At 34.4% G+C, this 71,330-nt stretch overlaps 8 protein-coding genes, 1 non-coding gene and 1 pseudogene across 11 annotated transcripts; 4 read left to right on the top strand and 6 right to left on the bottom strand.

Moving 5' to 3' along the window:
* LOC144564195 (uncharacterized) overlaps positions 1-1,388 on the bottom strand; it is a 4,847-nt pseudogene extending 3,459 nt beyond the window's left edge.
* Positions 1,389-3,022: 1,634 nt separating this feature from the next.
* Positions 3,023-7,545, bottom strand: LOC144550602 (uncharacterized). Its single transcript, XM_078298605.1, has 9 exons — positions 7,430-7,545; positions 5,926-6,049; positions 5,222-5,302; positions 5,013-5,101; positions 4,835-4,909; positions 4,518-4,579; positions 4,118-4,177; positions 3,612-3,851; positions 3,023-3,363 (listed from the first exon to the last, which is right to left on the bottom strand). Exons 2-9 carry the CDS (start codon positions 6,046-6,048, stop codon positions 3,275-3,277), a joined length of 819 nt encoding a protein of 272 aa, XP_078154731.1. The 5' UTR covers position 6,049; positions 7,430-7,545; the 3' UTR covers positions 3,023-3,274.
* Positions 7,546-11,608: 4,063 nt separating this feature from the next.
* On the top strand, positions 11,609-15,392 carry COG0212 (NagB/RpiA/CoA transferase-like superfamily protein). 2 transcript variants are annotated; one of them, XM_078298562.1, is made up of 6 exons: positions 11,609-12,105; positions 12,513-12,603; positions 13,069-13,295; positions 13,845-13,920; positions 14,693-14,818; positions 15,072-15,392. In XM_078298562.1, exons 1-6 carry the CDS (start codon positions 11,716-11,718, stop codon positions 15,221-15,223), a joined length of 1,062 nt encoding a protein of 353 aa, XP_078154688.1. In that variant the 5' UTR covers positions 11,609-11,715; the 3' UTR covers positions 15,224-15,392. The 2 variants fall into 2 exon arrangements, with proteins under 2 accessions (XP_078154688.1, XP_078154672.1); XM_078298546.1 differs by lacking the exon at positions 15,072-15,392 and having other exon boundaries at positions 14,693-15,051.
* On the top strand, positions 12,150-12,223 carry TRNAT-AGU (transfer RNA threonine (anticodon AGU)). The gene has a single exon. It is a non-coding gene; the product is annotated as a tRNA-Thr (tRNA).
* Positions 15,393-27,366: 11,974 nt separating the features above from the next.
* LOC144550591 (uncharacterized) lies at positions 27,367-29,451 on the bottom strand. The gene is made up of 2 exons (XM_078298596.1): positions 29,021-29,451; positions 27,367-28,266 (listed from the first exon to the last, which is right to left on the bottom strand). The coding sequence occupies exons 1-2, from the start codon at positions 29,421-29,423 to the stop codon at positions 27,542-27,544; spliced, it is 1,128 nt and encodes a 375-aa protein (XP_078154722.1). The 5' UTR covers positions 29,424-29,451; the 3' UTR covers positions 27,367-27,541.
* A 6,449-nt stretch (positions 29,452-35,900) lies between these two features.
* Positions 35,901-36,686, bottom strand: LOC144564186 (uncharacterized). Its single transcript, XM_078313735.1, has one exon. The coding sequence runs from the start codon at positions 36,684-36,686 to the stop codon at positions 35,901-35,903; it is 786 nt and encodes a 261-aa protein (XP_078169861.1).
* Positions 36,687-52,689: 16,003 nt separating this feature from the next.
* On the bottom strand, positions 52,690-56,066 carry LOC144550002 (Ssu72-like family protein). The gene is made up of 4 exons (XM_078298516.1): positions 55,774-56,066; positions 54,202-54,347; positions 53,836-53,954; positions 52,690-52,840 (listed from the first exon to the last, which is right to left on the bottom strand). The coding sequence occupies exons 1-4, from the start codon at positions 56,031-56,033 to the stop codon at positions 52,739-52,741; spliced, it is 627 nt and encodes a 208-aa protein (XP_078154642.1). The 5' UTR covers positions 56,034-56,066; the 3' UTR covers positions 52,690-52,738.
* Positions 56,067-56,920: 854 nt separating this feature from the next.
* LOC144549828 (Protein kinase superfamily protein) lies at positions 56,921-59,231 on the top strand. 2 transcript variants are annotated; one of them, XR_013509998.1, is made up of 4 exons: positions 56,927-57,428; positions 57,916-58,246; positions 58,648-59,059; positions 59,135-59,231. XR_013509998.1 is itself a non-coding variant. In XM_078298479.1 (3 exons), exons 1-3 carry the CDS (start codon positions 57,002-57,004, stop codon positions 59,000-59,002), a joined length of 1,113 nt encoding a protein of 370 aa, XP_078154605.1. In that variant the 5' UTR covers positions 56,921-57,001; the 3' UTR covers positions 59,003-59,231. The 2 variants fall into 2 exon arrangements, 1 of the variants encoding a protein (XP_078154605.1); XM_078298479.1 differs by having other exon boundaries at positions 56,921-57,428; positions 58,648-59,231.
* Positions 59,232-60,160: 929 nt separating this feature from the next.
* LOC144564762 (uncharacterized) lies at positions 60,161-61,683 on the top strand. Its single transcript, XM_078314367.1, has one exon. The coding sequence runs from the start codon at positions 60,251-60,253 to the stop codon at positions 61,484-61,486; it is 1,236 nt and encodes a 411-aa protein (XP_078170493.1). The 5' UTR covers positions 60,161-60,250; the 3' UTR covers positions 61,487-61,683.
* Positions 61,684-65,029: 3,346 nt separating this feature from the next.
* LOC144564169 (uncharacterized) lies at positions 65,030-66,224 on the bottom strand. Its single transcript, XM_078313712.1, has 2 exons — positions 65,493-66,224; positions 65,030-65,395 (listed from the first exon to the last, which is right to left on the bottom strand). The coding sequence occupies exons 1-2, from the start codon at positions 66,222-66,224 to the stop codon at positions 65,300-65,302; spliced, it is 828 nt and encodes a 275-aa protein (XP_078169838.1). The 3' UTR covers positions 65,030-65,299.
* Positions 66,225-71,330: the final 5,106 nt, after the last annotated feature.

Raw genomic sequence — 71,330 nt, 5'->3', positions numbered from 1 at the left:
AAAAATACCCTGAGTGCGGACGCACTCAATTCAGTGCGGGTCGGTCACCCGCACTCAGCACTTGGAACATATTTTCAGCAGTTGAAAATACACAGAAATATACACGAGTGCGGACGCACTCATTTTCAGTGCGGGTCGATCACCCGCACTCAATACTTGGCAGAATTTTCGGCAGCTTGAAAACACAGAAAAGAATACTCCAGTGCGGACGCACTCAGTACTTAGTCAAATTTTCATGAAAACGGCACTGAACAAGGGAAATGTCTGAGCGTAATGCGGACACACTCAATTTCAGTGCGGGTCGGTCACCCGCACTCAGTACTTAGACGGATTTTGGAAAGAAATTCAATCAACACAGAAGAATACTCCAGTGCGGACGCACTCAAATCCAGTGCGGACGCACTCAGTAGTTAGTCCCATTATGGAAAATTCAGTCAATACAGAATTTCTCAGTGCGGACGCACTGAGAAGAAATTCAGAAAACAACTCAAGGAAAACAGAATCCAGTGCGGGTCAGTCACCCGCACTCACCACCAGTGAGGACGCACTGGACCTATAAAGGTTCAGAACTTCGAAATTCCGACGCGGTTTCGATTCTTACTTAATTTACTCATTTAGAGGAACCTTAATTAAGGTTTAAATGTGTATTTTATTAGCACAATTTTCGACTCTTGCTTTTAAGATATTCAGAATTTAATTGTTAAAGTTTCGTAACGTAACATTAATCAAACTACATTCATCATAAATAATTTGATTGGCTTGGGTATTTCTTGCAGCACATATATTCTTCAAAGCAAGGTTAAGTGTGTGAATAACACAAGGGGTCCAAAAGATGGTTGGAAAGAGGGATTCAATTATCATCCCCGCTGCCTTGCAAACCGGGGCATTATCTGTGACTACTTGTACCACCTTTGGAGGTCCAACCTCTTCAATCACCTCTTTCATCATGTTGGAAATGAAATTTTTATCTTTTACCTCACCTTGGCAATTAATAGCCTTCAAGAAAATCGGCGCACTATCGGTTATTGTTATGAAGTTTATTAAAGGCCTTTTTTGTACATCAGTCCATCCGTCGGTTACAATAGATATGCTTTTTTGTGCCCAATTGTCCTTGATTGGCTCGAGTAAACGGTCAAGGTGAATCCTCTCTCTATCTAGGAGGGTAGTTCTAAGCTCGTTGTAAGTGAGAGGCTTAAATCCTTTGATCCCACTATTTGACAATTTTACATAAGAGTTGATGAAGTGGGGATTTCTCGCTAAATTAAAAGAGGGACATGCCGTGTAAAAAAACCTAGCAATCTCCTCCTTAATTTCATTTCGAGTAGCACATCATATGACTTCTCGATAGCTGTTGGCATCCTTTGCCTCTTTCCTTCTCTCACTCCCATGGAAACCGAGGTATTGGGACTTGTTTGATGGCTACTTGCACTTGGTAGTGGGACTTGTTTAGGTAACTTCGCATTTACCCTCAACTCTGCTTGTTCTTGTAATTTTTTTAGCCTACCAACCTCCTCCTTTGTCACCTTTTCACATGCTCTAATACCATGCTCAACACTCGAGAATATGACCCATTAAACGATCCCTTGCAAAACTTGCAGATGAAAGGTTTATTACCTCCAGGAGCAGCTCTGACTTCTCTTTCGTCACCACATATTCCCACAATGGTGCGGAATCATTTCACGAGCTTGAGGCCGTACTGCCCATGCTATTCTGGATTGAAGCCGAAGTAGACTGCATGATGTTACCTATTTAATAAATAGAAATCAATTAGAAAATGCAACAATGCAAGCTTCACCTAAGAAACTGATTTCACCTATTCACTATAAGAAACTGATGTTACCTATTCACTGTAAGAAATTGATTTTAGAACAAAAATGCAAGCTTCACTTAATTTTGTGATTAAATAACTTCCAAAATCAAAGAAACTGATATAGCTTCCAAAATTTGTAATTAACTCTAAACCACCGTGCACATTTCTCACCATATAGCTTCCAAAATCAAACTCAATTACTCAACTATTACAGCTTGGAACATCTGGAAAACAGAAATGGAATAATTTTTAGAAATCAGAGGATCAGACTTGCTAAAATCGGACAGTGGCAATAAAATCAGAAAAATCGAACAGTGTTGTATGCCAAATCGACAATTGATGTAATTTTAATGCATCTGACAACAACCGGTATTCAAAATCAGAAAAATTGATCAATTCGGTGGTTAAACAACTTACCTGGCAGTAGAGAGGAGAGAGATGGCCGGAGATAGAGAGGAGGCGGAGAGAGAGGAGACGGAGAGGAGACAGTGCTGTTGGCGGCGGAGAGAGGATTAGACTAGAGGTGCTACTTTTACCCGATTACCCGAATCCGATCTGGAACCGAACCGGATCCGACCCAGAACTGACCCGGATCCGATTAATTTGGATAGGGTGTGATTTAAAAAATATAACCGGTTAAATTATTGGTACAATTACAAAATTAATAATTTAATATTCGACCCAGATCCGAACCGGAACCGATACTGTAATGGGTAGGATATGAGTATCATTTAATTATCCAACCCATAACCGAACCCGACCCGATACCCGTATAAATACCCGATAAAATATATATTAAGAACTCTGCATCAAGTTTTTGTGTTTGATAATATATTTCATGATTCTTTCCCTGATGTCGATGACCTGTCCCTGTTTCGCATCATAACATTGGCCGCTACCAGTGTCAGTGTCATGAGGAGGTAGATGATGAAGAAAGTGATGAAGATGCCTTTTTTATTGAAGGTGACATTCCACCTAGTCGACGAACACAACCACGTTGATCTCAGCATTTTCCAATCTTCAAGCAGGGTGGAAAACATTCATTACACACGTAACCCCATGCCATGACATGTCCGAACACAACGTTGATCCTATCCCTTGCAAATTAGGTATTGACTCAAAAAGGACCACTACAAAGGCTGATCCACAAAGTATACCAAACAAGATGTTAGACGTTGCAATTGGAACCAGCAGATATCATGAACAGAAGAATTTTCTACTCAAAACTACTACACACTAACCATTCAAAACTGCTTAATAATGCTAGATTGTAACAGTAAAATTGGTAAAGCTAGACCCTAGCTACAAAACCACATGTCAAGAGGCTCACCGGCAACAGCATGTCAATTAATTCAAAATTACATTTCAACATTCAGATCGCACACTGCAAGCACATTACAAGCAAAGCATGTATTTCATAACAACTTCAGAGAACACAAGTAAAGCACCATCTTTTACTGGATTTCAGTTTTCAGCTTCAAAACCACCACGGCCAAGACCAGGACCACGGCCACGGCCACGCCCACGTCCCATCCCCCTTCCCCTGCCACGACCTACAAAAATAATGGCAATAAATGTGGCATATTAAAAAATTGATGTGTTCAGGCTGTATTAGCTTCCATGCTAAATTTGGACTCCTTACACCTAATCAAATCCACACAAAAAAAAAGAAAAGAAAAGCAAGCAACCCTAATATCCATATACCATTCAGTATTAAACCTGTTAATGTATACTGAATGATATGTGAAACTTCAATAAAGGACGATAAATTAACATTGAAAAATTATAGTGGAATTCTTACCACGGCCCTGAGGTGGCTGAGGGGGCACATCGAGTTCGCCATCATCATATGCACCATGTTCATTCACCATATCTGTGGCACCATAATTGTCATTGTAATAACCACCCCTACCACCTCTGTAGGACCCACGACCACCTCTTCCCCGGCCTCTTCCTCTGCGACCATATCCATAACCACCTCCACCACGGTTGCCTCCCCATCCTCCTTCCCCACCATCATAGCCCATTCCATTGCTCATTCCTATTTTAAAGATTTATTAGAAAACTACTTCCTGTGTTTGCTGATAATTTTTTTTGGAGTAAAGAAGACTAGAATGTGGTACTACTAATATAATCACAATATTGTTCATATGTTATTGGCAAACGGCAACACTGAAGAATATGGTTAAATGTTGCATGCGATGGAACTTATGTGTAAGCATAATTCAGAATCTATTGTACCAAATATGTAAATTAAAAAAAGAGAGAAATGCATAATTTAAGGGAAATTGAAAAGAAAGGAAGCACCTCGACTCCTACCCCTTCCACCACCACGGCGCCCCCTTCCCCTACCAGCTGCCACAGCATCTAAACATTATACAAAAAGCACTGAAGTTAGCAGGGTCAGCAGCACAAATTCTTTCTATGGGGGTCATTCTACAAGTATCCATATTAAATATCATAATTTCATTATTATGATAAGAATGGGGTCAATAGTGAGAAAATTTTAATAGCTTGTGGGTTAGTTAATTTTGTATACATCTACCAAATTGTCTAAACAAAATAAAGAAAAGAATTAATAATTTATGCATTTTGGAAAAATTATGGGCGGTCAGTTCCCATTCTGTTCAATTCTATCCATCAGGCATCTTAGGCTGTGAAAGGATTTCTTTTTTCTTTGGCAGAGGGGGAACATAATAGTAGTTACCTTCTTCATTATCAAAGTCTGCAAGTGGCTTAACCTGATCAGCTGGCAATGGTAGCTGGTACCTACATAAAATGAGGTGCCACCAGAAAATTAAACAACACACGAAAACTGTCTATTTCATTACAGAAAGTTCTACTCTTGCACAATATAATGAGAGAGAAAACACAAATTGTTTTGGTTTATTGCTTACTTTTGTTAATCCAAATGGTTAACTCGTGCTGGTTAGTGATAACGGCAAATTGAGATATTAGTTCATTATCAACATGCCTAGCATAACAGTACAATTTGGTGAAGTATTATTTGATCTCATTACTTACCCTGGAGCAGAATTATCAAGCTCCTTCTTTGACAAAGTTATCGTTATCATTGACACATGTCGGGTTGTCTCCAAACTGTCATTAAACAGAATAGAAGCTAGCATTAGCCTATATAAAGAAAGGTACAAATACATGCAGAAAATCCACAGAAAGTTAATAGATTTGCAATCATTCTTACGGGAGAAGCCCTTCTTCCAGTGGCTCCCATACATCAGTAATATCAATCGACTCAGTGGTTGTAATCTGATGCAGACCCACAATCCTTCTCTGAAAAGTGTTTATTATTTGACAGATTTAGCATAGTGATCAGATAATTATACTACAAGCAAAGGTAATGTGCTCAATCAAGAACAGAAAAAGAAGTAAATAAACAAAGATATATTGTACCTTGATCAATTCTACTATCATTACAGTCTTATTTATTGCTCTTCCCATAGCTTTAATAACAATCTCGTTGGCATCTTTCTCCTAAATTAGCAGCAAAGAATTCAGAAAATCAAGTATACAATTTTTTTAAACAATGATACATAATACAGTACAGTACATTAATAATGAGAAATCTGTGGTGCCGATGGAAGGATTTCATCTAAATAGACTGTAATAAATATAATTTTTTAATTGTAACCATCAGTAATTTCTAGAAATGCGCAAAGAACCTCACCATAAACTACACTGACATATACATCTGTCATTAACAACATAAAGAAACAGGTTCACCTAGTGAGCATGTTTAAATTACAACACGCTAAGAAAGTCACGACAGTAACAGTAAAACCACAAGATACATACAAACCCACTGAGGAACATGTTTTATTAGAGAAAAAAAGACCATCACAATAGAAACTGCAGCTTTCAAAATAAATTTTAACCAAAATCAAGATGATAAATACTGGTAATAGCACAGGATGCTCTGGAATAACTTTATTGCATCATCAAATCATTTTCTGACCATAAGTTCCAGTCCGCACTGGTCAAGGAAAAACAGGGCTGGTACATAAACCACTCAAATCTTGTTATATGATACTTGGAACATAGAAAAATAACAGGAGTCATAATAAAATAAAGAGGAAAGAGAAAACAGAGAGCCGGACCTGAAGCAAGGTCAAGGCATAGCTGATATAGTTCCTCATCCTTCCAAGTGCTGTTATTCTAATTTCATTTTCACTGATAGGTGTGTCCTCTCGCGGTTTTTCCACCCTCTGGTACCGGTCCATTCTAAACCATGCAATAAAGAAGGTTACAGGTAAAGAGAAATCCTGCTTCACTAAATTGCATTATATTATATTATATTTAAAAATAAATGTAGGTTCACAAGGAGTAATTCACACAAATAAATAAAAAAAAAAATCCCAGAACATGAAGGTACATAGTGGATTTTGGATGCTAAATTATTAATTTCTACAGATAATAAATTCAAAAGACCAGTCACAAGAAAAGACAAGATATAAAATGCACAGCTAATCAAATACTACCACACCAGCAACGATAACAATGCGACAAATAGACTCAGCTTTCATTTATAAGGGGGCACAAAAGTAAGAAAAACATCAACAAGAATTCAATGAAAGACTTCAGATTCATGTCAACAGACTTCCAAATGTTGCATATAATTCTTGGTTATTTAAGTTTGATGCACTATTTATGATATGCTTGGACTTCACACCAAATGGACTAATTAAAAATATCACATTGCATCCTAATACACAAAAAAATAGAAGGTCAGTAAGAAATAATTGTTCATGTCACTTGATTGTTCAGTCTCTAAGGAAAAAGTACAGCAAAATAGGCAACTATTTAATTCAGGTATTCATCAAATAGTCAAAAAGAAACTTTAGTCCAACCTCGAGTACCAAGAAGGAATAAGACCAAAACACAAGAATGATGACTTAAACAGTAAATCTAATACCAAATCCTAACTATCTCTAACAAACCCCCAAATATGAAAGAATCAGGTTAAACTATCTTAGAACCTGCTTCTGTCAAAAATAAAATTTCAATTAAAAACTTTACATTCATTCTTTGTTTAGCTGAAAGCAAAATTTCCTCTAATATAGACAAAAAGTCTTATCTGAAGTACCAAATTACCTTTTAGAAACCACAAAAGTTCAATAATTAGATAAAATCTAAAAGAATTACATGTACAAACAACCCATAAATTAATCAAAAATTGATAGTTCTGTCAAACAGAAAAAAAAAAAAAATACATAATACATATTTATGGGGGTAAGCACTGGGAATAAGAGGTTGAGGTCAGCTTTGAGTTTTAAGCCTTTTAATTCGTATTTAGTATTTGCTAACGAGATAGGGAACATAAAGACTTTGATATTGAACTCATTTCAGACTAGAATCAAAGTCGGATCTCAGAAACCTATCTCGTACATCCGTTAGATAAGGGACTGAACTCGAAACCTTGCACCTATTACATTTAAAAACAACAATTTATACCAGAAATTGAGTCGACTATAATAACCTTCAATGCCCATGCAAGACAACATATAAAAAAACTACTCCTCATCAACCCCTTAAATAGAGCAATTAAGACCAGATATCACGGCAAATCTGCATGCGAGGTGAACTAGGGTTATGATTTAGTACCTTATTTCCTTCCCTCTCTCTTAATTGCTTGGATTGAGCGAAAAAAGGAAGAGGTTTTCTCGCGGGTTTTGCTCGGTTTCGCCTGATAGAGAAGGGTTTTTCCGTGGACCGCACCTCTCTATTTTTAAGACGTTTTCCCGATAGGGTTACCCCTATTCATTCCTCCCTACACGTTGATCACAGTCGTACGTATAGAACCAAACCTCATAGTGTGTTAATTTAATATCGACGCTTAATTAGTGCACTCAAAAACCATGGGCACTTATTATTCTTAGGAAGGATAATTTGAAGGATGAGGTGTAGTGTGCACAGCACAAGGATCATTGACGTCACGGACACGGGGTAACATTTATCTGTCAGTGGGTCCAATTTAAATTTTATGGTAAACTACTGCGGTGTAGCCAGATGTCCAATTTATGCTAAACCGGGTAGTCCCGGGAGTGCGTATCCTCTGAGATATCTCAACTTTTGCGTGACCGATGTGTCCGGTGCCTATTCGGGGGTGATGTAGGGGTCAGTATTATGTGTGCTTTGAGATTCGTGTAGAACGTATTTAAACAGTTGGGATTTTCCATAAAGTCACGCAAAGTTTGAGATATCTCAGAGGATACGAATTCAAGCGGGAGAACGGGAGAACGAGCGAGCGAATGGGGAGTTGACACGTCGGATTAGATTGGTTGGAATGGTACAAGTGCGCAAGTACCGGCCACACAGAAACTTTGCAGCTCGCAATTTCGCGAGCATCGTGTCCTGATGCGATTGCGGAATTCGAAATTTATGTACAGATCTGACCGAACCTATCTTATTGGAAGATTTCACTGATAACGAGATGGCTTTTCTTATTGGAGTACAGGAACGAGATCACTTTTTGGGCCGTTATAGCTGAGCTTGGTACCGTTTTTATTACACCACCGCGCGAAATTCCGAGCCCTTCAAAATTACAACAAGGGATGGATTGATTAAGAGCAAGGATTTCGGCCCTCACTTCATAATTTTTAATCGGAATTGAATTACGAATTTTTTTTTTTAAATTTTATGGAAGAGGATAATATAATATCTTATCCATATTCGATTTGTATTTAAAACTTTAAATATAGATAATCGATATTTGAATTTTTGATTTTACGTTTCAATTATTCAAATAGTAGATATATACCATGTAATTTAATATATATTATGAACTTAGTATTTTTTTAATAATATTTTTACATTCTTTTAATAAATATCTGATCTAATCCGTATCTATATCCGTTTAATATACAATTTGTATCTAAAAAATTAAAAATAATATGAATATAGTTTTTTACCCCTATCCCTTCTGTATCCGCTCTGTCTAGAATATATAGACGGTTAATTTTTGTATAAGCTATCGTAATCTAAATTATAAATGCATTGTTTATCAAACAGATATAATCTTTTTTTTAATATGCAGTCTGATTAAATATTAGGAAAAATGTATTAATAAAATTTATAATTCAACACGATTGTCTTTTGAGTTTTGACATATTGCTAAGGTTTTTTGGCAAACTACATCCCAACCGATCAAGTCAGATGTGGAACCAAGAGCGACCAACATGTGTCTCTTCCTAATCTATTTTTTAAAATGTCTTTTTATTATATTTCAAACTAATGTAAAATTTTGTTCCGTTCTGAAATTTTGTGCTATTCTACCTCACACATTATAGTTCTGCTCCGACCAAGCAAACGTCTAACGGTGGGGAAAATTGATTTTTTTTTTTTAACTAAATTGGTTGTTTAATAAATGAGCACAATATGATTTATGTAAATATGAACGTATTATTTTAGTGAATTTAATACAAAGAAATATTTGCTGAGTTTCCTTATTTAAATTTTACATCAGCTAATAAATGTAATTAAATGCAAAAGACTTAATTGGCACTGATCGATAAAGAGAAGTAATTTTGTCAAGATCAGATTGTTGGACTATATAATTATTAACTATAGACTATACATATAGTAAGTGTTTAAATTCAATCATGCCTCAGCACATTCCCAACAATCTCAAAAGTTCAAAACAACATCAATAATTATATAGGAATCTATAGATGCTATCTGTTACTGATTCGATCGAATTATTCGAAAGAATTTGTTGAACTACGTACTCAGAACGTAATATAAAATGATTAAAAAAAAAAAAAAAAACAATTCGTGGACTTGCATGCATTTGTGGTAAATGGTTAATCATTTCGGCCTTTTGTTTTTCATAATTTGCTACCTTGCATAATTTTATATAATGTAAATAAATTGTGTATTAATTCTGAATTAATTAGTTATTTGTTGAGCGATTTAAAATTTTCTGAAATAAAATGACCTTACACGATGCCGTTTCTATTAAATATAGAAACATAATTCATACAATAATATAGTCAAAATCCTCATATACCCAGTCCCAAAAAACCTCCCCCTAAAGGCCTGTTCGGAAATTACTGTTCATATGAGAAAAAAAAAAATTTCACTTATATTGAATTTTTTTTTCCCACTTGAATAGTAAAAATCAGTTCAAAAATTTTGCATTCTGATTCCTATATGCACACCAAACATGCCCTAAGCCTTTACCATAAAAACAATACAAATTTTCCATATTTTACAAGAGAAGATAAACTCAACTCAAATGATAAAGTTCGTAATAACTCAATAATCTGAGTACAAAATAACTTTGACTCTTATATAGTTAGTTATATTCCTTCCTCTAAAAGTTATCTAACAACTATTACAACTCTTAACTAGTTTGACAAATACCAAAATACACTTAATAACCTCATAAAGACTCTACTAGAAACCCACAAATAAACATAATTCAAACACACTTTTGACCCTATTAAAAACAAACTAAGAACTCCCACCTAACTAATTAATAAAAAGCTGACTCAAAACAGATCAATTCTCTTGACAGGCCTGTTTGACCATGATATATTCTGAATATGGACAAATATATTACATAAAAGTTGTAGAGCTTCTTGTCAGCATTTTATACAAAATTTTGGATCACCTTAATCGGAGTTTGTATAATAATTTATTGCCAAAATACTAAAGCGTGTCAAACTGTCGAGAAAACGGTCCAAAGAGCATGATCCATTAATTGTTGACCTATTTTGGATTCATATTAACTTGAGCCATAGTAATATAGACTTGAAAGTCTTAATCATCTTCTAAATAAAGTATTTAACTTGATGACATGATACATGTTACTGACGTGGTTTGATAGATGATCTGAGCAGTGTCATAACCTTTTCTAACTGTTTGTGCTAATTTGTCATGCTCTTCTCTCCCTAAGCTTAGCTAAGCCACAGAGTCATGCATAGCCCCATGAGTCCACCTGTGACCTGTCTAAAAAGAAAAGAATGATAAAATTGGAGGCACCTATGTTTGTAACTTTCTTTGCTAGCCCTGAATTGAAAATTACTCTATATTTCTTTCAAGTCATATTCTCCAACAAACAACATAAATCAGAGCCTTTTTCGATTTAAGTGAAATATAAATGTGCAAGGATATATATATATATATATATATCTCTCAACAATACATCATTCTCAATAGCTGACTACCGTTTCTTGAAACATAACAAATTTACATTTTTACAGACTCAGCTTCTTTTGTAAGTTTCTAACCGATTCATATAATTGAGAGGTCCTATTAGTGCATTATATAGTCCAAAATAATTGGGCATTTTGAAAAATAATAATGATGTAGTTTTTCTCGGTAATTCGATCTAAATAGTTTTCAAATAACGAGTAGAACTAGGTTATTTTTAAGTTCACCGAGTTTGTTGAGAGTTTAATTTCAAAATTTATCAGACTAATTTATAAAACGCGAATTCAAACCGTTCAAACTAATATACTTGATAAATAATGTGTTTACATATCGAATTTATAATTTTTAAATAAATTAGAATAAATAAGTACAGTAAGAAAATAATAAAAAATGAACTTATTAAAAACTAATATTTTTTTATTGCTTTACTTTATATTAAATTAAATAAAAAAAAATTATAATTTTGACATTTAAATATATCAGTCGTGCATAAATAAATTTTAAGACTTTGAATTTATTGTTTAAAACTATTTCGATATATTTTAAAGTTAACATCAAATAACTTGATTAGCTTAACACCTATTTATTTCTACTCTCAAATGACTATCCATTGCTGAATCGATTTAAGGGAAGACTGAAGTCTGAAGATCAAGAGCGGTGTTTGGGCTCAGCTATTGAGGATTGGCGAGGGAAGGCTGGTTTTCGCGTAAAATTTGGTCCTCCCCTGCATCAGCATGTTTCCCTGTTCCAACCTCCTCCGCACTCTCTCTCCTCACTCTCCCCTCTTTCCCCTCCCAATTCACACCGCTTCCCCTCTCCCTCCCCGCCTTACTTCTGTGCGTCCCCTTCACTGTTCCGACCAGAACCGAAACCCAAATAAAGAATTCGACCCGGTACAGTTCGAGTCCCAGCGGCTCCGCCTCGACGAGAAGGCGCGCAATACAATGGCAGCGGAGGCAGCAGTTGTGGGGACAAGTACAAGTAGTGGAGGAGAGCAGCAGTGGAAGTGGAGGATAAGGAAGAGAGTGTGGGACATGATGGAGGCAGAGGGAATTGCTCGTAACCCCCGACCTGTGCACCACCGTATCCCCAACTTCGAAGGAGCTGTCTCTGCTGCTGATGCGGTATGATTTTGCTCTATAACTGGATACAACTTCGGGGCATGTGAGCTTTCGTAGCTCAGTTGGTTAGAGCACCCGTTTAGTAAGCGGGAGGTCTTGAGTTCGACTCTCAACGAAAGCAACTGATCTTTTTCTTTTCTTACCTCTAAGAAATCAAAAGAAAGATAAAACTTTATCTTTTTATTTTCTTACCTCTAAGAAATCAAAAGAAAGATAAAACTTTATCTTTTTCTTTTCTTACCTCAAGAAATCAAAAGAAAGATAAAACTTCCGGCAACAGAATAATTAACGCTATAAAATTCCTTTCACGTGTATCATAAATATTTCTTCATTTATTGTAAGCTCTCCAGTAGTTTTCAGTTGTGATCACTGACCATTGCTCATATGGATACATTCTTCTTTTTCTACAGTTAGGAAAACTGGAGGTGTTTGAGAAGGCAAAATGTGTGAAAGTTAATCCAGATTCACCTCAGAAGCAAGTTCGATTTTTAACACTAACTGGTTGGTTACTCCTTTTTTTATTTTTTATTTTAACACAGACAATAAATTGCCTCGAAGAAAATAACAGCAAACTAGTGGCTAAACATAGTGATTGGAGTTGAGATGCTATTTCATTTTGCTTGGTGGTATAAAGTACAAACTAGGTCACACATGTGAATTTGATTTTTACAATAGAACTATACAAGTCATGTCCAACACCCGTGCTTTCCGCCTACAGTACCTGTCCAACAGGACCTCAGAATTCCTTCAAATCTTCTTAATGACTGAATTAGGCTAAACATAACCGCACACCGCACCACTGCACTGCTTAGCTTAAAGCTGAGGTATGGGACTGTGCTGGACCTTCATATTTAAGATTACCATTCTTCTGCATCCATGTTTCAAATTGTATATTCATGATTTTATCAAACAAAGTGGACCTTTAACTTTTTTTATGGTAAACTAATTCCTCTTTCTTGCTTTTAGGTGGAAAGATGCTGTTAACTCCACAACCACGACTGAGAACTGGGTTCTTTTCTGTTTTGGTACCTCACTTATTACCAGCTGGATCAGTTCTCGAGGCATGCACTTCAGTTGGTGAAGCCAAATATGGAAAACCTTTTGATTTGGATGATAAAATAATAGTGGATCTACTTGTTATCGGGTCAGTGGCTGTTGACCCAAATACTGGCGCCCGTCTAGGGAAGGGTGAGGTATTGTCTGGATAGATTATTACAGTTGGCATGTGTATCGTGAACGAATTGGGATCAGCTGAAATTTCAGCTCCGATTTCAGGTTCCTGAAATACCTCCTCTCTGCCTGTCTCTCCTCTCTCCTCTTTCTCTCTCTTCAAACTTTGAAGAGAGAGGAGGTATTTCGGGAACCTGAAATCGGAGCTGGGATTTCAGCAGATTTGGACTCATCGTGAACTGGTGATCCCAAACTTTTAGATCAAGCCCTCACTCAATTACCCTCAGTATTGCAAATTTGACCTCTTTGTCAAATATTACTCAATGGCACATATTTAAATACCTAATATTCTCTATTTGGCAATTATACTTTGAAAATAAATTGTAAGAAAGAAAAATCAGATAAATGGTTAAACCATCAACGCTACCATGCCAGATAACATCAGATCTCCCTGGTATAACACCAAAAGAACAACGGAAGGACGATATAGATTGTATAAGGATTGACAATATTCCGTATTTTTCCATGCTTTTCTGCTATAAAATGGTTGATTGACCTAGAGTTCTTCTTAGGGTTTTGCTGAGCTAGAGTATGGAATGTTGCGCTATATGGGTGCTATCAGTGATTCTACCATGGTGGTGACAACTGGTAATTTTCCTCCTTGAGTTCTAACCATCATCTAATCCTGGTTTTATTTTATTTATTTTATTTTTATTTTTATTTTTAAGTTAGTGGTTTTACATGCCTACTAATGATTTTATTAATAAAAAACGTATTTACAACGAGTCAAATTAACCTCATTTCTAGATCTACTCATTTCTTCTCATAGATTCATCTAAACTACTCTAATATTCTATATCTACTTATCTACCCTCTTAATCACCATATTACCTTAATCCCATCTCTCTCCACGACCGGATCCCCTTTTGTCCTACAGCCGCTGCGCTCCGACAATTGGATGTGCTCACCGCCGCGCTCCAATCAAGATGTGGGTAGAGACTCTACTCTTTGAGCTCCGACGATACCGCACTCTCGGCTCCGGTCGGCTCCACTCTTTCCTCTCTCCCTCAATCCTTGAAAGATATTTGCCATGAAGAAATCCAATCTGATCAGAAGAAAAATCAATCACAATTCCAAATTGATTTTCTTGGGACAAACTGACCTGGCCTTGACTCAATACCAGATTGAGACCAAATATGAACGATCCTCCATGATGGAGATGAGAAACTGATCTTGATCTGCCAATACTGCAACCCGATATGAAATAACCCCGCTGTTTGTCTTCTTCAAAAGACTAAAATCCTAAATTGCTATTTACCTGAAGGGTCGGGGAATGATTGACTATTTATTCCTTAATAAATAATCTTATAGGCACTTTTATACTAGCTTCTTTTTAATATTTAATTTTCTCATTTTTTAGTGCATGACATACAATTGGTGGATGATATTCCTGTCGAGAAGTTGCTAGTTCATGATGTACCAGTTGATATAGTTTGCACTCCTACCCAAGTAATTTTTACAAATACTGCTATACCCAAACCACAAGGTTGGTCAAGTTTTCTTCTACTACTAAGAATTCATCAAAATGCTTTTGATTTTCTTTACTGCCCAAACTACTTTCAGATTTATATTATTGATGGTCTGTTTACTTGTTTTGTTTCCTTGTCTTTTTTTTTTTTTTTTTTTAATGTAAAGACATCTGACCAGGTATTAACTGGCCATCTATAGAAATGTATGGGCATTAACTGGTCACTATATAATATAAAATACATAATTTGGTTGTGATGATTTGGATGCAGGGATATATTGGGAAAAACTTTCTCCTGAAAAACTGGGGCAAATTCGAATCCTAAGAGAATTGAAGAGACGAATAGAGAAAGAAACCAGCACAAAACTTCCTTGTGGGCCCTCTGAGAAACTTCCTCCTACTGCCAAAAGGGGAAGACGATAGTTCCTTGTAAGATCTAAGAGCTGTGTTGATTTTTTTTTTTTTTTTTGTAATGTTGACAAGGTACCTATGAGATTGGAGAAATGGACCATTTGTGTGAATCTACATCTCAGTTATTCAACTTGCTGAGAAGATATAGAAGAACATGTTTTAGTTTTTCAATTTAACCCAATTGTCTTAGTTTCAAATTTAAGTCAATTATTCTGGAGGGGATGTGTCCAATCCATACTCCTTATTTTGTTCAGACGATCTAATTATTTTTCTGGCAGTTGCATTTGTGTGTAATGGATTACGTAGAAAGGCCGGTCGTTTTTAGGCCCAGCCCAAAACAAGAATTTTTATTCCCTCTTAACTTGTGAAAGCCTCAGTGCGACTGTGCGAGTGTGGCGCTAAATTATATTAGGAGAGATTAAATTTAGTAATCTGAATTGTTTATCTACTGACTACTATAATATTACCGTTCAATACTGCAATGTATGAAATTTTGGGATAAATCTCCACTCAAATCACCATCAGCTAGGGGTGCAAAGGGATCGGATATTGTCTGTATCCGTATTCAAAAATTAGATGCCGATATACGATATCTAAATATCCGTGCTTAATTTTTTTTAAGTATCTTAATAGTACATAAATATTATATAAATATTATGTATTTTTTTATAATTTCTAACAATACTTATATATATATTTTTAATAAATAATAGTATTAAAAAACAGATATCCGATCCGTATCCATTTGCGAAAAATTAATACGGCTATGGTTTTACCACTATCCGATCCAATCCGTTTGCACCCCTACCATCAGCATTCCCCACCTCAAGTTATTTTCCATAGCAGTGAATAGTTAATGTGGACAATAAGTGTTAGTTCTCTCTGTCCGTAAAAATTCAGAGAAAAAGAGCTTGCAAATGTTTATTTAATTGTGTTCGTAATACTTCCATGAGTCTTACAAAAAAAAAAAAATGCATTAAGTTTGATAGTATATTAATAGTATACGAACCTTTCATTATGAATATCAAACTTATCTATTTCTAGAAAAAAGTTATCTATCCACGTAATTGCATCAATGGTTGATCATTTTATTTTATTTTTATTTTATACTGTTGAAGTGTTGGGGTATAGATTAGATGATACGGAATCCAATCCGAATTCGATGCTTTATGTCGGAACATTGTCTGGTTTGGTTCCTAGTAAAAAGTTTTATGTATCCTGCAGTTAGTAGAGTTCTGTTATTTAATTATTTTTATTAATATATTAACAAGTTTGCAATGCAAAGTTATTAGAGAAACATTCTGTCGGCAGTCGGCACCATATATAATACCATATTGCGACGGAGTTAGCCTTTTACAGTTTTACCCCGCCCCCGCGGTGCCATAAGACTAAGAGCCAAGAGGAATATTTACAGCTGGAATTCAATTAAACAGGTATGAACGAAACCCAAAGCCGCAATTTTATCTAAAAGGGAAGTCAAGTAGGTCCAAAGCCCATACTTCTATTTGGGGAAAAGGTTTTGCTTTTCACTCAAAAAGTAAAAACAAACTTGACAGTTTCCGGTATTTGTTTTTCAAAACGCATATAATTCAGGAAGAATCTTGCCTTTTAGCCGTTCTCTCAAATGATATCAAATTTTCAATGCATGAACGGTATCTGTTTATATTCATAGTAATAAGATTTCTTAAATCATTTTGTGAGAAAATAATTTGTCAATTAATTATTATATCGTTATTCTTCTTCTTCTTTTTTTTTTTTTTTTGAGAATTTTCCAATTATTACTGATTTGTTGAATTATACTTACAATATACTATTTATTCAGTACTATTAATAAAATTGAGTAGAACTAGGTGTTCTTAAGTTCACCAATCCATTTGGTGAATTCAACTCTAAAACCTATCTCCATTCTATTATTATGCACGTTGGGTGTCCGATCCGCCAACGGCTACGATTGAGAGATGAAACTTCGGATTTGATCTCAGCTCTCCAATTACATAATTTGTCTTCTTTTGATTAAATGCATCTTTTTTATGTATAGAAGTCTAAATTTAGTTAAAAACATACCAACCACATGTGCTGCCACACGATACGTTACAATTTAAAATGAATAAATTCTGAAATATAGCTATATATTTATTTGTTTCCTTATTCTTTATTTCCATATTTTTTTCCTCTTCAATTGAGAAGACTCCACCTTCCATTTTCTTATTTATTGTTTCCTTACTTCTTCGTTTCTATACGAATCACAATGAAATTTTTTTTTTTTTTAATTTCCTTATTTTTCTTTTTTTGTTTCTATACATATTAGTGTGGGCAATTTAGAATATATTTCCAATATATAATATATCAATGTGTGTGTGTGTATTCTAAATTTGAAACAAAGAAGAATATAAATTGGAACATGTGTGTGAATATATATTTTTCTTATAATATGTGTGTGTGTGTGTATCCTATACATACAAACGATAACACTTTTTATTTATGTTTTTTGATATCATATTATATGTTGATATTGAATTGTTGTATGATATTTGATATTATATTCGAATCAAGCTATTATTTGATATCATATTATATGTTGATATTTGATATTAGATTCGAATCGAGCTATTATTTGATATCATTGGTACTTAAAAATAAAGAATAATCACATCATCAAATTGTTATCAGAGATCACGATTCAAGTTAATTAAAAATATATAATCATATAAATTTTCTATTAACATGTGTTTTAATTTTTAGATAATTATTATTTTCATTGATATATTTGTTTCTTATAATATGTCGCCGTTGCAACGCACGGGTATGATACTAGTCTAATTGGTTATAAATGATGAATCCGAACCATTAAAACTCATATACCTTACAAGTGATGCGTCTACATACGAAAATTTTAAATTTTGGATTTTTTTTTAATAGAGTCAAAGTGAAAAAAAATTCAAAAAAATAAATGCATTACAATTAACTAGTATAGTGCCCGTGCGTTGCAACAGAGACATATTATAATATTTAATAGAATATGAAGAGACTTTTTATTTGACATGCATTCACACAAAATAAAAAAAATTAAATGAAAATAAAAGACAAATTGAAAATAACAAAAATTCAAATAATAAATAACAATAAAATAAACAACAACAAATGAAAAAAAAGATCAAATATAACATGATTTTTTTTTAAATATCATTGTGATTTAATATCTAATTTTCTCCACAAGCGAGATAGGTCATTAAATGATTTAGAGGAGATGATATGTGAAGAAACAAATTTAAAAAATATATAATTAAATGATTCAAATAAGAATTTTCTCTACATATATATTCTTCATGAAAATTATTTTAACAATATAAATTTCTCTACATATCATTTCTGTACACGAAAGTTCTAGATATTATTTATTTTCTCTTCAGATCAGAAAGAACTATTGTTTTTGTCAACACAAGATCTGATATTTATCTATTCACAGAAATACAATAGCCCTAAACAAAATACAGAAAAATATGATTGTTTTCATTTTCATTGTCAAAACTATAGAGGAAGAGGAGAAATGAAGGAATCAAATCCTCTGCCCACCGGTGGGCAGAATTTTCCTGCCATATATGAAAACTAACCAATCCCGGTCTGCCACGTTTTGGACCTCTCAATGATAGTTTTCACAATAATTAATTACTTGGTATGTCATTAATATTTCTAACTATAGAAAAATTGACTCACGTGGTCAACAAAAATAAAAAACATAAAAATCGAGTTTTTCTTTATGAAATCTCCATTCTTATATTATGATACCACAAGTAAAATAAATTTATAACAAATTACCATAAGATATTTTTTTTATGAAAAAAAAGTAATTTATATAGAAGAGATGCTTGTGCAATTTGAGTTATAAATTTTCAAATATAAATGAAAAAGAAAACTTTGACCATTTTATAGCACAAAAATTTTGGGAGAATTTTGAATTTTAAAAATTATTATTAAATAATATAAGAAAATTGATTGAGTACGTCAGATTTTTAAAGGTCTAGAAGGCTCTGAGTTAGTGATTTGAATTAAAACTTTGAAGCTGAATTAGTGGTTCCGACTTAAACTTTGAACCCAAATTACTAACTCAATTTCAAAATAAATCCGAGTTACCCACTCAGTGCCTGTTATGCCATAAAAAAATTAATGTACGAAATCTATATTCTTATATTATTTAATAATAATTTCTAAAAATAAAAAATTCTCTATAATGTTATGACATTTTGTAGCAAAATTCACTTTTTGTTTATTTTGAATTTTTTTTAACACAAATTGTACATTAAGTTTGTTATATTGAAACTCTCCTCTGTATAACTTCACATAAAGAATACCTTGTGATATTCTTATTATTAATTTTTTTTATTCATTATAATTATTATTCTCTAGATAAATTGTGGTATTAATAATTATTTCATAAAAGACATTGGATTGTATTTTGAAATATTTGTTTATTATGTGAGTTAATTTTTCGGCATTTAAAAAACTTTCTATATAAATTAGTCTACACATATTAATGACAATTGATTATTGTAAAAACAAGGAAATGAAATGTGGCATACGCAGATTAATTAGTTTTTATAAATGGCAGGGAAATGAAATGGAGGAAATGGAGAAACAAGGAAATAATTTAATTGGAAAAATAAGGAAACGAATTGCTAAGAATTTATTCAATTTTAATGTGATAAACCATGTAGTAGTCTGTGTGTCGAGCATGTTTTTAACTAAATTTAAACTTCTACACATAAAATAGATGTATAGAATCAAAAGAAGACAGATTATGTGATTGGAGGGTTGATATTTAATTTGAAAATTTATCTTTCAATCTCAGCCGTTGGAGGATCAGGACAACTACGTGCATAATATAAGAATGGAGATTTATAAACCTTCTAATTTTGATCGATTGACTAAATTAATTCGAAGTTTAAAAGTTTCGCATGTAGATGCATCACTCGTAAGGTAGATTGGGTTTCAACGGTTCATATTTGTTGTTTGAAGCTAATTCAATAAGTTTTAGAGTTGAGTTCACAACGGAATTTGATGAACTTAAGAACATCCTAGTTTTACTCAATAAAATTTATGGTTTATTTATTTATTTCAAAGAAATATTAATATTGTGACATTATTTACATTACAAAATAACGGACCATTTGTGAAATATACTTGTATTATATTCAAATTGTGAATTTTAGACTTGCAAAACTCTTTTTCAAAACACAAATTTATCATTGAACGTATGTCACCAATGATTTAAGGTTGAAAGCAAATGCGGATCTAGAATTTCAGTTAAAGGTAGGCACAAGATACTGACAAAGATACAAATTCCGTCTATAATATTAAAAGTTGCAACAAATAAAATTTTTTATATGTAAAATGAATAAATAAATATAGTAATACCTAATTAGTCAAGTCGATGACGGTAAATCAAGTCTGCCACTACAGGTCTTTATATTTTGAAATTTTTACATAATTATTTCATTATGAAAATCATTAAACGCGCAAATCTTTCTCAATAAAAGTAACAAAATAATCATTCAACTATTGACTCCCATGCTATTTCTTAATTTGTTTTCACCAAATTATCGAAAATACCTTTTTAATACTAGCAGTAGCCACCGACAATACAAAGAAGGAAAATAGTCGCGGAAATCGGAGAAAGAAAAGAGTCGATGTCAGAAAAGGAAAACGAGAAGAGTTAGGATAGAGGGCCAGTTTGGGTGAAATGAGAGAAGGCAACACAAATTGACTTTTTTTTCTATTTGGCGATGCAAGTTAATTTTTTTCTTCCTAGCAAATTAGAGCAGAATAGCGGACCTCTTTTACGAATCAGTGATTATTTTGAACGGAGTAGTGGACCGAACTATGATTTTTTTTTCTTTCCACAAATTAGTTTGAACTAACTTGTTTTATTACAATTTTCTTTTACTGAACCGTAAATTAAATTCAGAGATAAATCTTGTTCTCGTTCAAAAATAAAGACAATTATAAAATATCACTTCACCTAGAGAAACTTCAAAATCCCGCCGATAATTGAAAGTGACTCACAAATCCAGAATGTAACCGCATACGCTGTTTGTTTATACGGTTTACTGTCTGAACATATTATATGCGGTGCATGGTATGCGTGTCTGTATATATGGTATGCCATTTTATAACAAAATTTTAATAATTAGCACATTTAACTTATTTTAAAATATAAATGATAATATGTTCATGGCTTCATGCATATTAAATATGGATGTATGCTAGTGTGTGCTCATACAAAATCTCCAATATGTCACTTTTAACCTCGAGCTCGACCCCTATAATATGGATATGTATCCACTGCTTTTCTAGCAAGAAAATAACTTCATGCTCTTCTTTTCTGTCTATCTCTCTTCAAAAAAGAGGAGAGAGAGAAAGAGAATTATGTGGGAGAGAGAGAGGAGGAGAGAGATAGAGAGAATAGCAGAGAAAGAGGAGGAATTTGAAGAACACCGAATCCCGTTCTTTATAGTATTCTTTGTGTTGTTAGTTTTTTTTTCTGGTGAAATTTAATATTGTACGTCCATTGATAATTAAAGTTTGAATTTGTCAATGTTTGGTTGCCGCTATTTTTCCACTTAGAAATGGGACAAATAGGTTATCTTCTAGATTTTCCACTTAGAAATAAGACAAATAAGTTATCTTCTAGGTTTTCCAAAATAAATAATTCATGAAAGATGGATCTCTCCTTTTTTTTTTCCCCCGACATTCATCGAATGCGCCTCATTTCTTTTTCACCAAACTAGACGACTCTTGCAAATTATTCCCTTTTGTTTTTTGAGGGGGCCATGGACCCATGATACATGCATGAATTCTTGCATTATATATTCTTGGAAATAAATGAATTGTCCTTGAGCAATTAGCATATATTATTAATTTCCACATACAAAATAATAATGTCATCAACATTATTATTTCATAAATTCATAACAAAATATTTATATTTATATATTTTTTTTTATATATTTGAGCTTGTTTGCAAAAAAATGAAAAATAAAAATTCAAATACTAACGGCAATTTTATTTGAGCTTGTTTGCAAAAAAATGAAAAAAAAAATTCAAATACTAACGGCAATTTTTGTGAGTATAAAAGCAAAGAGTAAAATGTTGACCCACTGTCCCATTGTGACCAATATGAACAACACGTGGCAACGCGTCGATGTGTCCCACTGGCAATGACGGCACTAACTCCAAACTTATCATGTCTTATCTACTGGTTGCATGCCACGTGTTACCTTCAATTCTTTATTATTTTAAGAGAGAAATGAATCACGTTTTTCTTAAATGGAAAGAATAAGAAACACAACTTCTTCGAGGTCCCCGCTACCTAACCAGGTACCTCCCATCTGATCTCCTATCTTGCCATAATGCCATGTGTCCAATAAAAGTTGATGAAAGAGCATTATAATTTCTAAATAAGCACCTTAATTTGTATTATTATATTTAGGACTGTCGGTTAATTAATAAGATTCGCGCCAAATTCTTGTATAAATTAATTAAATGTCAGTTCATTAAAATTTAATGAGATACATATATAAGCAAATTCGTATTCAATACAAATTGAAAACTTGGATGAAAATGGATGAATTCGACCTGTACTTGTATTTTGTTACAAGGAAGTCCACGAAAAATCACCTCATTCTTACAAGTGCAAGTGCAACTGCAACGAACGTATGTAATGACGAGATCGAGCTGATGAAATTACAGGTAAATTATCAATTATATATGCATATGCCAGATCGAGATACAAATTTGTAATTGAAATACTAGTAGAAGAAACAATGTACGACCCAACAACTAGCTAGGAATAGGATGGCACATGCAAATTTCCTTCCTTCCATTAATCATTAATGTAATGAAGATTTTAGTACAGGCATCAGGCATGCACACAACAAATTTAATAATACAAGGATCGATGTACATGTAAAACTTGATTTTCTGGCTTTCAAAGCTCTCCATTGGTCCATTTCAAAAAGGATACGAATACGAGTTCCCAAAAAAACAGGGTATCACGATGCTTTGACTTTCTTTTAAATTACAAATTCAAAGAGAAGTCATGCGTAAACACTCATCTATACATTTGATATAAGAATACCTTATTATAGAGTAAAGCTAGCGTGTGACATGCTCACCAAGAAAGTTTGGTGAGCATAACTCCAAAAGTATATCGGATCGACGTAAAATGTCAAATCCAAACCGTTGAAATCCATGTACTTCATGAGTGATGCATATATATGCAAAATTTTGAAAGTTTCGAGTTTATTTGCTACACGGTCAAGTGGTCAAAGAAATGAACATTTTATTATAAGTTATTTTATATATTCAATTTTTATTATTTCTTTGACCACTTGACCGTGTAGCAAATAAACTCGAAACTTTCAAAATTTTGCATGTATATGCATCACTCATGAAGTACATGAATTTCAACGGTTTGGATTCGTCATTTGACGTCGATCCGATATACTTTTGGAGTTATGCTCACCAAACTTTCTTGGTGAGCATGTCACACCCTAGCTTTACTCCCTTATTATATATAAGGTCAACGGAATTAATGTTGACACACAAAATACCCCAAATTTTTATTTTTACCATCTTAAAAAAAAAATCAATAAAATTATTTTTTTCTAAAATTTATGATTTTTATATAGTATGCTGTTTCAAACTGCGGATCAATTTTGAATGTACTAGAAATTGCGGACATGGTAAAATCAAATTTTCAGAAGAAAAAAAATGGTTATTTGATTTTTTTTTTAATGGTTATTTGATTTCATACATCTACAAGTAGTGACAAGAACAAATGAATATGGAGTGTGGTATGTGCATTATAGAGGGGGGAGGGGGCAGCGGAGGCTGGCTGTAGGGTTGGGAGTAGGGCTGTAAATGAGTCGAGTTTGAACGAGTTATCCCCAACTCGAATTCAGCTCATTTAATAAACGAGCGAGTCAACTCGAGTTGAGATGGTAATAACGAGATGTAGAGCAAACTCAAGTTGACTCGCAACTCGTTTATAACTCGTTTAACTAGTCAAGTTCTTAGGTATTGTTATACACTAATATGTGTTTATCTATACACAAACGATTGAAATAACCTAGTAATAGTTTATCTAAATACAAACAATCTAACACAGAGATAATAGGTCAACTCAAAGCAAACAACAACTTAGAATCCAACAATTTTTCATACAACTTAGTACATAAATTGAGTTATAAATGAGTGAGTTATGTAACTCGAGTTACAAATGAGCGAGTTGGGCTCAGCTTAAACTCAGCTCATTTATTAAATGAGTCAGCCAACTCAAATTGAAATTGACTCGAGTTGTAAATGAGCGAGTTAAAGCGAGCCATTAACGAGCGAGTTCGAGTAATTTTGTACAGCCCTAGTTGGGAGAACCCAGCAAAAAAAATTCGCTCTTTTTTTCCACACTCCCGAAGAAGAGCCGGCCGCCGTTGGTTATTTGAGCTGTTTGGATGTACTGAGAATAGCGAGAATAGCGCTGTTCTGCTATTCCTACAAAAAGTCGGAATATCAATTGGTGCTCTCTCAAATATTCAATCCCTCCATCACTATTCTAAATGTTCAATCCAAACAACATTTTCGCTATTCCAAATAGCACCACATCAACACTATTCTCACACTCTTTTAAAAATCACTATTCTCAAATAGTAGCTATTCTAACTATTTTAGAATGCATCTAAACATACCCTTGATTTTTTTAGATGGTAATAAAATGTTTTGGCACAAAAAACTGTACGTGCCACTGTGTTTTAGTCTTCTGCCATTAAATTAATCCCAATAATCGTATACAAGTAATGGACGTACGTATACCTAAGTTGCCAGTAACATACGTATTTACACACCTTTGTTTTGCTTTACGACCATTTCTCACCGAGTAACAAAAGATCAAACAATGTAGTTTAATTAATTTAGAATGTTCATGGCTGATATTCCGCTGTTGCCTTCGGTTTCTCATAATTTCACCTCATTAATTCTAAAAAACTAACTTGCAATGACAACTAAAATTGTCGATTTAATTAGATGTTTTTTTTTAGAAAATTAAATATTCATTTTTTCGTAAATAAGATTCTTGGTGAACTTTAGTTTGAACGGATTCAGAATTTTCATCATGAGGCAAAAGAATAGCAAATTGGGTATAAACAATTAATCAAGTTCAAATTTATTAGTTATTTGAATACTAGATAAAAACACAATACTCTCACTTATAATTTGCAATGTTATGCTCTAATTTTTAATTTTAATTATCAATCAAAATTTTTAAAAAAATATTATGAAGAGGTAAATAGAATCCGGAGATGGAAAGAAGAGGAAGGATCGAGAGAACAAAATTGATCCACATATATAAATCACCATAAAAATTTCAAAGAATTGATCATAAGGGACAGTTGTTACTTGTTACTCCCAAAATCCCAATGCATATCGTGTTGACTGATCATTATAATTTAATAAAATATATATTATCTATCGTCATCCTGATGAGGCATAATTGGGCACCTGAAATTTAAAAATGTTACAACTTCGGTTTTGAGACATGTGATGAGTCATTTTCCAAGGTATTTGAATTTATTTTATTTCAGAATACCCGAATCAATACGGGAGGATTTTGAATTAAATATGGACTTATAACGGGAGGAGTTTGTCTAGTTTAAAGGTCAACTAAAAAAAATTAAACATTTATTTTCTTAAATTTTTATTGTTGAATATCTTTTTTTTTAACGAAGCTTAAAATTAAAGTTTATCTAATTTACCGAACGAGTTTCGGAAATTAGTTAGAAAAAATTCGAATCAGTAAGGCGGAACAAAATTTTTAAAATTGATGGGCTAAAATGTATAATGCATAAGGTGTACTTGCTGACATTTGAGTTCAAATATGCGCTCTTATTAAGTGAAATTCTAGACACTAGATTACAAAGTGTATTTAATATTTTATGATAGAATTGAATCACATAAATACTTAAAAAAAATCAATTAAATTATAAGATAACTAAACATCTCTGGTCAATAGATCCGCACGTGCGCATTGGGGATAAGTATGAAAAACGTTCAGATTTTGAGAAGAATTGATCGCAGGCCGATATGATAGCAGAGCAATTTCATTGTTGAAATTTAAAAAAAAAAAAAAAAAAAACAAAAGCGACAAACCAAATTTGGATTAGAAGAACAATAAGATGACATCAAAATATATATAGCAGAGAAACTACTAATTAATAAATTATATCGTCATCCCATCGTCATGATTAGCGTGGTCTTAATGTGTCTTTTGATATCATGCTAAAATTTATAAAGAAAAATAAAAATACTTTATTATTAATTTGGGTGATGTTTGATTGTAAAGCAAGTGGTGGATTAAATCTTCTACTCTATTTTCAAAGAGTTAAATGAAGATTAAATTTAAAAGAATAAAAATGAAGTAAAATTGGAATTAATCCGAAATAAGTCATTTCACATTTGAGTCCCACAATTAATGTAACATTACATTACAATTTTCTTTCTCTTAAGTCAACCAATTATTTTTATATATATTAATTAATTCGAAATAAACAATTTAATCCAGAGTAACTTCACAACCAAACACGAACACCTTAAAACCTATATAACAACATCATAACAGAATAAAAATGTAATTATTTTTAATAGAAAAATCTAATAAAAAATAAATTATAGATCATTTTAATCTAAACTAATTAAAAAGACCTAATACAAATACATTTCTTAACATGATACACACGGACGATGGCGTGATAACATACAGCAGCTAAATTATGTTTGCATATTATAAAAACTTAATTAGGTGACGAAACACCCATGAAAAATTGAATTGTTTTCTAGAGATGTTGTATTCGTCTTTGATTCGTCAAGCGCGTTAGGTGACCATGTCTATAAGCTAAATTTTTGGATAATGATTAATTCAAACAGATGTTTCGAAATACGTCTCTTTGACTTTGAGCACACGTACCTTAACCTAAATCATTCTGAACAGATCTTAAAATTGTTACAACTTAGAAGAAAGAGGAGTGATAAAATTGTCTCCATAATTTACAAATACGTACAATCATAATTCTACAAATGAAATCGTGCTTCACACACGTTTGCACATTACAGACGGGGTCAACTACTTTATTGAAACAAATGACAAAGCCAACCTATAATGAAAATATACAATCAAGTGTAAAAAATGAAGAATTTTATTGCAAAAAACATTTTACAAATCTCTATCAAATATCCGAATAATCATAAGTATAATTAAAAAATAAGGCAAAATAAACAATGAATAAATTATCGGGAACTTGGCGGCTCTGGCGGTGGTGGAAACCATTCGGGGTCCGGCCAATCGAACTCCGTAAAGTAGTCGGAACTACTTGCTGCAATTCCACTTGCACTTGCACTTGCACTTGCACTTGCACTTGTGCTGTCACTTCCGGCATATTCATATCCGAAGTTATGGACTTGCTCTGCTGCTCCTCTGTTTACATCAGTGCCATACATCAGATGCGGCGCAGATACAGAGCTTGAAGGTCTATGCGCAGTCAAAACCTGTTCCAGCAACGGTGTCGGATTAGAGGTCTGATAGGGGTACCTCATAGCATCTCTTGAAGCATCCAGAAGTGACGGTGGAGTTACCATAGCAGACGGCGTAACCTGAGCCTGCTCCTGTACCTGTACCTGTACCTGTACCTGTGCCTGGGAAGGATTCAGGGTTGCATGCTCGGGAAAGTTTAGCTTGGCACGGTTGCCACGGAAGCGTAGAGCTGCCTCATCATAAGCCCGTGCAGCTTCCTCGGCCGTGTTAAAGGTGCCGAGCCAGACACGGGCCGCCTTAATTGGGTCCCGTATTTCAGCAGCCCATTTGCCCCAGGGCCGCTGTCTGACACCTCGGTACCGCTTCTTTTGGGGTTGCGAAGAGGGAGAAGGGGAGGGTGAAGCTTCCTCTGTTTTTGTTGTTCCTGCAGAGGTGGAGGTTGATGCTGACATGGCTTGGAGTTGAGGGCTTTGAATTGTACCTGTTATGAAAATGAGAACTGGAATTAGTTTTTAAATAGAAATGCTCTGTTTCTGTGTTAAACAGGAAAAATATGGAAAAGCAGAGTATATTCCAGTTTTGTAAATTAAACAATAAATGATGTCAGAATTCTTTCTCTTCGGTAGTCAAATAGAAATAGAAATACAACTCGACTAATATATATAATCCTTTTTAGAAATTAGATCTTATATATATAAGAGAACTCGTGACAGTTCCTTGACCATCAATAACTTTAGATCGGCACGCTGCACGCATAACCATTGATGAGCTGTGTTGAGATGTGGAAAGTCGTGTTCGGCTTCCTACCAAAGTATCAGTCAATCGATACTCAAATAAATTAAATATCTCGGTTAGGCCGTGATTATAAAGCTTAAACTTTTATCTAAAAATTTAAATAGGTAACCCAATTAAGTAATTGAGATCAACGTGTCAAACTCTAGCACGACACAGCAAGACACGTAAAAAAATAATTCTTTTAATATCTCTCAGGATGACGTCTTCTAGAAACAAAAAGAAGTCTTTACCCGTCTCCGTACCGACTTCTTGTTGTTACTTGTTTATTCTCGTACCGACATAAAAGAAATGAAAATGACGGTTCTACCCTCTTCCGTACCTATCCTTTTTCTTCTTTTTTTTCCCTCTCTGAAATCTCGTAAACCAAAAATCCAAAAAAGAAAAAGAAAAGAAAAATGAAGAAAAACATGAAAGAAAAGAGACTGGCAATGGACGCTTACCGTCTGGGACGAATGAAGTTGAGGTCTCTCCCGCTTGCCTGGACCCGGTCCCCCATTGGTGCGCCTGCGCGAACCCTCTATAGTACCTCAGCACCTCCTCTGTTACCACTGCCTCATTCTCACGCTCCCTCTTGATCGGCAATTGTGATGTCCCTGCTGCAGGAGCTGACGTCACATCCAATGGCAGGGTCCCCTCGCCAGCAACCACTCTGGTGAGAGCCGAGACCATGACGGACATCTCTCTGGCCTGACCGTAATCTGTCATCATCAGAGATACTGTCTGCAGCTGCGCTCTTCTCTGTTGTTCTTCTTCCTCCTCTGTCTGACGTCGTTGAGGATCTGTTTCATTGGTGTTCTTGAACACATGAGTGTCACGGGAGTGCGCCACGTTGATGTAGCACATGTAGAAGCTCTAGCACCGCTCAAGGCCGAGGTGAGGTGAATGGAGAGAAGAGATAAACAAATTAAGATGCTTTAATTTTCTTTTCAAACTTTGCTTAATATATATATAAGGTCTAAAGCCTCTCCAAGTTTTGAATCTTTTGATCTGATGATATCCTTGCTATATTTATAGGCAATAACGAGAACGAGAGAGGTGCTTAAAAGGAACAGTGCGCTATATATACACACTCAAGTTTGGAAGTTTATACTAGAGGCGGCTAGGCGAAGCCTCAAAAGGAACAGTCATGCATTGCGCTATATTATATACACACACTCAAGTGTGGAACCAAATCTGCTGCGATTCCAATTTCAACCCTTCATTTATTATATTGTACGAATCTTAAAAAGAGAGAGTTTTGTACACGGATCTCAAAATATAATAATAGTTGAGATTAGAATCGCAGGACCAGGATCGCAGCAGATTTATTTCCCAAGTTTATACTAGCTAGAGGCGGTTAGGCCAAGCCTGACCGTTGTTTCCGCTATTTATTCAATTATTTTCTAGTTGCATGTATATTACATAATCAGAAATTTAAATGTTTTAAATCATAAAAGTAGTTTCAACTTAAATAAATACTTTATTTTATATATTTATTGATTGAAATAAAAGAATAAAATCATAAATCTTTGAGATAAATTATATAAAACGGTATTCTATAAAAATATTTAGTTAATAAAGAAATCAAATAAATAATTTACACAATAAACGTGTATTAATTTATTTCTAAATTAATTAGTTGATATTAAATAACTAAAATTTATATTTATGTATATGTTTTATTGTTCGATTAATATATATCAAATAAATATTAAAAGAAACATATCTTAGTAAAAAAAATTATGTAAATTATGGGAGAGATTTTTCTTGCAGTTTATATATAATTGTAACAAAAAGAAATACTATCTCTATTACTTTTTTGTATGATGGTCAAACTTGAGGTGCGATTAACATCATTTATATAATTTTTCACATCATATGATCAATAGAACACAGGCAATGTATATAAATTTTGTATTAAATCTAACAATTAAATTATGTATATTTTAATATTGAAAGAAATACATTCAATATTGAACTAACGAGCATAATGAAAAAAAAAAAAACATTTCAAACTGATATGGACAGAGAAAGTTGTACATTAAAATATAGAAATAATAATTTATTATAATAAATTTTTAAGTAAATATTAAAAATCAAACAAGTAACTATTTAATATCTAAAAAAATATTCGATCTCTGATTGCATTTTGAATCTGCAACCACCATAATACTTTAAATATTATATTAATTCAAGGATTAATGTGTAGAAGTATATGCACTTCTAGTTATCGTCAATACAATTATACAAAAGTACATAATTCATAATACGAAGTTCATGATCCGAAAGTAGCACTAACTAGAAAATAGCACTATTCTTTTGACCTATTTGATATTTGAATGGAATAAGAATAACACTAACTCATTATTCTTTGTTTGTCTTATATGAATTAGTTTTTTTTTTTTTGAGTAAAGGTTGAAGGTCAAGCCATCAAACTATTTAATACCCTTGTTATTATATCAAAGGATTTCCCCATCCGGATTTCGAACCCATGACCTCTCATATAGAGACAATGTGCATTTGCTACTAGATCAAAAGCTAGTTCTCTATATATACGTTTGGATCGAGCAAGAATTAGTGTAAGAATAGCAATTTTTGGGTTAGTAGTTGAGAATAGTGCTAATCCGAATGGTTTAAGAATAGCACTAACTTTGAACTATTCGAGTTAGTAAAAATGCTGTTTGGATTGTATGTTTGGAATAGCGATGGAGAGAATAAATAAAATAGTGATTAATCTAATATAATATTTAAACTGATATTATATTACATTTAATATCTAAACTAATATTTTATTTCATTTAATATTTAGACTAATATTATATTATATTTAAACTAATATTTTTTAATACTAATCGAATATTTTATTTAATACTAATCTATTTAAATATTATATTATATTTATTTATTACTAATTTAATATTTTATTTAATACTAATCTAATATTTGAACTAATATTATATTACATTTATCATTTAAATTAATATTATATTATATTTAATGTAATATTTTATTTAATAATAAACTAAAATTTAAAGTAATATTATGTTACATTTAATATTTAAATTAATATTATATTAAATTAAAATTTAAAGTAATATGATGTTTTATATTAATATTTAAAGTAATATTATATTTTATATTTTATTTAATACTAATCTAATATATAAAGTAATATTATATTACATTTAATATTTAAACTAATATTATATTATATTTTATAATATTTTATTTAATAATAATCTAATCTTATCAGATATTATATTTATATAATACTAATATAATATTTAAACTAATATTATATTACATTAAAGGAAAAATTGTGAAAATGCCACTCCAAAACCTTCAAAATGTCAAAATGCCATTCCAAAGTTCAAAATTGTAAAAATGCCACTCCAAACTTCATTAATTTGTAATTTTGCCACTCCAAATAATTAATGACTAAAATGCCCAAATCATTTTGGTGCTTATTTGGAATTTAGGGAGGTTCACTTTGAGATTCGTGCCAAATTAAAACGGACGACTCAGAGCTCATTTGATGCGGTCAGGTATTACACTGGATCTGTACTCAGGGTGGGGAGAGTAGAGGGGTGTGGCGCCATTACCAAAGGAGCTGATTTACTAAAAAAATGGTAGAAATTTAGAGAAGGGATTTTGCACGTCATGAGGCGGGTGATGGGTAAAGAAGTAAAGATATTTACAGAGTAGAGTTGTTTTGATTTTATTGTTTATACGTTACATAAAGTCAAATAGTGTGTTGTCACCGATGATACCAATGAGATTGTTCATTACCCATTATTATTGTGTGTTGTCACCGATTGACAAGCATCACATACTTTGGGCATTCCCCATTATTACAAACAAGCAAGACGCTAGATGGATTGCATGAGGCAGGAGAAGAAGAGGAAGAGGAAGAGGAGAAGAAGAAGGGATGGCATATTAGTCATTAATTATTTGGAGTGGCAAAATTACAAATTAATGAAGTTTGGAGTGGCATTTTTACAATTTTGAAGTTTGGAATGACATTTTGACATTTTGAAGGTTTTGGAGTGGCATTTTCACAATTTTCCCTACATTAAATATTTAATATAATATTTTATTTTATAGTAATCTAATTTTATATTATAGTTATTTAATACTAATTTAATATTTAAATTAATATTATATTACATTTATTATTTAAATTAATATTATATTACATTTAACATTTAAACTAATATTATATTACATTTAATCTAACATTTTATTTAATATTAATCTAATTTAATATTATATTTATTTAATACTAATCTACATTTTAAAATAATATTATATTTAATTTAATATTTAAACTAATAGTTTATTTAATACTAATCTAATCTAATATTATATTATATTTAATACTAATCAAATATTTTATTTAATACTAATTTAATATTTAAACTTATTCTAATTGAGATGAATCAAATATTTTATTAATATCACTAACCCCACAAGCTCTATTCTTGCTAACCCAACATTTTTATGGGTTAGTAGAATAGAGTTATTCTTGAGCTAACCCAAATTGCTAATTTATGTTTGGATCAACAAGAATTGAGAATAGTGGAGCTAACCCAAGATTAGCTCTTATTCTTGGCTGATCCAAACGCAACCATATATGAATTAGTTTATTGTTCTACTAACCTAATCAAAAGTTGAATTAGCTACTATTTTCAAAATTTGAGATTAGCTCTATTCCTTATTTCATTCAAACGTATCCTATCTATTATAGATGTTGATTTAATTAAAAGAAGGCTTCGTCACACGATGCCACATGAATATATAGAAACTACAGCTCCCAAAATGGAGTATGTATCATATGCATTAACTCAAAAGAGAATCTTTTGAGTTAATACATCTTAATCGTCTGATTGTAAACAGAGTCCATCCGGTCTCCGCTTATAACGTAGAGGATTTTTAATATTAGTGCAGATCATATTCGCACGAATTTTAATGCTTATCGGATGGACCAAATATATTAACTTAAAAGATTCCTTTTTGAGGTAATGTAGAGGATACGAATTCCCCAAAATCTACCCTTCCAATTTTTCTATTCATAACGTAAAAATAATAAATTAGACCTGTACCCTCCTTTTTGTCTGCATATTTTTAAAAATAACACAACAACTGAATAATTCACTGCTTTAAGTTTACGTTATATTTTTTATTCTATGAAAAATCTGCTGATCCAGAGCCTAACATAAATGAAAAAGAATTTGGATCCATGCACAATTAATTAATTACAGATTACTTTGTAAATTTATCGTACATGTTTATTTTATTTTATTTTATCTTCTCTCATTCAATATGCAAAAATACAATCACATGACATCAGAAAAGCACTTCGGAGCACGTGCCACGTAGCAGCCAGAACCGATTTTTTTATTTTTATCCAAAAATATTATTATTTTAATTAAAATACCCAGCTTTTCGCCGGAATTTTAAAAATACCCAGCCCGTGGAAAAATTCCACGGGTGGGATTTTTTAATCGGAACCGTGAATAATTTCCACGAGCCGACTTATTTATCCCCCCGTGGAAAATATCCACGGGCCGACCCTTCAAATTTTAAACCCCCAGCCCCGCATCGCAATTTCTCTCTGTCTCTCTCTCTCCGCAATTCCTCTCTGTTTCTCTCTCGCTCTCTCTCGGTGAAGCCCCACCACCCGGATCCCCCGCCTCTGCCACCTCACTGCTCCACTCCCGGTCAATTTTCCGCGTCACTGCCCTACCCCGGCCACCTCCGCCGCCTCACTGCCCCACCCCCGCCCTCTTTTTAGCCCCACTGCCCCACCCTCCGATCCTTTTGCGCCTCCCTGCCCCACCGCTCTACTGTAGCAAGGTAAATTATTTTATTTGGAGTGTAATTCGGTTCTGAAGTTATGATTTAGGATAATTTTGAGCGTAATTTAGACTTGTGATGGTATGATTTATGGTAATTGCTTGAAAATTCTGATTTAGGGTAATTGCTTGAAAATTTTGATTTAGGATAATTGATGGGATACTTCTGATTTGTTAGGTAATTTGGGCAGTTGGCAATTTTGATTTTTTTAAGAAATATATCAACTGGTGATAGCAATGATAAGTAATCTCATTCAAATTAGGAAAATTCAATGTTCGTCAGAATAATATTATTTGTTGGGTTATTTCATTAAATTTGAGATTCGTATGTTTTTTTGACATGAGGAAGCAACTATATGTAATTTGTGTGGTAATATAGTGTAATGAATTATTTATTTTCTTTATGTTGGATGAAAGGTTAATAATTATTTTGATATTACCATACTGTATAGTAATTGGAGAAATATCTGGTAATGAGCAAATGTGGAAATTGATCAACGAAGACAAAGAATGAATTATTATTTTTCATAGTAACTATTAAATTATTATCAAGTATATAACAACATTTCATCAGTAGGAAATCTAAACACGCTTAAATATTTCTTCAGCTGTCATATAAACTCTTTTTATAATTAATTAAAATTTAAAGTTATTTTAATACTACAAATTAAAAAAAAAACAAACAGTGGTCATAGGCCACTCTTCAGGATTGCCATAAGGAACAAACAGTGCATTCCAAGTACTCAGAAGATAGTCCACCCGATACCGGTGGTCAACAAATAGGTCGGGTGACCAGCTATTACGGCGACAAACCGCTAACGCATGAGCGCACGGAATTCCAATTAATTGGATACATCTGCATGTACATTCCACTTTTCTCTCTGGCCCGAATGTCACGATATACTGGAACCTTCCATGAATAATAGACATAGTTCCATCCTGTGTTTGGACTACTGGAACATATTCATTTGGACCCGTGACTTCGTACTTACCTTCGCCGTGCGAGTATGCGATGACATCCATTTCTATAGCTTTCTCCCACCGTTTGGCGAGCTTGACATGTACCCGTTCGGAAAAAGGCTTTCCTGCATTGTTTTGCTCCGTCGCTGCCTATCGCCGCTGAACAAACCAGCTATTGCACTTGTAGAATGTCTCCTCCACGAGTGCAGCCACGGGCAACATTCGGCTATCCTTGAAGACAGCGTTCAGGGACTCGGAGCCGTTTGTTGTCATGATACCAAATCGGTATCCTCCATCACATGTCTGGAAGATTTTATCAAAATTTGATTGCTCCATGACATCATTAGGACGTACTTTGCCCACTCTCCTCAAAAAAACATTACACCTAGGATTTTGCTGCAATAGAACAAAGTAAAATTAGACAAAATGCATCTAAAAGAAAAGAAAATGAACAACATAATTAGACAATATTAGACATACCATGGCGAAATCTTCGAACATCTCTTTCAGCCTTCTTCTTCTTGGCTCATTGTTTGAACCTAGTTCCGTACCATTTGTCCTTCCCACAAGCCTGAACCAGATTGTCAGCAACATGCTGGATACAATATCTGTGCACAAAATTATCCCGGTCCCATCCGTATTCAGGTTTCAATGCAGCTTTGATACCCTTGTGTTGGTCTGATATGACACATACGAATCTATTAACACCAATCACATTCATTCTAAGCCATTGTAAGAAAAAACCCCAATTCTCTTCATTCTCCTTGTGCACAATTGCAAATGCTAGAGGTATCAATTGGTTCTCGGCATCATAGCCGCAAGCCATCAAAAGTCTGCCCTCATACCGCCCAGAAAGGAAGGCTGCATCTATACTGATAACCGGTCTCAAGTAATTAAATGCGGTGATGCATGGTCCGTAAGCCCATGCCACGGCCACGAATTCCACAACACCTTGCTTGACCAGTCCTGTATTTCTATCGAAGCTCGGCTTGGTCCAAAAATCGTGGCTCGAGCCGGGATTCTTATCACATATCCCGATAAGCAATAGTTTCATAAAGTTGTACGACTCTTCCCAACTCCCAAATTGACGAGCAACTGCAATCTCACGACCTCTCCAGAGTTTGTTGTACTTCGGGGTTATACTGCCAAACCTAACCCTCACACAATGTGCCACACTCCGGATGCTCATAGTGGGGTCTTCCTTAATGCCGCTCTCGATGATATCTGCGATTATTGATGCCGTCAGTTGTGCATGGTCGGTCCTGGTGTACTCAGACGTGCAAGTGTGAGGCGTGTCTTGCTCGGTTATCATCCATGTATCTCCTGCATTTGTTGCCTTTGCCTTCAGTTTGAAATGACAACCCGAAGTGCTGCATCTAATTTCCAGCCGGGATGTGTCACTTCTCTTCGTATATGTCTCCTTGTTCTTGTCAACATGGTACTCTCTGATCTTTTTGGTCAGTTGTTTTTTGTTAGGAAAGTATTGGCCTTTTGCGAGTTCACTCCTGTATTCAATCCGATGACCGTAGTAAGAAACGTCTGCTTCTCGAAAAGCAGATGTGTCATTGAAGTTTACAAACGGGTGAGTCTCAGAACGGCCACTTAACGTCATATTCTCTCTATTTTGTCTCACAGTGGGCTGTGTGTATTCTTCTTCATCTTCTTCATCTCCTTCATCATTAATGTCCCAGTCTCCTTCCTCCCATTCATCCCCAGTTTGCAAATTTTCCTCCGGTACCTCGTTCATAAATTCAAATTCTGACTCGTTTGGATCTTCATGTACTGGTGCCGGTCTGGGGTCAGAACTTGGTTCAGGCCCAGGTAAGGATGAAGGACCTCCATGCATGGATATAGGTGAGATAAAAGGTGGAGATTGTACTCGTGGTGGGACAAAAGGTGGAGATTGTACTCGTGGTGGGACAAAAGGTGGAGATTGAGGTGAATTACGGTATATTTCTGCTTCCGGTTCTGCTACTGGCATTGAGATAAAAGGAGTGTGTGGTTCATAATTTGGTTGATCATTTTCTGCAACCGAATTCTGGCCTGAACTCCCAGCCACTGACTCTCCGCGAATTCTGCATGCAAAAACTTCCAATAATGGGTCACCGGACCGCACAATCTACGCGATCAGGCCTCTCAATGCCCCGTCATCACCCAATGCTATTCTGACATACCTTCCTGCCTGGACCATTCGGGCCTGAATCTGTAATTCCCAACGATTCCTATTGTAGCCGCTCACTTCATAAATAAGCGATTGCAACTGCTCAAATGAGAAATTTTCATCAACCCAATACGTATTTACTGGAGGTTTGGAGTAACGTGCCCCATTCTGGTCAAAAATGAATTTCCCTCCAAAATGTATTGAAATTCCAATAGGCATGACCAATAAACTACATTCGGAGAAGGAAATATTTTGTAAGTTTACTGATTTCAAATGAACAGTAAATACGTATATGCACAGTAATTAATAGTAAATGAACAGTAAATACGTATATGAACAGTAAAAACGTATGTGCACAGTAAATGAACAGTAAATACGTATATGAATAGTAAATGAACAGTATATACGTATGTGCACAGCAAATTAACAGTAAATACGTATATGAACAGTAAACGAACAGTAAATACGTATATGAACAGTAAACGAACAGTAAATACGTATATGAACAGTACATACATACATCCATAGTAAATGAATAGTAAACAACAATGCGTAAAAAAACCTGATTTAGCAGTTGAACAGTTCTCTTCCTCCTTCCTCTGTTTCTCCCTTTCTCTCTTTCAGAACTCTCAGAATGAAATCTGAGCTCTGCCTCTCTCTTCTCTATTTATAATGAAAAAGCGCAAAAAAAAAAAAAAAAAGGTTCCGCCCGTGGAATTTATCCACGGGGGGGAGTGGGGAATTCGGCCCGTGGAATTTATCCACGGGGGGAGGGGGGAATTCGGCCCGTGGAATTTATTCACGGGCTGGGTATTTTTAAAAATTCAGCGATTTGCTGGATATTTTAATTAAAATAATAATATTTTTGGGTAAAAATAAAAATCTCGGCAGCCAGAAAGGTAGCTTACCTTATCACGTTATATGCCAAAAAAAAAAACTAAAAGAAGAAAAATCGAAGAAGAGTGCGTCCGCGGCTCCATTCAAAACACACACATAAATCGTCATCTACTGAATTGGATCTATTGCATAGACGACTGTGACATCAACCCAATTGAATGATCGATCTTTCGCGCTTTGACTTTTAAATAGTCAGCTTATAATTAATTTGATTGCTTTTTTAATGGTCTCTCAACGAACTCGAAAGTATATTTCAAAGTCAAAATTAATCATCCATGTTATTCCATCATGTTACCCTTCGCATTTAATTATATTTTGGTATTTTCTAATCGAAACTCTGGTCATGCTGAGCTTCTGCTGGAATTAATGTTTAGATCTCCAATTGTAATATAATTAACTAGAAGCTGTTAAGATTTACAATATATTATTTCTTCTCCCAGATTCTTGGTCTACAAAATAATAAATTTCATAGTTTTTTCCTCCATAGTTTGCTGCGTGTATTACGAAATTAATAATTAGAGCCTTATTTTATTTTATAAACTCCAAATAGATATCTAACGGACAAAAATTATAAGAAAATTGCTTTAATATATTGAATTTAATTCTGTACTGTTCATATTCATTTTATCTTATCAATGGTTTTTCAAATAATTTTGGTATAATATATACCGATTAGTAAAGTTTTTTTTTTTAAACTGAAATTAAAAGTCTTTAAAAGCAAAGTAAATTTTCGCTAGCTACTTGCTCTTATTTCTTCGGTTGATCAAAATAAATATTGAATTTTCTCTTATAAATAAGGTGTATTGAAAAATAATGTAAAAATATAAGTTAAATTTTACTTTCCAAAGTATTAGAAAGGCTTATTTTGCAGATAATATCCCTGATCATAAATTTGATGTTCAGATATAAATCAGAAATGTTTTTTTTTTTTTGAGTAAAAATTAGAGGTCAGATATAAATCAGAATGTTATTTTCTACAAAGTTTGTACTTTATTGCTGTAATTTATGTAAAAACTCATTTTACTTCATTGGAACAACAAATAAAATGTAAAATTAATCAAGCACAACGGTGTTTGTTTTTATGTTTATGTTTATGTTTATGTTTTCTCTATGGACAAGTTTTTTGCAAATGCATCAAGAGAAATAAAAATGAGATTTGTTTGGGTAGAAAAAGAAATATCAATATTAATGTGGGGAGGAATATATAACCGAGCCTAGCTATATTTGGGCTAGTTTGACCAACTGAGTTCCCACGTATGACAATCATGTTGGACCTTTGGATGGGACTAAGGGATTGTCATTCATGTCAACCTCATTTAATTCACGCGGTGATGTTTACAAGCGGCAAGTCTAACTTTAGGTCGGTGTTGACTGTTGACTCTTGAGCTCCTTAGATGTGGACCACCTTTTTTGGGAGGCGCACCAAAATTCTCCTTGTTTAACAATTTTTTTATATTTCTCATTAAAACGGACGTGTTTTAATTGGTTTTTGTTATATATTTTTAATTTTCACATTTTGATAAAGGGGATGGACCTTTGGAACTCAGCTTTAAGACAGAGACCAATTTTCCAGAAGCTGGTCCACCATGTTTCAATTTCATGGGATGTTCTATGATATATATATATATATATATATATATATATATATATATTTTTTTTTTTTGAAATAGTGGGGCACCACATACAAGATCTACATTACAACATATAACAAAAAGAAAGAAATATCTCAAACTACAACATATAGAAGCCCTAAACAAAACCACCCCAAACTACAAGATAACAAAACATGGCAAAACAAGACATATTAACATTCAATTCATGCGAGAGCCAGAAGAAGATCGGTACCAAGCATAAGGGTTCAATCGTTGTGTTCCAGAGTTGTTGGTATAACCCCGGCCTCTTTCCTATCCCCTTTCTCTGCCAAAAGAGGAATCATATCTGTTGTTTGAATAATCAAAGCCTGACAAGGCAAAGAAGTAGTATTGAAAGACAAAATTAGATGTAAAGAATATAACAAATCATTACTAAGAGTTGAACATCAAAATTTTTTCAAAGAGATTATCTTTGATCCTACTGTTTGCAAAGAAGGGATATTAGAGTTTTGAAAGCACAATTTATTTATTTCTAACCAAAGTGTCCATAAGACTACTCCTCGAACAAGTTCAATTAATAATGGTTCCTTTAATGGAATAGGGGCTGCTAAGAACCATATATCTGACATAGTAGAATCAGAAAAAGTGAAGTTATTATGAGCAGCAATCCAACTCCAAATCTGAAAAACAAAGTAGCAATTAACAAATGAATGATCAGTTGTCTCAAAAGCACCACAAAATGGACAGGAGGTATCTCCAGTCCATCCTCTTTCAGCAAGGTTGGCCTTTGTAAGGATTTTATTCCTTTTCAAAAGCCAAAGAAAAATTCTTATCTTTAGAGGTATTTTGGCATTCCAAATGGAGGCATACTCCATATTAATAATTCCTCCATACTCAAGCCACTTGTAAAATGAATGAACAGAAAAATTACCACCTGTTGACCATCTCCATAACAAAGAATCAGATTTAGATGGGTTAGGACTAAAAGTACTTAGTTGAGAGTGAAGATCATTCCACTCTGTTAACAGTGTCAATTGTCGATTAAACTGAATATGTGATAAGCCGAAATGATATCTGTTGAAACCTAGGGTTTGTTATGTAAATTTAGCCGAGTTTTGTTGAAATTAGATTTAATTAGGTTAGAAATGTTTAAAAGTTCAAGTTACTGCTCTAGTTGTGTTTATTTTGTAGGTAATCAAGTGCTTGGAGCTTAACGGAGCACGACGGGTGATCTGGAGCAAGACAGCACGAAGTTTGGACGAATTTTCCCATTTATTGCGGACCGCAATTAATTTATTGCGGGCCGAAACCAACTCAGACAGAACAGCTTCCAGCCTGAATTTTCTGCACTTCCATTACGGCCCGCAACCAAGCTCTTTGCGGCCTGCAACCAAGTATATTTTCTCTCTGCGCGATGGAATGAAGTAATTGCGGCCCGCAAGGAATTTATTGCGACCCGCAATAACAGTTACAGAACGATATTTTTGCTATTATTAGTTGTTTTTATTTCTGAAAAAGGACGGAACTGTTTTGAGGACGAATTTTAGACATTAGAAGGAGAGAAAACAGAGCGAAAAAAGGGAGAAAAAGGAGAGACAAAGGAGGGAGAAGAAGATAGCGAATTCTTCGAGCGGTTATATTGATTTCTTTCTTTTGGAACTCTTTTACTCTTTTATTCTCTTTTGTGCTTTAGCCATGATCGGCTAAGGACATTTCTAGGGTTGATTATGGTTGTACTTGAAACTTTTGTCATGATTTAGTTGATTTTATCTTATATTTTCTTGTTCTTTGTCATGACCGATTCTTTATATTACTTGATTGTGAGGACTTAATCGAAATCGCATGAAACCCTAGGATTTGGTATTTGCAATTGAGAAATTGAATATTAGGTCCTGACCATAAAGAATAGGGTATTTGATAGGCTAAGTACCGAGAGGCGACGCTTGTCTTATACGGGCTTTATCCGATAGGTTAGAAAATTGTACCAAGTACCGAGAGGTGACGAATAGCTTTCTATATCAATTGGGACAGTTAAGAACTTAATGACTTTGGATTAGTGTAGCCAAGTACCGAGAGGTGATGTTTATTCTAATTTAAAGATGGTATTAATATAGAGATATCACTTTGTACCTATAACAGTCAACTGTGCCTTCATAATTATAAGAACAACTTTAATAAATCAATTAATCGTGACATTAGTGGATAGGAACCCTAAGAAACCCTAATTTCTCATTCTTGTTAAAAACCTGAATTTCGCCTTTAGACTTTAGATAAATTCAGTTCGATCACCAACAAACAAATCATTTGAACAAACAACAACCTTTTTAATTCACTTTTACTAAATTAAATAGCTAGGTTAGAATTAATATTCCAACTTGTCCCTGTGGAGACGATCCCTAAGTACTCCTCGATAAGGTTGTACACTTGCAACCAAATTGAGTGCAATTTAGGATTTATTACTTGCATTGCAATACCACACATCAATATGCAAAAGACCCGATGAATAGGCCTCAATAACTAAAAGGGTAGGATCACATGTGATAGAGAATAAGAATAGATAAGTAAGAAATAAAGAAAAATCTGAAATCCATCTATCTTTCCAAAATAAAATTGTTTGCATTAGTTTGTAATAATCTAGAAGTCAATAATACAATAAATTTATCATATATGTTTTGTTCATGAATTGAGTGATTAATAAAATGTCATTTTGTTACCTTGAGTATTATTGCATTTATGAATCATTTCAAATTCATGACTGGAATTATGAAACTTTATAATATAGAAAATATATACTCTTAAAAGTCTCTAACTGAGGTAATTAGCAGGAACACTAATTAACCGTTACAAGGTTAGTATGTGGATTAAAAAATGGTTAAGTTTTACAAACCATAGACAAGAGATGTCATTTTAATCACATAGATACATGTTTCAGGAACATGGTATTTGACAGACGCAGAATGAAATATTAAATGAAATTGTATTCGTGTCATTAATGCTTTAATTCAGTGTTAAGTTCTAGAGTATCAGGTATTCATCTTTCCTACTAAAAGATGTGTATGTGTGAGTGTTATCTAACATTGTCCATAAAAAGCAGCTATAATAGAAGCACTTCGGTATACATAACTTATGCTGAGGAAGAGATGGTGTACCAAAAGTACTATTATCCCTCATATCTGTATACGAGTTATACTATCAGTGGGCCCTTGGTAGAGTTAGATTATCTGCATGCAGTATGATAACAAGAGTAATCATATTTGATAATCTACTCAAGATCAAGAAAAGATTAAGTTTGCAAGGATGACACACACCTACCTTGAAACTGATATGATAGCTATGAGATAAAAGAATTAACACGAGTAAATAGTTTATTGGATCGTGATATTGTACAGTAAAGCATCATCTGTGTAATTGGATGGTCATAATGCATTTTTCCAGGTGAACCTTGTGATTTGTAGAAGTTAAAACAGTTTTAATTCTATTTACCAACATAACACAGATCCAATTGGGTCACACCGTATAGGAGCTAATCGGAGAATCTTATTGATTAATTATAAATTAATTATGATTAATAATAAGATGGTTATAATTAATTATACGTGATTGTTCACACAAAAGTATGCTACAAAGTTTCAGTACAGCAAGCTGTACCTTTTAACCTTGACTAACTCTTGATTTAGACTGCAAGTGCACAATCCTATCGTTTGTATTGTCAGGTATCGATCCAAGGGACAGTTCAGGTATCAACCAGATTCTACTTAAAGTAGCTAAAAACTAGAAGTTAGAAGAGTTGGTTTTGGTAATTATATTTCCTAAGTTCAATTGCAATAATTAAATGACAGAAAGTAAAGTTTGGTTTTTAATCAATAATAAAAGGCGTTTCCAGGATTTCAGACTCATCTAAGTTCTGCCTCTCAGTCTCTGATACGAGTCGTACAGCTTCCTGTCCGAGTCGTATCAGGCTGTCCGGGTCATACAGCTTCCTGTCCGACCCGTACTGACTTTGAGTTAATGCACCAGATACAGTTTCCTTGTGTTGTTCCTTTGTGTAGGGTTTTACTGACCAGACCTAATGTTCCTAAACCTCAACCGTCGTATATTGATTCATTAACTTGGTATGGAATTGCAATATCTGCCCTCGTTGGGTTCTAGACCTCAACTGTCGTATATTGGTCCGAATTACCTAGTTGCTTGTTTGGTATACTAAAGGTAACCTCTTATCCGTCGATAAGAAGAAATGTTCACCTTTCGGCTACTACTTGGTTTCACCTTTCGGGTCACTAATCCTACCTCATGTACTTAGTTTGGTCGAGAGATTATAAGGGTTGTAATGCGCTACAGACGTGGCCATTCATCTATTAGCAAACCAATAATAATCTAACAATTTCTGCTAAGCAATTAAAATCAAACACAAATTTCAACACAAAAATCCAATATCCAAAATGCAAAACAAAACATTCGATTACATCTTAACCCTAGAAACAAAGAAATCTACTATAGCATAGTTCTAAAACAAACAAAACAGATGAGATAAAGAAAAGCCATGATAAAACCCAAAGAAGAAGAAGATCCGTCGAAAACTCGCGTCTTTCGCTTCTCCACTTCCTCTCCAAGCTTAGCTGACAATCCAAAACCCTAGGAATGCTTCTTTGCTCCAGAATTAGCTCTCAGGTGCAAGAATTCACATCTATATCCATCTTTGGCCGACCTTCCTTCATTAGACCTTGTTTCCAGATTCTGGATCTGTTTCCAGATTTGTTTGGTACGACCCGGACATGATTTTGTCCGGGTCGGACATGATGTTGTACCGGTAGGACAGGATGTTGTACGGGTAGGACAGGATTTCCAAAAATGCATGTCTTTTGTTCAGATTGTAGATCTTCTCGCAAGCTTTCCGAAAAGTGGTCATACACTCAAAAGGGAGTTACGAGTCAAAAGTTGTGACTGTTTTAAGTTGGATGCTGAAATTTCAGCAGAATGTTGTCCGACCCGGACAGAATGTTCAGAAAACAGATTTTCTTCTCATTTTCGCCCATTTCCTGCAAGATAAGAATAAAAGTGCAGCAGTACCATATTCTATAGATATTTAATGGAATACGACCGATTTAACGGTTCTAAACACAGGTTTTGGTACAAAATATGGATCGGAAAGTAGATAGGATTACGAGATATCAGTGATATAATTAAATTATAAATGTCATGTAAAAATGACAAGCAAAAACAAAGGTAAATTTATAAGCGTACACGGTACGTTGTATAAAAGTTACCGAAACAACAACCGAAAAAAATATAATTGTTAAGAGTGATTATATATATTTGATTTGGATTTTAAATGTTAATTATGGATTTAAATTTTGGGCCTAAAGCCCATTAGCATTAAAGTCTTAATTAAAATAAAATCTCAAAGTCAAAGCCCAAATCAATTCAATACATAATGGACCGATGGAAAAATGGTCTTTTCACCCTATCACATACCCTAGGAGGGCATTTTGGTCATTGTGGAACCAACCCTATATGTCTATATAAAGGAATGAGGTGTAGAGAGAGAAAACCCTCATTTTTGAATTCATACCGAATCAATTTGGTATTCTATTTTCTTTCTTTCTCGGTTTCTTCCAAATAGTGTTTCGGGTTCGAAAAGAAAGTTATACATAATTCATGTATAATATTTCAGAATATTGAATAGTGTTTGCGAGATCGGTGAATAGTTCTTTCTCGAATTTTGCAGTATTTCTCTTTTTGCTTATTAGTGAATCAGAATAACTGCGGGTCATGAGTAGTGTTATTATGCCTTTTTGGTTTATAGTGTTTTTGTAGAATTATGTGATTTACGATATTTCTGGTAAGGGAAATAAACCGCTCTCCAATTAGTCCTGGTGGATAACTGATAGAGGCATCAGACGTCTGGTGCTCCTAGGTGAGTCGGTCTTCATTCCAATTGGAATTTGGAAACAATGTATAAATGTTATATTAATTTATTTACTTGTTAAATAGATTTAATTTTTAGAAATCAATCAAAGAGTAGATCTATAAATGATTAAAAGGGTCATTGCAATGAAAGACTGGAGAAGGAACTCTCGGTTGGCTTTCCGGCATACCCATTTTAATCCACGACTTAAGTTAGAAGTAAAAATTTTTGTTTTACAGTATTTTCGCAACTTAAGCCTGATGGCATTTAGTAGCACCAAAACCCAATAGTTTGCTCATTTCCTAATTGCTTTAAAAATCCCAAATGAACAATATGAGAACCCTTAAGAATATCCTTCCAAAAAAGTGAGCAATTGAAAGAGTAACCTGTATAGCCATATTTATCTATAATAATAGATTTCCAAAGACCTGTAATGCTAGGATCTTGAAATCGTACCCACCATTTCGCTAAAAGAGACTGATTAAGTCGTGAAAGATCTAATACTTCTAATCCTCCCTGATTCTTACTCTTGCATACGGCATCCCATGATACCAATTTATATTTTTTCCTTACTAAATCACTACCATACCAAAGAAAATGTTTTCTTAATTTATCAATTCTCAATCTGATTTGTGTTGGCATTTTAAAAATAGATATCCAATAAATGGGGATTGCTGATAACACATAATTTAATAAAGTAACTCACCCACCAATAGATAGGAGTTTTCCTTTCCACCCCTGAATACGATTGGCAATTCGATCAATAATAACTTGTCAATCAGAAATAGAAGGTTTCTTATATTGCAAAGGGATACCAAGATACTTTAGAGGAAGGGAAGATATTTTGCAACCAAATATATCAGCCAAAAAATTACCTTCATTTTCAGAAATATTGAAAGGAATCATTTCAGATTTAGCATAATTAATCTTCATTCCAGAAAGATTTTCAAAAGTTATTAAATGCAATTTTAAAGCTTCAACCATCCTAGGATTAGCCTGTAAGAAAATAGGAGTATCACACAGTGCAATTTTAAACCTTCGAGATGGCGCGCCTTTCTTTACCCAATGGGAAAGGATTACAAAGTAGAACCGGTGAGCTCTTACAATCTTCTAGGAAGTCACACGGCCCGAACAAGGAGCACTAAAGGCTTAAGGAAGACAATCCGATTCGCGAGAACTCAAGGATTGCTGGGTGAGCACAAAGGCTCAAAGTAGTAAATGGTTTGATCACCCAGGATCACTCTAGGAGTTGTTTGTGAGTATTGAAGTTTAATCACACAAGTAACAATGACTTTCTCTAGATCTGCAAATACAAAATATTAAAGTTGGGGCAGCTAGAGTATCAATCCAAACCTTGGTATAGCTTCTATATATAGAGAGCTGCCAAAAATAAAGTAAGTGGTGTTGACAATTGCAACGGTACATGGACCGTTACAACGGTAGGGTAGTTCGAACAGGTTTGGATATGCAACGGTCAAGGACCATTGTAACGGTTTCCACAACGAAAGTCTCTGTCTTAACTTCCGGCTGGAGCCGCTTGATTTTGATTTAGTCCGGCACAGTTATTTCTGTGATTTTATTTATTTCGTTGCAACGGTATACCTCACTTAGTTCAGTCTCAAGCTTATTTTACCAATTTTACAGATTGATTGTCCTTAATCTTGAGTTATGCTTTTGTTATCGATACTCTTGTGCTTCTTGACCACATCCTTGATGTTATATTGTAGCTCATTGATTCATCCTCGATGTGTATTTATTGTATCTCCAGTTGTCATGAACCTGCATATGTCTCAAGAAGAAAAACTGTAAAATGCAATTATGTATGTTTTGCAAACGGGCAAGTCGAGGACTCCAAAAGCCAACAATTAGTGACCAGTTTAGGATCATCTTTTTTAGGTATCAAACATATGGATGCTAGATTAAGCTTTGATAGATCAAGAGAATTGGTATAAAAAGCTTGAAACAGATGAAATATATCAAGCTTGACTGTGTCCCAAAAAGTTTGATAAAATTAGAAAGAAAATCCATTAGGGCAAGGAGCCTTATTAGGATTACAAGATAACACAATTTTATGAATTTTATCCATCGTAAAAGGAGATTCCAAACTGGTTGCTTGAGAAATAATTAATTTTTCTGAAGAGGGCCAAAGATTTGGATGTAAAGTAATGTCCCTACTAGTGGTGGTGCCAAGTAAGGATTTATAAAAGTCGAAAACATACTTTTTTAGAATCAAAGAATTAGAATACAGATGGCCATCAATTTTCAAAGAAAAAAAAAATTTCTCCTCTTACGAGAAGAGGCTGTAACATGAAAAAATTTGATGTTTAAATCACCCTCTAAACACCACTTTAATCTAGCTCGTTGTTGCCAATAAACCTCTTCATCTAAATAAATTTTATGAAGAGAATATTGACATGTCTTCCAATTATCTAAGTCAACTAAACTAAGATTATTAGTTTCATCTAACTCTTCATAATGAGAAATTTGAGAAAGTAAACTATGTTTTGCTCTCTTTTGAGCACCCATGACATTAACATGCCACGTAATTTTCTCCGTAAGAATTGTAATTTAAGTTGCTATTGTCTGTCTAAATTAGGTAGAATAGAAAAAGAGTTCCACCATATTTATAATGTGTAAACGGACTATATATATATTTTTCCTCAAATACTCGTACGCATCTTCGATTATAGTCAAAAGTATGGCCTCCTAAATTTTTAATTACGTTTTCTTTGAAGAAATTGATGTTCTTTTACAAGGTGTATATCAGCTTTAGTTTTATTTTCATTATTTTATTATTGAGGAAAGAAATATATTCAACAGGTTATTTTTTTTCATTTCTATCTTCCATTATATATACAATGTTAAAATAAAAAGAAAGTTTCAACGAGTAACATATGCTTTTAAATATCTTGTTCATTCCTTAACTTCTATGTTTTATTAGTTTCAAATCAATCTGATAATTTTCGGAAATTTAATCTTGTGGCAATTTTTTTTTTTTTGCCTTCATATCCACTTTTTAATTTCCTTAACAAAATTATTTAAACTTATATATGTTAAAATAAAATTGTTAGATGTGATCAATATTATATTTTCTGCATGCATATAATTTTTTTTTTATCATTTTTCGATTTTATTTTTTATGAATTAATAATTTGAAAATCAACATTCAAAATTTATCCATATCAATGTGTTTTTGCAAGCTCTTGACACCGATCAAAATAAAATCTAACAGTCATAATTTTTTGTACGTATATAGAGAAAATGATATAGATCCAATCTAACAATTTTATTTTGATATTTTAATTTTAAATTTTAAATTATTAAAATTTAAAATATGAAGATATAATGGAGACACAAAAAAATTAAAACATTTAAACCCTCATTTTTCTCTCATACAATACGAAAAATTCTTCTTACCTGCAAAAGAAAAAAAAAGGCTCAAATGACTGTTGCACCAAAATCTTTTAAAAAACACTTCAGCTGTTTGAATAATGAATTCGACAATACGAATCCCTTAAGCAAATATTTAAGTTCATTTAAATTTAATATTTCATTATATTAATTGAGAGGTTACATCTTTACAATTAAATAGTCAATAAGAATTAGTTTTTGGTTTAATGATAAAGACACATGTCTTTCGATATTGAAGTTAATAAATTTTGAATTCAAATAAAAGAAATTATTTATTATTGGTTTAATGATAAAGACACATATCTTTCGATATTGAAGATAATAAATTTTGAATCAAATAAAAGAAATTATTTATTATTGGTTTAATGATAAAAACACATGTCTTTCGATATTGAAGATAATAAATTTTGAATTCAAATAAAAGAAATTATTTATTATAATAACATAAGTTTGAAAACAACATTGGATGACTTGATAAAAAATAATCCAACAATCAGCGAACTTGCGTCCTTCACCAAAAATAAAAAGATAAACTCGTTGATCACATGCACCACCAGAACGTATTAATTTTGGATTCAATGAAATCAAACAGACTCTACCTAACCCTCCAAGTCTTTTTGCTTATCATTCTCTGTTGTACTTCATAAAGAGGTATTCTATTTAGAAGAAAAAAAAAAGCAAATATTTTTCTAAATATAAAAAGGAAAAATAAAAGCAAAGCTGGACTTGTACTATCTATTATATTAAACTTCCAACCTATTATGTATTTGATGTAAACTAAAGGTTGCTTGGTACTCTTTAAACTTGACGGTTCTAATCAATTATTGACGGTTTCAAAGAAAGATAATATTCGTAATATAAGCGCCGAGTTTTTTTTAAATACCCAAATTTATAAATATTTTATGATAAATAATCACATTTTTGTCAAAATTTTATTTTTGCCCAAACCGTACAGATTATTTACGGTTTCAATTAAAAATTCAAACCGTAAATATTCCTTACGGTTTGAATTTTTTTTTATTTAAAAATTCGGACCGTATATAATATTTACGGTCCGAATTTTTTTTTTTTTTTAGCCCAACTTTGCACCTCTGATTAACATATCAAAGCACCTTCAAAAATCATAAAAATTTACCGACATGCATTCTTGACTTCATAGAATAAGACTGTGAAGTTTCATACAAAATCTCAGAACAGATCGTGAGATATCGGCTCTCAAAAATTGCCCGAACTGCTGAAGGAGTGCTTCTGAGCCCAAATTTGCACCTCTGATTAACATATCAAAACACCTTAAAAAATTATGAAAATTTACCGACATGTATTTTTGACTCCATAGAACAAGACTGTGAAGTTTTCATACAAAATCTCAAAACAGATCGTGAGATATCGGCTCTCAAGAATTGCCCAAACTGCTGAAGGAGTACTTCTGAGCCCAAATTTTCACCTCTGATTAACATATCAAAACACCTTCAAAAATCATGAAAATTTACCGGCATGCATTCTTGACTTTATAGAACAAGACTGTGAAGTTTCATAGAAAATCTCAAAACAGATCGTGAGATATCGGCTCTTAAAAATTGCCCGAACTGCTGAAGGAGTGCTTCTGAGCCCAACTTTGCACCTCTGGTTAACATATCAAAACAACTTCAAAAATGCATGTCAGGAAAAAATCATGAAAATTTACCGACATGCATTCTTGACTTCATAGAACAAGACTGTGAAGTTTCATACAAAATCTCAAAACAGATCGTGAGATATCGGCTCTCAAAAATTGCCCGAACTGCTGAAGGAGTGCTTCTGAGCCCAACTTTGCACCTCTGTATGAAACTTCACAGTCTTGTTCTATGAAGTCAATAATGCATGTCGGTAAATTTTCATGATTTTTGAAGGTGTTTTGATATGTTAATCAGATATGCAAATTTGGGTTCAGAAGCACTCCTTTAGCAGTTCGGACAATTTTTGAGAGCCGATATCTCACGATCTGTTTTGAGATTTTGTATGAAACTTCACATTCTTATTCTATGAAGTCAAGAATGCATGTCGGTAAATTTTCATGATTTTTGAAGGTGTTTTGATATGTTAACCAGAGGTGCAAAGTTGGGCTAAAAAAAAAAAATCGAACCGTAAATATTATATACGGTCCGAATTTTTAAATAAAAAAAAAAATTCAAACTGTAAGGAATATTTACGGTTTGAATTTTTAGTTGAAACCGTAAATAATCTGTACGGTTTGGGAAATTTTTTTTTTTTTGACAAAAATGTAGTTAGTTATAATAAAATATTTATAAATTTGGGTATTTTTAAAAAACTCGGATATAAGCGTATTGAATGGAACTTTTTTTTTGTTTTAGTATATATTATAAGAGTTAAGGTTCTTTTAGCTATTTTCAAATCTCAAGGATTAAATTGTGCCTTTTAAATTCTCCTCGTTCGTTTAATTGGTATTTACTCCGGCAATCCCACTTCACTTAATTAGTTTCTGTTCGACTACATTAAACATTTTACTGTTTACATGAGAAAAAAAATTCACTAAAATCCACTCAAAGTGAATTTTTATTTTCCAACATAAACAATAAAAATCAGTTCAAAAATTTTACAACCCCATTCTCATTCCCCTTTCCCCTCAGTCCGCCAAACAGGACTTTATTGTACCAGGGAAAGTAACAAGATAAAGATAAAGACTGCTTGAAACAAAAATTATGTAAAAATAGCCGAAGGAGATGAGTAGACACATTTTAGGGGAAGGGAGAATTCGCAATAATTCGTAAGCAGCACTATTTTTGGTCCGTCGGTTGAATGTTGGAAGCTGTTATATCAAACGTAATAATTGGTAAGCAGCATTTCGATTATGTTGTGTAACGTGACAAACGTAAAGACTATTGCATATATGTCAAACAAATTGTTAATATAACAAAGCATGTCGATGGAGTCATTGTTGAAAAGCCCTGACATATGAAGACATAATGTCGATGGAGCCATTGGTTAATCAACTGGACAAACACAATTCTAATCAAGGTGGTTCATGATTCTGTAAAATCCTCTAAGAGATGCTAGCAATTATATTATCCTATTGGCTATTGTAGTGAAGATGGCAAAATACTAAAAGCAAGCATACATGTGTTAAGACTCCTCCAGTAGAACGAGAATCATTGGATAGTCCTGGTCAAATCTGGATAATTTATTTCAGGTCAGACTTCTAGATCTATCATGATTTTTTTTTACCATAAAAATAAACAGAGGACAACTAAAGGGGGTTTATCATCAAACTTCTGGACTGTTTGATCGGGATGACCAATTCAGATTTGCAGGAACATTCGGTAAGAATTGTATATTTGGGGAAAGGCGATACCATTGAATTAGGCAATAATAATAGACAGCATCCTCATACGTTACAAAAGCTAGTAGAAGGAAATGCTGTACAAAATTCTGCGCTCCTGTTCACTTTCAAACTTAGCTACTATATCGTCTATTGCATCTTCCCAGCTCTCTGTTGTTTCAAGCTACAATGCCAAAAAAAAGAACTTTCACGGTCAAATACTCGAAAGAGCACTTTTTGCTTTCTGGTTGCATCAGCAGCAATGGAGCAAAAAATGCTTTGACAAAGCAACACAGGATTACCCCTCCATTGAAAAATAGCTACAATTTTATAGCCAAACACTAATAAAAGTTCATTTGGTATGATTTGCTTTTAAAAACTTTGGAGTTGTGATTTAAGCGCCTGAGATTATAAATTTGACAATCAACATTGAAAATTGATAAGGTGTGACAATCACCGGGATATCGAACCTCCCACTAATTTTTTGGTGTGGCATTTGAATAAAGAGCATACGAGTACAATTTCATTGACAAGGATATTTAATTTTCACAAACACAGACAAATTAGGATACAACAGGGACAAACATTCTTTCTTTTTTTCAGTTTTTATGTGGAAATAATGAAGATTATTCAGGTTCAACTCTTAATGCTTCTACTTTAAAGTGAGAATGAAATAGAAAAACAATGTTTGAATTAATAGCACAATAAAAAAAAAATTCAGGGTTAAAATGCACCATCCAAAAACAGTGATTTTGTAACTATCTAAAAAATATTAAGAAAATTCCAAAAAATATAAAATTTGGTCTCTAAGCACATTTTAATATGTATATCATGTCGAGCGGTTCGGATCAACTGTTTGAACTTTGTAAAGGGAGATGAAGACGTGGGGTATGGTTGGGGCACAAAACCAATGGTGCATTTTAACCCTACTTTTTAATAAATTTACAGAAAAAAAGTTAAAAATCTTCATTGAAACTAATAGAAAATTCAGGCAGGGACATTCATCAGAAATAAGGGACTAGAGGCTGATTTCAAAATTAAAGGAGCCTAAATATCACAACTCAAAAGTTAAACCCATCCTTTTCCAAAATTATTCACAACTTCAAGAAATATGCACATTAACTAAAATAATAATAGCATAAAGATGTGAATAAAACCGAAAACAAACAATGAAAATACCTCTTTGCATAGCTCTAATGCAACCTTAGCCCCAGCAGCTGCTTCTTCGTGGTTATCTTTTACTTCCAAATTAATTATCAACACAGCTTTCATTAACTTCTGCTCCCGATTGTTCATATCTGATCAAAATTCAAATCATTTTACCACAAATTCTTTGTTACTCTGTGCAAATGTGTTATGCGACATGATATCTGTAAGATAGATCAGGGCACAATTGATTTGTACAGACCAGGATCTTCAAAGTTCTATCCAAAATATCAATCTTAAACCCAAGGAAACCTCCAATATCAATATGCAAAAGGTGCTTAAAAATGCATGGTAAACTTAAAAAAAATAGCACATAGAGAGAGAAGAGAAGTGAGAAACCTTCCATAACCAGATCGAACACACGCTCCTCAAATGTCATGACGATATCAAAGCAGCCATCAGCTAAATTATCCTGCCACCGCTGTGGCGCATTCTTCACTGACAAGTTTCGTTTCAACATTGGCAGTATCCCATTTCTCTTGTACCTAATTTATGAGTTTGGTCCTGGTTTAGATGTCCATCATTTTGTTCGTTTCAGATTCTACTTTATCAACATTTTGCTTGCTATCCTCTTTTGATTAGACATAGATGGACCGATTTTTTTATTAATAGAAAAGAAATAAAAGAAATATCAATAATGAGGTATGATTTCACAAAATTTTGAAATATAGGAATACCGTTATGATCGAACACGTCCGCTGGACGTTATGAAGTACAACGTCCAACTAATCGAAATTTTAACAAAATCCAATTCCGTTGATTAACTGAACAGGAAAAAAAAAATATAGGACGTAATGCACTGTAACGTCCGGAGAGCAGCAAAACACATAACCGAGACTTATATTTTCATGACCATCATCTGCAATTTGAAAGATTGTCAGAGTTTTTTTCTATAGCACCAAAATGTATACCCAATTATGCATTTGAGAATATTTAAGTTGAGCCAAGTATATATAACATTTGTTATTTTATTTAAAATGACTTAAATCTTAATTTTGGTTGCTTAATCATACACCTTAATATAAACTAAAAAAAAAAAAAAACTGAAAATAATTTTTATAACCTGAATATCTAGATTAAAACATGAATTTAGTAACATTTGTTATTTTATTTAAAATGACTTTGATCTTAACTTTGATTGCTTAATCATATACCTTAATATAAACCAAAAAAAATAAACAACTGAAGATTAGAATTTCTATAACCTAAATATTTAGATTAAAAACAACATGAATTAAGAAAATATTTGGCTCAACTTGAATATCCTCAATGCATACATGAATACACATTTTGGTGCTCCTAAAAAAAGCTCCAACAATTCTTGAAGTTGCAAATAATAGTCATTAAAATATAAGGCATTTTGTCCCAGCTCTCTGGACATTACATAACATCCTGTTTTTTTTTGTTTTAGTTAGTCAGAAGACCGGAGTTAAATTTGTTAAGATTTCGATTTTGCTGGACGTTATAGTTCATAACATCCAGTCGAAGTTTTGGACCATAACGATCTTCTTAAATTTCGAAATTATACGAAATTATACTTTATTGTCGATATTTCTTTTATTTTTTTCCTATTAATAAAAAAATCGGATAGATGGAGCCATGCAGGTACTGGTACTAGCCAAGATACACTGAGCTGTTACCCGAACAAACAGCTTGTATATGGTAATAACAGGCTGCAGTAGGGTGTATATCCTACTGTCTTTATTGTGTGGATGCTAACTGTCCTATTTACTTCCCTTTACCGATTTATCCAATCATTAGTCTCTAACCCCTCAATTGTAAACCCTAAATCTCTAATATCATTCCTTCACCCGTCTACGTATCCTCACTATTCCTCTAAATACTCGCACTGCATTTGCCGCACAAGAAAATAAAAAATAAAACATAAAAAAAATGTGAAAGGACGCGTACAGGTCAGGGTCTTTGCGGCGGAGCTCATCGTACATGGTCTTGTACGGAGTTCCAAATTCGTATACATTGGGCTCGTGAAGCGACGGCCCGGGAAGCTTCACGTGGGCTCCAGTTCCGTACGACGCCACGTCGAGGCCGTGGCGCTTCAGCACCGAGTGCGCCTCCATGCTTCGGTTCTGGTTCGACGAGCACACCATGGCGAACCTCATCCTTTTCCTCCCCTCCGCCATTTCCCCCTCTGCCCCGGATCTCTCTCTCATTTCCTCAGTTCAGTTGCTTAAATTTTAAATCTGGGCTTCACGAGGCTTTATTGGGCCCAATAATATAGCTAACCAGGCCTGTCGAGGGATTTGCCACTACTACCAACTCAAGTACTCAACAAGGATACCGGTAAGTAGACGAGTGGCAACTGGTAAGTAGAAGAATTCACGTCCTCTCCAATACCTGACAAGGGAATCTTTTACAATTACTAGATCTGAACCGTTCTTTTTAACTTGGCACGAAATCTCAAAGCCCAAAAATACTGCCTCCTATTGCGATCCGAAATTCCGAATCCTAAACCGGTTGAGATTTAATCTCAAACCGTAAAGTGAGGATGATCCTCTGCAAGTCGAAGGGATCCGTATCCTCCAGGTACCTGAGTCAAGCAAATTAAAACTGACGGACCAGATTAATTCCATCGGTTCATGTGGAGCTGTAGGGGTCCGTTTTGAGATTCGTGTCAGGCTAAGAGAACCGTCCAATTGTAATTGTCCTCAGTCAGGTAACCTGAGGAGATGTGAATTCAAGTAGAAGACCAATTCAATTGGCGACTGGCGAGCAAAAATTTCATGGATCTTCTCTTCATAAATTTAGACTGCATTGCGGGTCATAACGAAGTTTGAAACTACTTTGAATCCAGTGAATTCAACCCGGTACACGATTCGGTATGTGAAAAAGAAGCAGGAGATGGCAAATTGGAAATCTCCTTCTCCTTCAGTTTTCGTGGTCCCTGTTTTATACGAGTGACCGGAAGTAAACTTGTTTCCGGAAAGTGTATTCCCAAAGTGGCCCAAACAAAATTCAACAATCACGACTCGAGGCCCCGCAAGTCATAGACTCTGTGACAGAGAAACCATGGGCAAAGGCAAAGCGCGGACTCGGACACTTTCTCAGTCAACCTCAACATTTTCTTCCTCCAATTTCAGTTCTCTTTCATACCAATATCTCTCTCTGCCTACTGTCTATCATGGAAGCGCCTGTCGAAGCGCTAATCGCTGCCGTTGCGGCGTTTGTCTTTATAAGCCTCCTCTTCATATTTCTCGCGCTTCTCTGTCGCAAACCTTCACCAAATGCTCCATTTCTCACCTCCAATTCGCTACCCCTCACTGTGACCACCCCCTCGGGTCCCTTCGAGGAATCAGACAGCTTTGACCCGGCACTCCATCGAGTCTCCCTTGCTGAGCTGGCCGCTGCCACTAGGAACTTCTCCCCTGAGTCGATAATCGGTGATGGTACTTTTGGATTCGTGTATAAAGCACAGTTGCCATCAGGTGTTACAGCCGCAGTGAAGAAATTGTCGTCGGATGCATTCTCTCCACAAGGTCTGAGGCAGTTTCGGGCTGAGATTACTACCCTTGGACGTCTCCGCCACCCCAATTTGGCGCGTATTTTAGGTATAAGGGATTGGGAATTTTTTACTAACTTCATATTTTCTTATTCGATATTAAACAACCAACATTTTGTTTGAATTTAGTGTGGTATTTAGAGTTCACAATTGGTTATTTTTTGTCTGTAATCCTAAGCTGAACTGGAAACAAGTAAGGAAGTCCTGAAAAAGAAAGTTTTAATTGGAATCAAGATGGATCAGGTAGTTTAAGTCATTTTCTCAACAAAAACAGCTATTTTAATAAATCAACTAATAATTGAGTTTATTTGCAAAGAAGTTCTCGCCATTCAGTTTCACCTACAGTCTACAAGATGGGAGGAATTTTGTGAGTTTTATTTGATTAAGATAGTTAACCATTGGATTGTAAAATAAAGCATGACTTGTGATAGTCAAGACTAGAAATTCTAATATCATTCCTTGGAAAATGCAGCAGAATTATTATATTATGGAAAGTTCCAAGTCTTCTCAATTTTTTCTTCTTCTTTTCACACTAGGATTTTGCTCTTCCGACCATGATAGGCTATTAATTTATGAGTACCTCGAGCAAGGCAGCCTTGATTCTTGGTTGCATGATGATGATTTAGAGATGAATTGTTCAATATCTCTTCTAACTTGGCCAGTACGGGTAAAAATTGTGAAGGGGGTGGCTGCAGGATTGAAGTTCTTGCATGATGAATGTCAACCACCGGTTATACACCGAGATATTAAAGCCAGCAATGTTCTGTTGGATGGAGATTTTCAGGCAAGGATTTGTGATTTCGGGCTGGCACGACACATGGATGGGTCGCGGTCTCATGTATCAACTCAGTCAGCTGGTACTTTGGGGTATGCTTTTGTTTATTACCATCTTCAATATGATAATGAATTGATGATGATGTGTTATTAGTATTATTGTATTGTTTAGGACTCTTTTATTACTAGAAATTGTTGATAATGGGTTTCATGGGATTTTGGAACTCTTGAATTTATTGCTTTTTTATACCATGTTAACGGCCAGATTCTTTTGTTGCTTGAGCTTATTAAAACAAATTAGAAAATATGCTATTGGAGATTTTATTCAGTTTAAAAGAGTATTGGTTCAATGCTATTTCAGGTTGTCATATATATTCTATCCTGAAAGAAAAAAAAATATTGGATTGAATTACCAAAAATTGGGATGAAGAGTACTAAGATCAGCGAATTAGCAACAATGCAAAATATAGAGACCAACTGTATTCACATAACAGGTACATGGCACCGGAGTTGAGGGATGGCATGGTGGCAACAGCTAAGGCTGACGTGTATAGTTTTGGTGTCCTTATGCTAGAGATAGCATCTAAGCGACGTCCAAGTTGGCCAGTGAGGGAGCAGGGGGGACCTGAAGTCACTCTCATCAGGTGGGCCCGCAAGAGGATCGAGGAAGGTCGGCTGAAAGAGATTTTAGACCAACGCATGGAGGTTGGAGAGGAAACGACAGGAGAGGTTGAGGGGTTCATGGCTGTTGCTTACAAGTGTACAGAGGAGAGTGCTAGAAAGAGGCCATCAATGGGGGATGTGGTTTTTCTTCTGGATCAGCTCTTGCAAGAAAAAACCGTTAGCTGATGCGGGGTTGATGTGTGAACTGTGGCAACAAATTTTGATTTTGATTTTACCTTTTTTGTGTTTGCAGGAAGTGTAAATGTATATAAGATGTAATCAGTAGTTTGTGTTTATGCAGGTTACTGCAAGTAGTAGAATATATACTGAAGTCGTATGAAGTTTCTTCCACAAATGTAAGAAATGTAAGGAGTTTGCTAATTTGAAAGAATAAAAATTGTCTTGCATAAAAAAATGTTGCATCTAGCTTATGGGTAGTGTGTAATGCCGTGCAGTGTCTGCACATATCGGACACCAAAGTGTTTGTCAGACGTTTCGTCCACTTGTTGTGGCCTGTAAGTATCATGTCGTGCCGTGCTAAAGGTGCAGAACCTTGACACACAACACTTGTAGCATCCTAGTTGAATTTGAGATACTTAACCGGTTAACTATAAAAAGTTTTAGTGCCAATAAATATTTCGCAATTCTTGTGTATTATGTATTATCGTTTGATTACCATCATTCAATAAATATGGGAGCACATCACACCTTGGATTAATTATGGGAGCATATTTATTAAATAAATATCTATCTATCTACTACTGAATTGCTAAATTAATAAAGTAGACTCTACGTCTCTACTCTCTAGCATCCAAGGACAGTTTTATCCTTTTCAATTCAACATAGTTAGTTTCTTAAATTCTGATTTACAATTTGATTTCCATATAATGGTTTATTTGTTGATTCTATAAAGAGAAGTTAAGGAATACAAAAAAGACAATATTTCTAAATTATATATAAATTTGACAGATTATAATGAATTGTGTATGATTCTCAAGCATTTTTTTTTTTTCATTTTTGACAACAACACTTTATTACAACTCATTCAATATCTCAAATAATTGCTAAAGCATTAAAATATTAAAGAAATTTGCACAAAGGAGGGGTACCAAACGAGTTGTCTATTTAAATGTACGGAGCAATATTAATTGTTGCTTTGAAATTCGTATAATAAATATTTAAACGTTGTGGATTTTGTATTTATTTTGAGCCGAACGATTCCAATTGAGCCCAACCATATAAATATATAATTGTGGAATGATGGTCTAGATCTGATAACGGACCCTCAATTATGCCCTTGTTTGCCCTTCTTTTTGAGTGGGAAATCCGGTTCAAATTATTTCGAATCCTCCTCTTTCATATTCCCCAAAATTTATCTCAAAAATTTCACCCTTCTCACTCTTTCTTCTTCTTCTTCTTCTTCGACATTCAGCCATGGAGGCGGGGATTCTACAGATAACGGTGCTAAAAGGTCGCAAAAGTGGCGAAACCCTGGTTTGCAAGCCAGGATCTAAGGTCCGAATCGGGCGAGTCATCAAGGGAAACGATTTCGCTATGCGTGACCCAGGTATATCCGAAAACCACCTCTGCTTCCATATTGTTCCAGAATCTTCCAGATGGGTCGTCTCTGATCTGGGCAGTTCCAATGGGACGATCCTCAATGAGTCCAAGATTCAAGCCTGGCTACCGGTGCAGATTTCAGACAGTGATGTAATCAAAATTGGTGAGACATCCGAGCTTGGTCTAAAAATTGTGCCGTCTGTGTTGTTGAAGGAGAACGAAGAGGGGAATGAGGATGTCAAGGGTACGAGGATTAATGCAAGACCTCGTCTTGCTAGGGGTAGTGCAAGGGCTGGTTCATCCAGGGGTTCAGAGGACAAAGAGGTTAAAGAGGATAAATCTAGTCTATTAGTTCCAGTAAGGGATGGAAGGAACAATGCTCAGGCCAATAGTTCTAAGGTTTCAAACGAACAAGGGACTTTGGAGTTTGACTTTGGTTCTGATTTGACGCATAAAACTGCTCACAAACGAAAGGTAGGGGGTCAAAGAAGAAAGAATGCAAAAGATAATACAAACAGCGGTATCAATGAGGAATTGGAGGGGAATAGGAATGTAATTTTATTTTCTTCTGTACAGATTGAAGAACCTGATCAGAGCATAGGGATGAAACTGAGAAGAAATCCTAGGAGGGGCAATTCCTCTAGCGCTTTGAAGGAAGTAGACATGAATCGTGATGTTGGTGTAGGTATAGAAGAAAAAGGGGTTCGTGTGAAGAGAAAGGAAATGAAGGGGAAAGAAACTGGGGTTTCAGATGATGAAATGAGCAACAGAACTGATAAATTATTACTGGAAACTGGAAATGATAATGATGATTCTGACAATGTTATCATTTCAGATGACGGCAAGGGTTTTAAGGCCAAAACCACAGTTAACTCTTCTAACGTTACAGAAGTGGAAAAGGGGGATGGAAATATTGGATTAAAAAAGGGGTTGGAGGTAAATTGTATAGTTGGGGATCATTTTGAAAAGTTGACTCTAGAACAATGGATTGACAGTATGGAGTTGTTCTTACCCAAGGTCATTCATGATGAGTCTGAGAAGATCATAAATATTCTGAAGGAGAAAGCTAGGAAAATTGAAGAATTTATAGAAGCAGGTGGTGATGTGTAATTTATACTATGAAACCTCAAGCGTTAGGGGATAGATGGTGATGTACTGAGGTGTAATTTATAGAAGCAGGTTTTTGCAACTATTTGCTTTTGGAATCTGAAATCTTATGTGTTAGGAAATAGATGGTTGATATGAGTTGTAAGCTGGTTCATGTAGTTGATGGCTAGATCTATATATTTAATATATATATATTTAATTCTCTTTTCCATGATTTTTTTTTCTTACTCGTACAATTTCTGCTTATATTGGGCTATTGATGGATAAGTGTTAATTGAGGTTCAAATAAGCATATGCATAATGGCACAACAGTTGTTGACTAATGCAATACTAGTTCCTTCCAGAATTTATCAGTGTTAAATTACATCACTTTAATGTAACCTACTAAGCGGGATAGAAGCTGTTGATTGTGTAGCGTGGAGTTGTTTGGGCCCGTTTTTTTTTTTTTTGTACCATTCTGAAAAATCGGAATAAAATAAACACCATCCGAAAATTCCGAATTGAGATTCCGCCACGTTCGCGTAATGGATCTGCGAACGGATCGGCGACCCGTTCGCGTAACGGATCCGCGGACTGACCCGCCAGCGCCATGACCCGCCAGACTGACCCGTCCGCGTGGTGGATCCGCGCACCGACCCGTGCGCACGGTGGATCTGCGCACGTGGTAGAAATGCATAAATCCGGCTCCGCAGGCCATTTTCCCTGTCCCTGTCCGTCCCTGTCCCTGTCTCCGCAAAACACAAGTATTTTTCTTTTTTTTTTAATTAAAATTTGTTATTTAATTTTTTATTTAGTAGTAGTAATTGTATAAATGTTTGTGTAGTTTTAGTTTTAGTTTAGAATATCAAATATTTGTGTAGTTTTAGTTTTAATTTAGAATACCAAATATTTGTGTAGTTTTAGTTTTAGTTTAGAATACTAAATATTTGTTTAGTTTTAGTTTAGAATACCAAATATTTGTGTAGTTTTTAGTTGGTATATTTTTGTGTAATATTTGTATAGTTATTTTATTTAAGTAGTATATTTTTTAGTAGACAAAAATAGTAGAAATGGATCAATTTAGACAAAAATAATATTTGTGTTGTTTTTAGTTGGTACATTTTTTATTTAGTTTAATTTAGTTGTGTACCAATTTAGAAATGGATCAATTTAGGAATGTCAAAAAATGGTAATATATTATTAGACCAAAATTGTTATATTTAGACCAAAATTGTTATATTTAGACCAAAAATGGATCACATTGTTATATTTAGACCAAAATTGAGTAGAAATGCATCAAATCATAAATTTATCGTTATGCACTATTGTATGGTTTTACCAATTCATCCAAGAATGATATATTATTGGTAATTACCATAAATATTTGTATTATTGTTAGATTTGTATTGTTCCTGAAATTATTGATAGAGGCCAAAACTGACAAAATTGATAAATTTAATGTTAGTATGGCGTCAACCAGCGGTAGTAATGAAAACCGTACGCAAGATGATTTACAGCTGGATTTATCACTGGCCCGTACCATATTTCCAAATATGACGAAAGAGAGTATCAGCCCTTTTTGCTGGTATAAATTCAAGGAGCACAAGATGAGAAACGCATATGTAAGTTTACGTTTTGAGAAATGCAAATAATTTTCATTTTCATTTAGATAAAAATAAGTAAGTTATATATTTGTTTGTTTTGAAATTAAATGCAGACTCATACCATGACGGGGACGCGGAACAATCAGATGAGTATCCTCTATGACGAGCGATACGCTCCTGCGTTGAAGAGTTTGGGTTTGTGGCATGTTTCACAGCTGACCCCCATTGTTGCAGATGCCGCTCTTCTATCTGCGTTGGTCGAGAGGTGGCGGCCGGAGACACACACATTCCACATGCCCGTTGGAGAGATTACGGTGTCTCTTCAGGATGTCAGTTGTCTCTGGGGACTGCCTATTACTGGACAGGCTGTGACGGGTGTGGAGTACGGGGACTTCACAAAGGACGTTGAGGAACTGTTGGGACCCAACCTGATGAAAGAAAGGTCTCTCAAGAGGTCGAAGGTTGCATCAAAAAACGACATCAGTATCCCGCGTTTGCGGGCGGCATGCAAGTAAGTTGCATTTTTTTAATAGTAAGTATTTGATTGTGATGCTTCAGACTCTGTACTAAATTAGTTCGTATTTTGTAGTGGAAAATTGGAAGAAGAGGCAGATGAGGAGAAGATAGATCGGTGGACACGGGCTTACATCATGGAGCTGTTCTCTTGCTGGTTGTTCCCAGATTCCTCTGGGAACACCGTCCAATACATGAACACATGGTATTCCACCCATCTGAGGCTTCTGGCACGTACATTCCACCTCATGGTCGTTCTTCAGAATTACCTTGTACCTGCAGTCGCTTGACGTGTGCACCCATTTGCCATTCTCCATGTCAAAATTAATCTTTTCGCCATGTGAGGTCACCATAAACTCATTATGGCCGAATGGAAGCGTTGACATTTTCTTAGTCTTCTCAATGTGCTTATCCAGCTTCTTATGTACGCGAGTGGAAAAAAGCTGACCTGCTGCCTGCAATTGCACAGCCGTCTCTCTTCTTTGCTCAAACCAGCTGACACACTTGTAGAATGTCTCCTCAATGATTGCGGCAACTGGTAACCTACGATAATTAAAAATTACAATTAATTGAAGAAAATGTTAATAAAATATAGGAGGATTACAATATACAAACCTGCGAGAAGTTTGGAAGACATGGTTGAGCGATTCAGAACCATTGCTAGTCATTATTTCCCAACGAGATCCATCATCCATAGCTTGATACACCTTCCATGGCTTAGGCAGTTCTTCCTCGTCATTTTCATTATATTTGCCACATGTATCCAAATAAGCCAACCAAGCAGGATTTCGCCTCCCGATTGCATCAAGTCCTTCTTGCAATCTTCTATTCTTTTTCTTTTTAACCATGACCTTGAAAAAAGTGGAAGCTACCTTATCCTTAGTGTGCTTTCCAAAATTCTCAAACACATGTTGAGAGCAGTAGCGATGAGCACACTCTCCTTTCTCCTCACACCAACCCAAATCATCTTGAATAAACACCTTTTTAATGCCCTTGTGTCGGTCAGATACCACACACATGTATCTATTTTGCCCAATTACAAACTCCCGCACCCACTTCATGAACCATCCCCAATTCTCAAAATCCTCAGTCTCTACCAGTCCAAATGCTAACGGGATTAACTGGTTCTCTGCATCATATCCGGTTACAATTAACAGCCTACCCTTGTATCTGCCAGACAAGAAACAAGCATCGATACTGATGACGGGTTTGAGGTGACCGACTGCGGCAATACATGGTCCCCATGCCCATGCTGCTCTCATGAAAAAACGATACCCTGGCTTAGTGGTTGGCTTTGAAACAATTTTATATTGGGTTCCCGGATTTGCCCTTTTTATTGCCTCCAACAAAGGGACAATCAGCCCGTAAGACCCCTCCCAACTACCAAAGGCCCGGGCAATTGCTACTCTCTACCACGCCATAATTTATTGTACTTTGGAACGATGCCCTCGTACCTTTCAGCGCATAAGTCAGCGACTGCCCGGATAGAAATATCAGCATTTTTTTCCAATGATAATTTTATACAGTTGGCGACCATAGCGGACGTCAACTGTGCATGATCTAACCTGGATGCCGATGCGTGACATGTGTGCTTAGCCACATTCTTCGTGATGGCCCAAGTATTACCAAAGCCTGTAGCCCTCGCAACCAACGCCCACCTGCACCGGACGCTAACACACTTGTACCTCAGCCTGGTGGTATCGCTGTGTGTATTTTTAATCTACCTATTTTGTTTGATGTGCCAGTGGTTAATTGTATCTTTCATCTTATCCTTGCTGTCATATGTCATCCCCTCAGACAATTCATGTATTTCTCCCTTTTGATTTACAAAAGAAACAACAAAATTTAAACAACAATTTAATAACAACAATTTAATAATTATATTAAAATTAAATAAAAATTAACAAACATACCTCAGAAGTCGCAAAAAAAGAGCTATCGGCCTCTTCAAACCCTGATGTGTCATGAAATTGCTCAAACGGATGCCTTTCCCCACGACCCACTATAGGCCACTTCCGTCTACCAAGCATAGGAATACCAGTATCCTCATCACTGTGATCTGATACCCCACCATCCCCATTATCATCCCAATTAGCCTCTGCCTCCCTTTCTTCAGGATCCTCGTCCGTATTGTCAGCATAATAAAGCCGTTCAGGGGTTTCAGATCGGTCCCTTTCAGATTGGACTCGGCTAGAGGACGAAGATGGAATCTGAGGTCGACCCCTGTCAGATTGAACTATACTAGGACCCGCTACACATGGGGGCCGACTAGGACCCGCTACAGATGGGGTCCGGCTAGGACTCGTTACAGATTGCTCGAGCCCTAAACCCTGAGTCAAGTGCAACAATTGTCTGGTATTCTGTCTGGAGTTCTGTCTAGAATTTTGTTTGGGGTTGGCTACCACATATAACTCTAGAAACTTGAAAGGAGTGGCCATATTCATTGTCATTTGGAGATATAACTCCCAACTGCTATCGTCTTGTACCGAAAACTGTTGGAACCAGGTTTGGTTGCCTTGACCAATATTGATCCTTGCGTTAATTACCAGTTCATAATTACGGTGGTCAATATCGAGTTGTTGGTACACTTCCCTATTTATACTTCTAAAATCCAAACCTAAGCCGATATTGAACATTTTCGGCATTTGGTGGCTATAATAAGCGCCATTTGGTCCTTGTAATACTTCACCACCAAAATAACAAGCAATTCCAATCATAATTGGTTGAATGAACCTAATATTACAAAAAATATTATAAAATAATGCACTAAATTAAATAATACTACAGAAAATATTTTTTTTGAAAAAAATAATGGAAATAAAACGCACCTTGGCGGCTGTCTTTGGTGAACAATTGAAACAGAAGCGATCTGATTTGTATATAGCAAACCTAATGAGTGCGCAGATCCACCGTGCGCACGGGTCGGTGCGCGGATCCACCACTCGGACGGGTCAGTCTGGCGGGTCATGGCGCTGGCGGGTCAGTCCGCGGATCCGTTACGCGAACGGGTCGGCGATCCGTTCGCAGATCCACTACGCGAAAGTGGCGGAATCTCAATTCGGAATTTTCGAATGGTGTTTATTTTATTCCGATTTTTCAGAGTGGTACAAAAAAAAAAAACGGTGTTTGGGCATACTACTATAATTTATCAAGTTGATTCCTATTTCTCTGTTTTTCATATTCTTCAGTGTTCTCTGCTCCATAGCTCTAGAAAGAAGATGAAGCTGGTGTGATCTATAATATCACTCTTCCCAAATGTGAAATTCTGAATCGGCAGATCGCTCTGCTTAACAAGAAAGATAATTCTCACAAAGCATTTGCAGTCAGCTGTCAGAGCTAACTGAATAATTTGATCCAAACAATTATGTTTTACCCAAGTCAAAACTTTCTTTGTGCATTAGTTGGATTTTCGCTTTGACTCTAAAAAAAGGAAGAGAATCAAAATTTTCCCTGGATGAGGGAGCAAACAACAATTGTGAAAAATTTCATTGTCATTCCGGCATGTATACAAAATTGCGGTGTTGAAGACAATATCCTTGTTGATTTCATTTGACCTAAATTGTTGTTTAGTATGTCCCTAATTTCTTAGAGGTATATCTGAAAGTTAAGCAGTTATAAATTGGCAAAAAGGCATTGCAACACCTGTTCCCATATGCTGGTTTCTGACTTTAACTTTTACTGAGTTCTGACCTAGTGGTGCCAGACTGCCAGCATCATAATATTTTTACCACCCAATTCTAGAACTATCTTAGTTAGTCATGGTATAGTTTTTTATATTATTCACAGTTGTATAAAGTATAAACTGTAAACATGACAAAGTATGATATAAAATTAGATTTCTGAAGTTAAAATAAATCTTTTATAATATTTCTTCCACTCCCCTTGTTCTTCTGAGGCTACATTTGTTTATTATGCTATTGATGAATCAGGATATGGCTTTAGCTTTATTTTCATTCCTTTTTGCTTATCGTGTTAGCATTCTGATATGAGATATTTCCCAAACCTGATTTGGAGCAATGCATGTTTGATATCATTTCTTCATATACTACTGTTATAACTACGACAAATTGAAATATATACAGATTTTTTGTTCGATTTGTTCTAGCAATATTAGCTGTCATTGAACCTTATATCGATTTTTGTATAAGCTGCACCACTGAAGATGGACTCCCTACAGACAATATTGTTTTGTGCTGTAATCCATCGCCTCCCACAGCATTACTAATGCAATTACCAATTATCACATCAAATAACCATAGGTTTATGGAAGTAATCGGATAAATTTAAAAGATGATTTTGAACTTACGAGTTCGATCGGTCGGGTTGGATCCTACCCATTTAAGGAATTAATAAAATTATTTGATTAACCAAACTTGGCCCAACCTAACTTAACCAGACAAGACTCCTGTATTTATCAGAAAACATAACACTCAAGTCAAAACATATCAACTGGATCAAAGGCAAAGGAGAAGGAAATGTTTGAGAATTAGAATTTTTCATGTTTATGGACAGCTTTTTTATATCATGTCATTTGTGTGCGTTGATAGGGATGGGCTCGGTGGCGATGTATTGATCCCGCCTAATATCTTTTTGCTATGAATCAATTACTCGGGTCAACCTGACAAACCAGTAGGTTATTTTTTTTTTTCAATTCAAGCCAGATCTATTATTCTGTCAAGTCATCTAAAAGTCTAAACCTTTGGGTTTGAGAATGCTGTTGGCTTCAGCTCAAGAATTGCCAGCGACATTCAATAGTAACTTATATCCAAAATCTTATGCATTCGAGTATCTTATAATTCAAACGCTCTATTTAAAAATGGTCCTGACTGGAACTGAGAAGACTGCTTTTGAACCAATTCTATACCAGGTCCCTACTAAGTCCTAGTTAAATCTAAAATATAAGTCAAACTGGCCTTATCCCAGTATCTATTAGTATCTAAAAAAGCAACAAGTTAATTTTAGTAATACAAAACATCTTCAAGTTAGCAAACTGTACTGGCCAGACCGAATCGAGACTTTTCTGATACTCCTGAGAAATAAATTACATCATAATGGGAGAACAGATTTCTGGTGTCACCTAGACTGCAAAAATAAAAAAAGGTCCATTAGAATGCATGTGCGGTATGAAAAGCAACTAAAATATTAGTTTTGATTGTTCAAAATTTTGACTGTCAGTTTTGTTTTGTTTGAAGTGTACTCAGTTTCTTCATCTGGATTAGTTTTGTTGAGATGTGGTCACTGGCACTGCTATAAAATTCTAGTGTATTCTCCCAAGACTTCAAATAAGTTATTATCCTGATATACCAGCAACTTTTTTTATGCAATATGAATCAGATAAATCTCCTTTTACTTTCTGACAGGGAATTCTCTGTCACAATACAGCAAAATAAAATTAAAGGGGGAATTTCACGTATACCCATCAAAAACTTCAAAATTACGTATTTCCCCCTCTAAATTTCAAAAACTCACCCATTTTATTATCTTTTATATTAAAACTCATTCTAAATTTATAAAATACTCATTTTACCCTTTATTAAAAGCATAAAAATCCTTTATTGTGTAAATTTGTGAGTTTTATGAATGGGTATTTTATCCATTTAGAATGAGTTTTATTATAAAAAGATAATAAAACAGGTAATTTTGTGATTTTTAAAATTTAGAGGGGGGAAATACGTAATTTTAAAGTTTAGATGGGGAAATACATAATTTGAAGTTTTTGACGGGTATACGTGAAATTCCCCCTTTAATTTTATTTTGCTGTAACTGTGTGACAGAGAATTCCCTGTCAAATGTGACTCTAGGAATTGTTCTAGATAAGTTCTCGACTATACTTTAATCAAACCAAAAAAATATGCAGTATACTTGAATCAAACCAAATAAATATGCAGTTTATATTTTACTGCTGAAATCATAAAGTAATCTGTTCATAGAAGAAAGATGGCTTAAAGTGTACGATTCCATGTTATGATAGCATGAGTAAACAAAGCATGAAAATGGTACATGAAAGCACCTTATTTAACAATAATCTCTTTTCCCCAATTACCCTACTTTTGCAAAGAGTACTCAAATCTTGCAGAGGGCACTCAGACGCTCATAATTGTCTAATTCACAACATTTTTGGATCATTCGCAAGTAGCACCAACCGTTTGCATTGAATTTTCTAAATAAAATTGTATTATTCGGCAAAGGTGGAAATCCACAAGGAGACTTTGAGGTGCTTTGTGACGACTCTTGTATCCAGAGACACTCAATTCACACAAAAGGTTAGCTCAAACTTGTCAATTTTGATTAAAAGCAAAAATCTTGGTTACAGCGGAAGAAATAGAAGAACAGCTAAGAGTTAGAAAATTAGAAACATCCAGCAACAGAATACATGATCTAATTCTATACACTAGTTCTAATTATATAGACAAAGCTTCTTGAGCTGGAATCAATCCAATCCATCGGTTAGATTGCTGGATTGAATCTCCGCTTGCCATCTCTTAGTGGAGAAATTACAAAAAACAGCACTTCTAAAAAATATGGATCTAATTACACGAAACTACACAAAAGAATTGCTTAAGGTTACTTGCAAGCATTGAAACAGTCCGGGTTTCATTCGCGAAAATTAGACAGCATTTATATATTTACTTCATTTGTTGCTTTAAAAAAAACTGATCTCATGGTTTAGCTAGTTATCATGTTTAAATTTGTTAAATCTGATGGAATGGATCTTGTTTGGCAGAGAGATAAATAGAGAGATACCACATTTGTTGTTGTTGTTGTTGTTGTTGTTGTTGTCGGAGATACCACATATTTGTTGAGTAAAGAATAAAAATGTGAAAAGATAAGAAAATAATTTTTGTTTTTCAATAATAACAATATCCTATTAGCCCATTGCATTATCTTTTTTTTTTTAAAACTTTCGCAGAAGCTATAAAGACGTGAGAGAAAATCAAACTCTTGACCTTTGAGTACAACAACTCTAGATTATTTTTCTAGTCAATTGTGCTACCTCCCCTTTCTAGCTCATTGCATTATCACTCTATCAAATATAAGTGTATAATCATGATAAGTCTTATCAATCTTGACTATATTATTTAATAATAAAAGCTATTAGCTTATCCATCTAATTTATTCCTCTATCAATGATAACCTTTACGATATATAGGCTAATAAACATTTACTTTGGATTAGTTTCACAAGCTACTTGTGTTTTTTCAATATATTACTTACATTGTCCGCTGTCAAATTTTATCGATTTTCTAACTAATTTGCATACATTTTAACATGTCATGTTTATATTCAGGAATTACATATAGCATGCATTATTAGTTAAGATATTAATTATCTTCCGCGTGATTACATGTTTAATATTCAGTGTTCGTATTATTATATCCTTAATCCTTGTACGCATAATAAAGTGTAAGATATGAGCGAGAACAAATGCTCCTGGTCCACCATCATTATAAAAATATTTTTAATATTATAAAGGGCCCTTTGCTTGTTTGGCTTCCCATCGTTGGAGCTATTTGTCAACATTTGAAGATATGAATCAGATCGATCCAATCATGATCCCTAATTACTAGAGCTTGTAGCATTGATTAGCAACCATTAATTGCCCCTATCAGGCTTTCAAAAAAAAAAGATTAGCAACCATTAATTGAGTTATTATGACGGCCCCTTTCATAGTCTTTCTGTTTCTTTCTTCCCCACTGCTTTAGATCCACCAAAAAATTTCTAGGACCCACTTACTAGGCTTTTCTGATGAA

This window comes from Carex rostrata, chromosome 1, assembly GCF_964058835.1.
Source record: "Carex rostrata chromosome 1, lpCarRost1.2, whole genome shotgun sequence".
Taxonomy (NCBI): Eukaryota; Viridiplantae; Streptophyta; class Magnoliopsida; order Poales; family Cyperaceae; genus Carex; species Carex rostrata.
Note: the sequence above shows the minus strand (reverse complement) of the source record. Positions and strands in the feature narration are given on the sequence as shown.

Coding starts and splice junctions, on each gene's coding strand:
- COG0212 (XM_078298546.1), top strand. CDS start 11,716: ATGTTTCCCTGTTCCAACCTCCTCCGCACTCTCTCTCCTCACTCTCCC. Junction 12,106..12,512: donor CTGTCTCTGCTGCTGATGCG/GTATGATTTTGC, acceptor CTTTTTCTACAG/TTAGGAAAACTGGAGGTGTT. Junction 13,921..14,692: donor TACCATGGTGGTGACAACTG/GTAATTTTCCTC, acceptor CTCATTTTTTAG/TGCATGACATACAATTGGTG.
- LOC144549828 (XM_078298479.1), top strand. CDS start 57,002: ATGGAAGCGCCTGTCGAAGCGCTAATCGCTGCCGTTGCGGCGTTTGTC. Junction 57,429..57,915: donor CAATTTGGCGCGTATTTTAG/GTATAAGGGATT, acceptor TTTTCACACTAG/GATTTTGCTCTTCCGACCAT. Junction 58,247..58,647: donor CAGTCAGCTGGTACTTTGGG/GTATGCTTTTGT, acceptor TTCACATAACAG/GTACATGGCACCGGAGTTGA.
- LOC144550002 (XM_078298516.1), bottom strand. CDS start 56,033: ATGAGAGAGAGATCCGGGGCAGAGGGGGAAATGGCGGAGGGGAGGAAA. Junction 54,348..55,773: donor CGCCGCAAAGACCCTGACCT/GTACGCGTCCTT, acceptor CTCATAAATTAG/GTACAAGAGAAATGGGATAC. Junction 52,841..53,835: donor CATTAGAGCTATGCAAAGAG/GTATTTTCATTG, acceptor TTGGCATTGTAG/CTTGAAACAACAGAGAGCTG.
- LOC144564169 (XM_078313712.1), bottom strand. CDS start 66,224: ATGCCGAAAATGTTCAATATCGGCTTAGGTTTGGATTTTAGAAGTATA. Junction 65,396..65,492: donor CTTTTTTTGCGACTTCTGAG/GTATGTTTGTTA, acceptor GTAAATCAAAAG/GGAGAAATACATGAATTGTC.
- LOC144564186 (XM_078313735.1), bottom strand. CDS start 36,686: ATGATAACCGAGCAAGACACGCCTCACACTTGCACGTCTGAGTACACC.
- LOC144550602 (XM_078298605.1), bottom strand. CDS start 6,048: ATGGACCGGTACCAGAGGGTGGAAAAACCGCGAGAGGACACACCTATC. Junction 5,102..5,221: donor TGATAGTAGAATTGATCAAG/GTACAATATATC, acceptor AACACTTTTCAG/AGAAGGATTGTGGGTCTGCA. Junction 4,910..5,012: donor CTGGAAGAAGGGCTTCTCCC/GTAAGAATGATT, acceptor GTTTAATGACAG/TTTGGAGACAACCCGACATG.
- LOC144564762 (XM_078314367.1), top strand. CDS start 60,251: ATGGAGGCGGGGATTCTACAGATAACGGTGCTAAAAGGTCGCAAAAGT.
- LOC144550591 (XM_078298596.1), bottom strand. CDS start 29,423: ATGTGCTACATCAACGTGGCGCACTCCCGTGACACTCATGTGTTCAAG. Junction 28,267..29,020: donor AACTTCATTCGTCCCAGACG/GTAAGCGTCCAT, acceptor TTTTCATAACAG/GTACAATTCAAAGCCCTCAA.